This window comes from Oncorhynchus kisutch, linkage group LG2 (assembly GCF_002021735.2).
Source record: "Oncorhynchus kisutch isolate 150728-3 linkage group LG2, Okis_V2, whole genome shotgun sequence".
Taxonomy (NCBI): domain Eukaryota; kingdom Metazoa; phylum Chordata; class Actinopteri; order Salmoniformes; family Salmonidae; genus Oncorhynchus; species Oncorhynchus kisutch.
In genome coordinates this window covers 9,354,664-9,424,100 of record NC_034175.2, presented here as the reverse complement: position 1 = coordinate 9,424,100, position 69,437 = coordinate 9,354,664, and the positions used below count along the sequence as shown (strand labels likewise).

The 69,437-nt window shown below is 43.0% G+C and overlaps 2 protein-coding genes across 5 annotated transcripts; one reads left to right on the top strand and one right to left on the bottom strand.

The window, feature by feature from the left end:
- The first annotated feature begins 14,024 nt into the window (after positions 1-14,024).
- Positions 14,025-34,494, top strand: LOC109907232 (uncharacterized). 2 transcript variants are annotated; one of them, XM_020505093.2, is made up of 8 exons: positions 14,025-14,130; positions 27,234-27,294; positions 27,905-27,943; positions 28,175-28,207; positions 28,910-29,002; positions 29,283-29,351; positions 29,702-29,744; positions 31,666-34,494. In XM_020505093.2, exons 2-8 carry the CDS (start codon positions 27,243-27,245, stop codon positions 31,709-31,711), a joined length of 375 nt encoding a protein of 124 aa, XP_020360682.1. In that variant the 5' UTR covers positions 14,025-14,130; positions 27,234-27,242; the 3' UTR covers positions 31,712-34,494. The 2 variants fall into 2 exon arrangements, with proteins under 2 accessions (XP_020360682.1, XP_020360671.1); XM_020505082.2 differs by lacking the exon at positions 14,025-14,130 and adding an exon at positions 21,253-21,380.
- Positions 34,495-35,449: 955 nt separating this feature from the next.
- On the bottom strand, positions 35,450-58,609 carry LOC109907217 (intercellular adhesion molecule 4). Of its 3 annotated transcripts, XR_004202493.1 has the most exons (13): positions 58,230-58,396; positions 56,244-56,289; positions 52,832-52,918; positions 42,880-43,152; positions 42,468-42,794; positions 41,696-41,764; positions 38,181-38,231; positions 37,619-37,675; positions 37,139-37,168; positions 36,916-36,990; positions 36,734-36,779; positions 35,938-36,060; positions 35,668-35,789 (listed from the first exon to the last, which is right to left on the bottom strand). XR_004202493.1 is itself a non-coding variant. In XM_031786829.1 (12 exons), exons 1-12 carry the CDS (start codon positions 58,239-58,241, stop codon positions 36,036-36,038), a joined length of 1,098 nt encoding a protein of 365 aa, XP_031642689.1. In that variant the 5' UTR covers positions 58,242-58,609; the 3' UTR covers positions 35,450-36,035. The 3 variants fall into 3 exon arrangements, 2 of the variants coding, with proteins under 2 accessions (XP_031642689.1, XP_031642698.1); XM_031786829.1 differs by having other exon boundaries at positions 35,450-36,060; positions 58,230-58,609; XM_031786838.1 differs by lacking the exon at positions 58,230-58,396 and adding an exon at positions 57,999-58,075 and having other exon boundaries at positions 35,450-36,060.
- Positions 58,610-69,437: the final 10,828 nt, after the last annotated feature.

Here is a 69,437-nt window from a genome sequence, read left to right as displayed (position 1 = left end):
GATAGATTCTGCTCTCATTCACTCCCACAATACCATAGAAGTCTCATTCAAATTTCTATAGATGGTTGACATCTAGTGGAACCCCTAGGCAGTGCAACATTAATATCTCAAGGGGATTTCAATGGGGACTCTGGTGAATACATACAGAGCTCAGAATTCTCATTTCCTGTTTTGATTTCTTCTCAGGATTTTGGCTGCCGTATGAGTTCTGTTATACTCACAGACATCATTGAAACAGTTTTAGAAACTTTAGAGTGTTTTCTATCCAATACTAATAATACTATGCATATATTAGCAACTGAGACTGAGGAGCAGGCTGTTTACTTTGGGCAACTTATTCAGCCAAGCTACTCAATACTGCCCCTCAGCCATAAGAAGCTAGACAGTGTGCCACTCTGGGCCTTGGATAGCTGCCATGTACTCCCTTCTGAACACCACACTCCTCCCCCTCCCAATTGGAGATTTTATGGCAAGACGTGTCCACCTGCACGGAACGCACATCTCTTCTCACAGGACAACACCAGGTACTCTTCATGGTGGAAGTGGCTGCAGTCCTCGGGCTGGACACAGAGGGTGCCACTGAGCAGCAGGCCTGGTTCACAGAAACAGTTCTCCCAGTGGTCTGCAGGCAGCGCCACAGTTTTGTTGAGACAACATTTGCAGATGAGAGTAGGACCAGAGCCGTGTTAGGTGAACACCACACTCCTTGTGCCTTTTGGACAGGCTCTGTCTGTGAAGGGAGAATGACATTGTTTAGTTGTTATACAGTGAGTAGGCATGAGTGATATTGGCTCCACTGGGTAAATCAATGATGTGTTACTGCCATCTAGTGGTAAAGAGGCAGCAGAGGCACTGGCCCTAATAATAGTAACCGTTTTCTAAACAAGCACCTGCTATTAATTTTCAGCCTTATAAAACCCATCAACATCTTAGCTGGAGAATAAATTGCCCGTAAAAAAGAGCAAAACTACAAGGCAAGTATCTGAGTGTGAATACAAATAATACCACTGCTCTGGCATTTGGGGTGGCAGGGTAGCCTAGTGGTTACAGCATTGGACTAGTAACCAAAAGGTTGCAAGGTCAAATCCCTGAGCTGACAAGGCACAAATCTGTCGTTCTGCCCCTGAACAGGCAGTTAACCCACTGTTCCTAGGCTGTCATTGAAAATAAGAATTTGTTTTTAACTGACTTGCCTAGTTAAATAAAGGTAAAATTAAAAAAATTCCCTATGGTGTGTTGCCCAATCTTATGTGATCAATATCAACTAACCAAACACAATGAAATGTTAATACCGCACTTTCAGAAGAATCTATAAACCAGTTAAATGTAATTTGGTACACAGCAATGCGTAACGCCAAACAACACAGTGTTGCAATTCCAGAGAATGTTCATTTTTTTTGCTTGTGGAACAAGCTGAAAGAGGTGCATAATTATAGTATAAGTTGGGGTGTCTCTGGGCTTGAACCTCAGCCCTGTCCAACTTACAGGCTTCAGCGTATTCATCCAGCCACCTACATAGAGCAAGCTGTTGGTCTTTGTGATGACACACAGGTCACCAATACAGAGGTTAAAGAATTCAGCTGGGTCCACTTTGACGTGACAGTCTCGGAAAGTCACGTTGACCTACAAAATCTTCCCACACACCCCTGAGCTGGAGAAGAGGTTCAGCTGCTCTGGAGAACATTTCGGACAGTTTCCAAAGCCGGGGTCCACACCATGTGTAGTCTCCACTCTTCCACAACTTCAAGAACTCTGTGGAAACCTACCCTGTAAGCTCATCAGCAGGGTCAGAGTTCTAGTTGCCACACAGGCCGCAGGTGGGGTTGGAGTATTTTCCAGAGAGGATGATGCCGATATTTGCCTTTACTCTCAAGCTGATGGAGAAGCCCCAGTCTGTGTGGATGTAGATGATTAGACCAACAGCATAAACCACTGTGGAATGATTGAAGAGGAAGGGCATGTTCTTCTGGATTCCATTCACCTGTAGGGGGAGGAAACCCCGGACTCAAATGTTTCAGAATGAAACATGGCTGGAGGGCTGGAGTGTCAAATCGAATATACCCCTTTTTATATTTAAACATACAATGACTGATGCCAAGAGTGTGCAAAGCTGTCATCAAGGCAAAGGGTAGATACTTTGAAGAATCTAAAATAGATTGATTTGTTTAGCACTTTTTCTTTACCACATGATTCCATGTGTGCTATTTCATAGTTTTGATGTCTTCACTACTATTCTACAATGTAGAAAATAGCACAAATAAAGAAATCCTGGAATGAGTAGGTGTCCATACTTTGACTGGTACTGTGTGTGTGTGTGTGTGTGTGTGTGTGTGTGTGTGTGTGTGTGTGTGTGTGTGTGTGTGTGTGTGTGTGTGTGTATGTATACACACACACACACACACACAGTGCAGTATTCAAGCATTATTCAAGTATTCAGACACCTTGACTTTTTCCACATTGTTACGCTACAGCCTTATTCTAAAATTGATTCAATTATTATTATTACTTTTCTCCCCAATTTCGTGGTATCCAGTTGTTAGTAACTACTATCATGTCTCATCGCTACAACTCCCGTACGGGCTCAGGAGAGACGAAGATCGAAAGCCATGCGTCCTCTGAAACACAACCCAACCAAGCCGCACTATTTCTTAACACAGCGCACATCCAACCCGGAAGCCAGCCACACCAATGTGTCGGAGGAAACACCGTGCACCTGGCGACCTGGTTTGCGTGCACTGTGCCTGGCCTGCCACAGGAGTCGCTAATGCGCGATGAGACAAGGATATCCCTACTGGCCAAACCCTCCCTAACCCAGACGACAGAAAACTTTTGACCTCTGTTATATACCCTTTGTTGGCAATGACAAAGTATTGAGATAAACTTTTGTTATTGACCAAATACTTATTTTCCACCATAATTTGCAAATCAAATTTTGTCTGTCATAGTTGAAGTGTACCTATGATGGAAATTACAGGCCTCTCGTCTTTTTAAGTGGGAGAACTTGCACAATTGGTGGCTGACTAAATACTTTTTTTGCCCCACTGTACATACATACATTTTTTTTAAAGTCCCTCAAAGTTCTACAGATGCAGCCAGTCAAGATGCTCTAAATGGTGCATCACAGCTTGGTGTGGCAACAGCACTGCCTTCGATCGCATGGCGCTACAGAGGGTGGTGCAGACAGCCCAGTATGTCACTGGGGCCGACTTCCCTTCCATTCAGGACCTCTATATCAGGCGGTGTGAAAGGAAGGTACGAAAATCGTTAAAGACTCCAGCCAATCAAGCCATAGACTGTTCTCTCTGCTTCCTCACGGCAAGCGGTACCAATGCAAGCAGTAAGTCTGACACCAACAGGCTACTGAACAGCTTCTATCCCCAAGCCATTAGAAGGCTAAATAGCTAACATAATGGCAACACGGACCAAGTTGACCCTTGTATTTTATTTCTGCACTGTCTCTATGCACACTCAAAAACAAACATATAACATGCACATTTATACTGACTCTACACACAATCATGCATGCTGCTGCTACTCTGTTTATCATATCCTGATGCCTAGTCACTTTACCCCTATACATACATTATCAACCTCTATCACTCCAGTAACCCTGCACATTGTAAATATGGTATTGGATCTTATTTATTGTGTTTTTGTTCTACATTACACAGTTGTGTAAGGTATTTAAGTAAAAATACTTTACAGTACTACTTAAGTACTATTTTTGGGTATCTGTACTATACTTACATGTGTTGTTTAACTCCAAGTCAATCACACTTCTGTGAAATCAAAATGTCCACTTAGGAAGCAACACTGATTGACAATACATTTCACATGCTGTTGTGCAAGTGGAATAGACAGGTGGAAAATATAGGCAATTAGCAAGGCACACCGAATAAAGGAGTGGCTCTGCAGGTGGTGACTACAGACCACTTCTCAGTTCCTATGCTTCCTGGCTGATGTTTTGGTCACTTTTGAATGCTGGCGGTGCTTTCACTCTAGTGGTAGCATGAGACAGAGTCTACAACCCACACAAGTGGCTCAGGTAGTGCAGCTCATCCAGGATGGCACATCAATGCGAGCTGTGGCAAGAAGGTTTGCTGTGTCTGTCAGCGTAGTGTCCAGAGCATGGTTGCGCTACCAGGAGACAGGCCAGTACATCAGGAGACGTGGAGGAGGCCGTAGGAGGGCAACAACCCAGCAGCAGGACCGCTACCTCCGCCTTTGTGCAAGGAGGAGCAGGAGGAGCACTGCCAGAGCCCTGCAAAATGACCTCCAGCAGGCCACAAATGTGCATGTGTCTGCTCAAACGGTCAGAAACAGACTCCATGAGGGTGGTATGATGGCCCAACGTCCACAGGTGGGGGTTGTGCCTACAGCCCAACACCGTGCAGGACGTTTGACATTTGCCAGAGAACACCAAGATTGGCAAATTCGCCACTGGCGCCCTGTGCTCTTCACAGATGAAAGCAGGTTCACACTGAGCACATGTGACAGACGTGACAGTCTGGAGACGCTGTGGAGAACGTTCTGCAGCCTGCAACATCCTCCAGAATGACCGGTTTGGCGGTGGTTCAGTCATTGGGTGGGGTGGCATTTCTTTGGGGGGCCCCACAGCCCTCCCTGTGCTCGCCAGGTACTGAGATGGTACCGAGATGAGATCCTCAGACCCCTTGTGAGACCATATGCTGGTGCGGTTGGCCCTGGGTTCCTCCTAATGCAAGACAATGCTAGACCTCATGTGGCTGGAGTGTGTCAGCAGTTCCTGCAAGAGGAAGGCATTGATGCTATGGACTGGCCCGCCCGTTCTCCAGACCTTAATCCAATTGAGCACATCTGGGACATAATGTCTCGCTCCATCCACCAACGCCACGTTGCACCACAGACTGTCCAGGAGTTGGCCATCCGCCACCTCATCAGGAGCATGCCCAGGCGTTGTAGGGAGGTCATACAGGCACGTGGAGGCCACACACACTACTGAGCCTCATTTTGACTTGTTCCATTGATCATTTTTGTGTGATTTTGTTGTCAGCACATTCAACTATGTAAAGAAAAAAGTATTTAATAAGAATATTTCATTCATTCAGATCTAGGATGTGTTATTTTAGTGCTCCTTTGATTTTCTTTAGCAGTGTATTTATATATGACAACTTTTACTTCACTACATTTCTAAATAAAATAATGTACTTTATACATTTTCCCTGACACCCAAAAGTACTTTACATTTTGACTGCTTAGCAGGACAGGAAAAATTGTCAGATTCACGCAGTTATCAAGAGAACAGCCCTGGTCATCCCTACCTCTGATCTGGCGGACTCACTAAACACAAATGCTTTTTTCGTAAATGATTACGTAAGTGTTGGAGTGTGCCCCTAGCTAGCCATAAACATAAAATAAAATAGTACATTGTGCTGTCTGGTTTGCTTAATAAGGAATGTGAAATTATTTCTACTTTTGATACTTAGGCATATTTTAAACCAAATACTTTTCGACTTTTACTGGATGACTCACTTTTACTCTGATCATTTTCTAATAATCTACAGTATCTTTATTATTACTGAAGTATGACAATCGGGAACTGTTTCCACCACTGACCTTAAGGTTTTTTTATTGTGCTACATTGATTACTGCATTGTTGGGTTTGGAGCTTGCAAGAAAGGCATTTCGCTGTACTTGAACATGTGACATTAAAACTACATAAAAGACCAACGACACTGCAGAGCCATCAAATACATTTACATGTCTGAATGTAACATCAGTCTGAATGCTTACGGCAGATGGTGCTGCTCCTTCATGGCTTGATGGGAACCTGGGAGGCCTGCAGAGTCTGGCACAGGACTTCCTGGTTCTTGCCCTTACTGATGACATTAGACCCTAAGGTCCACCACATCGTGGCACCAACTGAGTGGGTTTTGCTGCGACCAGATCCCAGACGTCCTGGAGCTTTCCTTACTGTACTGTAGATCCGTGTCGGAGCAGGGACCTCCACAGTCCACATGGCAGGACTGACCCTCCTAGTCCAAGACCCTCCTCCAGCTCCAACCAAAGGCCGCCTCATCCATAACAGTAGCACTCTGGTATGCGAAGGTCATTGTCCTTGTTGCCATGGTTGTTGCCACACGTCAGAGCTTCTTCTGGGCAGGCTTACCAGGATGTAGTAGAACCAGTCGTATTTGACATGGAGGCCGAAGCTGGTGTCAACGACCGAGAACAGACTGCTCTGATGGATCTTCACCGAGCCAGAATGGAGAGTCACAGGCAGGAGCCTTCTCTGGCCATTCACCTTCAAAGAGAGAAAGGAGACAACGGGTCATTTCAGAGTAGAGGGTGGATATATTTCATGTAAACATTTACTTGTGTGGAATAATTAAGATAATCAAATGTGTCAATAGGCAATGATTAACTAAAATGGCATTGGAACATGTGATTGGCCGCTCTCAAATTGTGCAATCAACCCGAGTAATCATTCCACCTCAAAGTCATTCCACTGAAACATAAAAAATAAGTTATCTTATTAAAAATGTCTTCCCTGAAAAGCTTTATTCGGTAATCTACATTTTCCACCCAGTCTAGCGAAAATGCCATACAGACATGCACTTGAACTTGACACAAATCACTATTCAAAGACAGCCCATCAGTCATCCAGAGAATGACCCAGTGAACTCTTATTACAAAAGGGATGCTAAACAATCACTCGGTGGAAAACAATTACAGAACGGTTGACAAATAGACATGTCCAGATGAAAATCACTGCATGGTATATTGAATGTAAAGTGCATGTGTGTATTTGTAACGTACCCAACAACAGCCGCTCTGGATAACAGTGTGGTCCTTGTACACAGTGAGCTGTAGCGCTTTAATAGATGAAAAGTGGTTCTGAGCATGATCAGTTTGCACCATTACCGAGAAGGGTTCTGCAGTACTGGCGTGGGTGCATTTCTGGACCAGAGTAGTTTCCATGGTAGTTAAACACCAGGCCATCAAAGGTGTAGTAGTGGTGGCCTCCGAGCACCCAGCAATCAGCTTTCTGGGCCAGGTCAACAGATTAAGGGCTTGGACTGGAAAGACAGGCGACAAGAAATAGGCTCTTGAGAGAATTCACACAGATTTGACGACTACTGCAGTTGACCGTGTTCCTAATTGAATGTATCAAATTTCAAAGCATATCAGAATTGTCCATTATTCTTGTGATTATTACAGTCTGTTCTTTTAAATTAGATGATTATAAATGCGTTGACTTGAGTGGCATCAAATATTCGAACAGGCATTCAAATCTGCACAGAGGAAAAAACTGCCCTGTTGGAATCTTTCTAAAGTTGATGCATATTCAACCAGCAGTGTGATAGAGATTGACATGCATGCCGTTAGCTTCTGAACAATTGACAGGTTAATTAATTCTGACCAAGTTTTTGATTGACAATAACAATTCCACTAGCCCCTGTAGGCTAGCAATCAAGATTTGGTGTAAAGTGTGTGCAAAATGTTGAAATAAAAAAGGTAATTGCCAACTCCAGGAGAATGAAAGCATTGAGGAAGTATGAATCATAGGTATAGTATAAATCCTAGTAAATACGTCAGGCTGAATACATCCAAAGTATACGGAATAAAAATATAAACGCAACATGAAGCAATAAAGCTTTTACTGAGTTATAGTTCATGAGGAAATCAGTCAATTGAAATAAGTTCATTAGGCTCTAATCTATGAATTTCACGACTGGGAATACAGATATGCATCTGATGGTCAAAGATACCTTAAAAAAAGAAATGGTCCTCAGGATCTGACCATGGTATTTCTGTGCATATTCAAATTTCCATCGGTAAAATGCAATTGTGTTTGTTGTCCGTAGCTTATGCCTGCCCATACCATAACCCCGATATAGGCACTCTGTTCAGAACGTGGACATCAGCAAACCGCTCAATACATGTGGTCTGCGGTTGTGAGGCCAGTTGGATGTACTGCCAAATTCTCTAATATGACTTTGGAGGTGGCTTATGATAGAGAAATTAACATTAAATTATCTGGCGACAGCTCTGGTGGACATTCCTGCAGTCAAAATGCCAATTGCACACTCCCACATCTGGGGCATTGTGTTGTGTCGAAACTGCACATTTTAGAGTGGCCTTTTATTGTCCCCAACACAAGGGGCACCTATGTAATGATCCTGCTGTTTAATCAGCTTCTTGATAATCCATCCACCTGCCAGGTATGGCATATCTTGGCAAAGGGGATGTAAACACTAACAGGGATGTAAACAAGTGTCACAAAATGTGTGTGTATGGAACATTTCTGGGATCTTTTATTTTAGCTCAGGAAACATGGAACCAACACTTTACATGTTGCTTTTATATTTTTTCTTCAACACCACAACTCAAAAAAAGCTCATCAGAGAAGTGGTTTAGTGCAACTAAACAAATAATCCCTCAGAGTTTGGTAACTTTCGAGCTTCTGTGTGTGTCAGCGAATCCAGCCGATCCGGCGGGGCAGTGATTACCTTGCCCAACACAACCCAAGGAACCTTCAAGAAGGGTGCAGCTTGACCCTTAGGGCAGAGGCTGCCTCTCAGCACAGGGAGCCAGGGGCGGAACATGTACACCTCAGAGCACCCATCCAACCAGGAAACCTCCCCCTTCTGCAGAAGCACAATGAGTCAGTGTGTGTTTGTTACACAACCCTCCCTCCAACTGACACCCCACAAAGGTTTTGGGATTAGTCAAGTCCTGTACACAGGTGTAGTGACTCACATACAGTTAAGACATTAATCATAGGGCTGTTTGTGACAGCCTGGGCTAAAGGAAGCATGGCACATTTTGGTCTGTGGTGTAGTTGTGGCAACATGTCAGGGATTACAGCCGCATTAGAGCTGCATAAATTCAGGTTTGATGATAAATAATATGTCATAATAAATGTGATAATGTGTCATTACTGACTACGCCCTCAGAGTAATCATACCTCTAGTCTTGGAACATGAGAAAACAGTCAAATGTTCTGGTCAGACCGAACAGGACTACTATATACAAACAATTATTTCCTGATGCAAAACCTTTTGCAAAGATGGGCACCAATGACTACAACACAGAAAATGCATACTGAACAAAAATATAAATGCAACATGTAAAGTTTTGGTCCCACGTTTCATGAGCTGAAATTAAAGATCCCATAAATGTTCTATACGCACAAAAAAAGCTTGTTTCTCTCAAATTTAGTGCACAAATTTGTTTACATCACTGTTAGTGAGCATTTCTCCTTTGCCAAGTTAATCTGTTCACCTGACAGGTGTGGCATATCAAGAAGCTGATTAAACAGCATGATCATTGCACAGGTGCACCTTGTGCTGGGGACAATAAAATGCCCCTCTAAAACTTGCAGTTTTGTCACAACACAATGCTACAGATGTTTCGAGTTGAGGGAGCATGGATTTGGCATGCTGACTGCAGGTATGTCCACCAGAACTTTTGCCAGAGAATGCAATTCATTTCTCTATCATAAGCTGCCTCCAACTTCGTTTTAGAAAATTTGTCAGTACGTCCAATCGGCCTCTCAACCGCAGACCACATGTAACCATGCCAGCCCAGGACCCCCACATCCGTCTGAGACCAGCAACCCAGACAGCTGATGAAACTGGGGATAATTTCTGTCTGTAATAAAGGGCTTTTGTGAGGGAAGAACTCATTCTGATTGGCTGGGCCTGGCTCCTCAGTAGGTGGGCCTGGCTCCCCAGTGGGTAGGCATATGCCCTCCCAGGCCCACTCATGGCTTTTATTTACTTTTCTGCTCTTTTGCACACCAGTATCTCTACTTGCACATCATCATCTGCTCATTTATCACCCCAGTGTTAATATGCTAAATTGTGCATAACTTCGCTACTATGGCCTATTTATTGCCTACCTCCTCACGCCATTTGCACACACTCTATATAGACTTTCTTTTTCTCTATTGTGTTATTGACTGTACACTTGTTTATTCCATGTGTAACTGTGCTGTGTTGTTGTTTGTGTCGCACTGCTTTGCTTTATCTTGGCCCGGTCGGCATTGTAAGCCAGTTGAGAATAAGTTATCATTTACCTGGTTAAATAAAGGTGAAATAAAAATAAAATAAAAATGACTGAGCACATTACTCAGCCTCACACTGGCACCCTTCCACCAAGAGTCTTGGCACAGGCTTCAGGGCAGGCATTGGCACACACTTTGTAATTCACTGGGTATGAGATGGCTGTAAGGATGGGAAAGACATTAAGTCTTTGTAAACATAATATATGTATGTTTAATTCAGTTTTAAGCCAGAAAGGATCTTGTATCATCCACTGACAGCATTCGTCTCCCCTCCATGGCTGGACCTTGACTGCAGCTTCTTAAAATACAAATGTATAATCCTTCAGGCTGCCGCAGTACTTTGCCATATGCCTTCAAGACACACACAGGGGCCTTTACACAGTTGTCCAAGAAAGGTTGTGGGTCTCCCGTGGCGTGGCAGTCTCTGAACAGGCCAGCAGGAGCTGAGAGCACTCCACAGAAATGCTCCAACTTGAACTCAGCCTCCAAGGTCGAGTTACACTCTGGGCAGTTGGCACCAGACAGGAAAACTTCACTGATCATCTGAGTGTCATCTGTAGCGGCAGTATTGAAGTTTTAACACAAACCACATGCCTTGCCAGCGTAGGCAGGAGGAGATGACAGCTGAATGAGGTCAGGACCATTGTACCTGATCACTGCCCCATTGTCCAATTCCACCCGTGTTGTCAGACCAGAAAGCACAGCAATGATACTCTCCTGGTGGACAGGAAGGTTCCATGAAACCCTTTCCACCTTGAGACAAAAGGTGAGACCTGAAACATCACATCAACGTTTAAACAGATTTATTATAGCTCAAGACGAATATGACCATTAAGATAAAGGCCGCTACTGTAAAACACACCTCAACTATCACCCTCTGCTGCGGTTCCACAGTCGTTCAGTATCTTGTACCTCAGGTGTAGCCGACCTTGCTGAATATATGAAAATGTATCCATTCTTGGCAAATGTCTGGTTTAGGAAATAGGGGTTACTTGATATGCCCTTATGGAGATCAAAGCTATGCCCATCATAGGTCCTCAAGTGCCTGCCTCGCACCACTTTGCACTTCCCTGAAACTACCGCTGGATAGCAGTCAAGCGTGCCATTTTGGATCCTACACTTTGTTCCACTGGTAAAGGTGGTGTTAGTGCATGGTAGCTGGTCGTGACCGACAAGTGCAGCAACCTGGCAGCGGTCATGGGGGTAAAACACCTCCTTGATCTTGTGGTACAACCAGTCAGAGGCAGCCGCACTCAGTGTTGTGGACACACTTCCCACCACTATGGAAGAACCCAGGTTTACACGAGACGCCACACAATTATTGGGCACAGGTTGTATTCAATGTTGGCTGGACAGTACAGACCTGTACAGGACATAGGAAGGGACATTTACCAAAACATGTCCATGTATAGATCATGCAGAGTTTCACATCAACTAATGACATACTTAGATGAAATAGTCATCAATACAGAGCAAAAGGATTTATCAATTCAAACTACTTACCACAAAAATCTGAAGCCCTCCATTCATCTACGTTTGCCCCTTCCTCCTGGCAAGCAGCGGTGTAACTTGAGAGAATCTGACACAGGGCAGTCTGCGTGCCATTGTTGTAGCAGAGGTCGTAGACATAGTTGTCAAAGGCAGCGTTTGGGTTGACCATCCCATGGCAATTCTGGAATGCTCCATTAGTAGTCCGTGCCTAAATAGAGAGCCTGCTCCTGATGGGGCACTGGGGGTTGTTCACAGTCGTCACATCCACACATTCAACAACGCTACTCGTTTTCCAGCGCCTCACAGGTATTGATGTCCCCGTTGTCTATTAGATAGTCCTCTGGGTCCGTGTTGAAGTTGCCAGAGAGGGAGCCAGAGAAGACCCTGGGCATTTGGATAGTCAAGAGCTCCCGGTTGTATGTGACCAGGACACCAAAGTTGGTCTCAATACACTTGGAGAGCTCAGTCATGTAGATCTTCACTTTGCCTTGGCTCAACACTGAACACAACACTCAAAATAACCCCATTCACCTGAAACAAGATTGAGAAGTAGTCAAAAGGTCATGTCCAAGACGAGGTGGTATTACAAATCTTCTGACACTGATATTTTTAGACAGTAGTGCAGAAAGGAACTCTATTCAATATGTATTAAAAACAGGCCAACTCACCACAACTACTTCATCCCAGTAATGAGAGATCTCAATAGAGTAACCATGTACCAAAATATATAATGGACTAAGACGTGTTGGTGTCGGCCCCCTCTTGTTCTGCGTCACCACACTGAAACCAGGCAGGTCTCCCGAGCTAGGGAAGTGCCTCACCAGCTGGTACACACAGGTGCTTTGGAAGTCATACCTGTTCCCCTCAAAAGTGGTGCAATGCCGATCCCCTTGAGCTGTGCACACCCTTAGCCCTTCCATATGGTAGCCTAGCCAGAATCTTGTACTCCTTGTCCTCCTGACACTGGGCCTGGACACAGGTGACGTTCTTGGAGGAAGGATGGCAGGTGCACTGCTTCCGACACTGGCGGTCCATCCAGACCATCTCCTTTGGGGAGACGCTGATGTCTGCAGTCACACCTGCTGTATGGGACACAGTGGCTGCCACTGAGCAGGTAGCCAGCCTTGCACAGAGAGGTAGCCGGCCTTGAAAGACTCTGAGCCCCAGCCTCTGACATATGTCAGAGTAGGCCTGCATCGACCTAGACAGCAGAAGGAGCTACATCGGCAGCACACTGGTCAGCCTTGCAGCTGTGGATGTCCGGGTCAGGATCAACATGGCCGTGGCTCTGCAGCAGCCAGAGGCTGAGGCTCAGTGTCCACTTTCCAGCGAAGTGCGAAGTCCACAGCTACCACGGTTCCATCAGGGGTGGCAAAGTCATTAGTTGCATTGTGGTTGGTGTTTCCACAGAGAACACACAGTGAACCAGACAGCTTCGGTGCCACTTCCAATTCAAGGTTGTGATGCCAGTCATACCGCAGCATCAGGCCAAAGTCTGTTTCCAAGACAACGCGGGAGCTGCTAGTGTATAAAGGCGGAGAGCCGGCGGCCAGGGCTAGGGGCAGGTTCCTCTTCTGACTATTGATCTGCAAAAGCAACAAGACGGTATGGACACGTACTAGCCACAATCACGGCAAAGTGTTACTACCGACAAAGGTGCGGAACAGATGTTAGACTCTGAGGAGAAGACAGGCTTTCCGTCCTTCTTTACACACAGCCTGTGAGGTCCACAGTGCATCTCCTCACAGGGATCTGATAATACAAAAACAAAGTATTCAGTGGTTATGTTGCGTGTACCTACCTGAAGAAACCAAATTTTACATTTTATTTTCTTAATTAAAAAAGGTTGAAAAGTAAAATCACCTATGGAGCCATGAGCTCGTCTCTAGTTGTAGTATATACTTTGTTTTTCACACATGACTGGATAGTTCATGTTAGCGTTAGTCAGGGGAGGGAAAACAAAGTCAGACTCCAAGTTAGATCAGGTCAGTGCAGTTTTCAATGTCCTGTTTTGAGCATGTGTAACCTGTTGCAACACCTACAGCCTTCTGAGAGTGAATCCCTGTCCTAGACAGGGTGGTGTTACTCTGGAGCTGAACCCTCTCCAGCACCTATGTGGAGGATCAGACTATAGGAAATTCCCATGTTAAAACTAAAATGGGGATAATGAGATGTCTTCAATCTGAAAAAGCTATAAATTGTACAAACACTAGTCGAGGAGAGCAAATCAACATTTTATGAAACTAATTGTTGGAACGTTGCATTTTGCATAAAAGTGATTACTTTCACAGCTCACACTGATCACCTGTAAGTAAAACCTACTGTATATGTTTCACACCAAGCTAAGAGCACTGAGCAGTGTGCAAGTACTGGAAAACAGATAACACTATCAGGGCAGGTGTCCAATTGCACCTGGCTCAGCAGCCAATGAGAGAATTCAGAGCACAGATCCTAGTTCCTGACCTCTGTCTGATGTGCACATTCTCAGGAAGCTCCCATGTTGCCAGGGATCACAACGACAGTGGAACAAAACATAGCAGTGGTCTAGAATCAACTCAGCACAGCTAGAAGTGTCAACACGACTTGAGGTGAGTATAAACTTAGAATATAGCAAGAGCCTTGATTAAAAGATGTCAGATGTAAGGCTAAAATTACATTAAAACTATCCAATTTCAACACTGTCTGTATAATTTAGGAGTTGGGACTGTGATGAAACGGCTTTAGTATTTTTTGCATGAGAAGTTAAACAAAACTCTATAATACACAGGTCCGGAGCTAGACTAGTTGATGACTGACAGTCAACAAGGGGGTTACAGTATAATGCTTACAGAGGGATAGCCACTACAGAAAGGCTTTGTTTTAATATGGACATTTCCTAAAGCATAACCTGCAGACAAAGATGCTCTGTTAACAGTATGTTCAATTTAAACCCAAACCTCAGTTACTGTGCTGTCAACAATCCTACATAGTTTAGTTTTTATCAAGACTCATGTGAATAAGACAGAGAGGAAAGAGAGGTGACTGTCTAAACTGTAGCTTCAACACTTTACATTCTGCATGTCAAAAGCCATTATAAGCTGCTAGACAATGCACTAATCTGGCACTGCTTGTCAGATGGTTGAAAGATTCCATTGGAGGACACATGACCACCTAACAATGGGAGAGAGGGGCCTAATTAGGAGTCTACAAAGGTGCCCCCAGCATTACCATGACATTAAATGGCACGATGCTAAGGGATAGACTATCCACTAACCAGGGCAGGCTTGCACGATATCCAGGGAGGTCAATGTCTTCATTATCTCAAGAACAGACACAGGTAGCCCCACCCCACTAATAACACGAAACTATACAAATAGTTACTCAACTGTTGAATTTTGAGTGGCTTAAGGGAGAGGCAACATAGCAGTATGTTGCATGTGTGGATTACATGACATGTTTCACAAGATATGTCATGTAAATGGTCTACCCTGAGCGATGATTCACACCACACATACCTGCCCTTACTCGATTCTGTGCAGTCCCATTTTAAATCCATTTTATTTTACCTTTATTTAACCAGGTAGGCAAGTTGAGAACAAGTTCTCATTTACAATTGCGACCTGGCCAAGATAAAGCAAAGCAGTTCGACAGATAAAACGACACAGAGTTACACATGGAGTAAAAACAAACATACAGTCAATAATGCAGTATAAACAAGTCTATATACAATGTGAGCAAATGAGGTGAGAAGGGAGGTAAAGGCAAAAAAGGCCATGATGGCAAAGTAAATACAATATAGCAAGTAAAATACTGGAATGGTAGTTTTGCAATGGAAGAATGTGCAAAGTAGAAATAAAAAATAATGGGGTGCAAAGGAGCAAAATAAATAAATAAATTAAAATGAAATACAGTTGGGAAAGAGGTAGTTGTTTGGGCTAAATTATAGGTGGGCTATGTACAGGTGCAGTAATCTGTGAGCTGCTCTGACAGTTGGTGCTTAAAGCTAGTGAGGGAGATAAGTGTTTCCAGTTTCAGAGATTTTTGTAGTTCGTTCCAGTCATTGGCAGCAGAGAACTGGAAGGAGAGGCGGCCAAAGAAAGAATTGGTTTTGGGGGTGACTAGAGAGATATACCTGCTGGAGCGTGTGCTACAGGTGGGAGATGCTATGGTGACCAGCGAGCTGAGATAAGGGGGGACTTTACCTAGCAGGGTCTTGTAGACGACATGGAGCCAGTGGGTTTGGCGACGAGTATGAAGCGAGGGCCAGCCAACGAGAGCGTACAGGTCGCAATGGTGGGTAGTATATGGGGCTTTGGTGATAAAACGGATTGCACTGTGATAGACTGCATCCAATTTGTTGAGTAGGGTATTGGAGGTTATTTTGTAAATGACATCGCCAAAGTCGAGGATTGGTAGGATGGTCAGTTTTACAAGGGTATGTTTGGCAGCATGAGTGAAGGATGCTTTGTTGCGAAATAGGAAGCCAATTCTAGATTTAACTTTGGATTGGAGATGTTTGATATGGGTCTGGAAGGAGAGTTTACAGTCTAACCAGACACCTAAGTATTTGTAGTTGTCCACGTATTCTAAGTCAGAGCCGTCCAGAGTAGTGATGTTGGACAGGCGGGTAGGTGCAGGTAGCGATCGGTTGAAGAGCATGCATTTAGTTTTACTTGTATTTAAGAGCAATTGGAGGCCACGGAAGGAGAGTTGTATGGCATTGAAGCTTGCCTGGAGGGTTGTTAACACAGTGTCCAAAGAAGGGCCGGAAGTATACAGAATGGTGTCGTCTGCGTATAGGTGGATCAGGGACTCACCAGCAGCAAGAGCGACCTCATTGATGTATACAGAGAAGAGAGTCGGTCCAAGAATTGAACCCTGTGGCACCCCCATAGAGACTGCCAGAGGTCCGGACAGCAGACCCTCCGATTTGACACACTGAACTCTATCAGAGAAGTAGTTGGTGAACCAGGCGAGGCAATCATTTGAGAAACCAAGGCTGTCGAGTCTGCCGATGAGGATATGGTGATTGACAGAGTCGAAAGCCTTGGCCAGATCAATGAATACGGCTGCACAGTAATGTTTCTTATCGATGGCGGTTAAGATATCGTTTAGGACCTTGAGCGTGGCTGAGGTGCACCCATGACCAGCTCTGAAACCAGATTGCATAGCAGAGAAGGTATGGTGAGATTCGAAATGGTCGGTAATCTGTTTGTTGACTTGGCTTTCGAAGACCTTAGAAAGGCACGGTAGGATAGATATAGGTCTGTAGCAGTTTGGGTCAAGAGTGTCCCCCCCTTTGAAGAGGGGGATGACCGCAGCTGCTTTCCAATCTTTGGGAATCTCAGACGACACGAAAGAGAGGTTGAACAGGCTAGTAATAGGGGTGGCAACAATTTCGGCAGATAATTTTAGAAAGAAAGGGTCCAGATTGTCTAGCCCGGCTGATTTGTAGGGGTCCAGATTTTGCAGCTCTTTCAGAACATCAGCTGAATGGATTTGGGAGAAGGAGAAATGGGGAAGGCTTGGGCGAGTTGCTGTTGGGGGTGCAGTGCTGTTGTCCGGGGTAGGAGTAGCCAGGTGGAAAGCATGGCCAGCCGTAGAAAAATGCTTATTGAAATTCTCAATTATGGTGGATTTATCAGTGGTGACAGTGTTTCCTATCTTCAGTGCAGTGGGCAGCTGGGAGGAGGTGTTCTTATTCTCCATGGACTTTACAGTGTCCCAGAACTTTTTTGAGTTAGTGTTGCAGGAAGCAAATTTCTGCTTGAAAAAGCTAGCCTTGGCTTTTCTAACTGCCTGTGTATAATGATTTCTAGCTTCCCTGAACAGCTGCATATCACGGGGGCTGTTCGATGCTAATGCAGAACGCCATAGGATGTTTTTGTGTTGGTTAAGGGCAGTCAGGTCTGGGGAGAACCAAGGGCTATATCTGTTCCTGGTTCTAAATTTCTTGAATGGGGCATGTTTATTTAAGATGGTTAGGAAGGCATTTAAAAAAAATATCCAGGCATCCTCTACTGACGGGATGAGATCAATATCCTTCCAGGATACCCCGGCCAGGTCGATTAGAAAGGCCTGCTCGCAGAAGTGTTTCAGGGAGCGTTTTACAGTGATGAGTGGAGGTCGTTTGACCGCTGACCCATTACGGATGCAGGCAATGAGGCAGTGATCGCTGAGATCTTGGTTGAAGACAGCAGAGGTGTATTTAGAGGGGAAGTTGGTTAGGATGATATCTATGAGGGTGCCCGTGTTTAAGGTTTTGGGGAGGTACCTGGTAGGTTCATTGATAATTTGTGTGAGATTGAGGGCATCAAGTTTAGATTGTAGGATGGCTGGGGTGTTAAGCATGTTCCAGTTTAGGTCGCCTAGCAGCACGAACTCTGAAGATAGATGGGGGGCAATCAGTTCACATATGGTGTCCAGAGCACAGCTGGGGGCAGAGGGTGGTCTATAGCAGGCGGCAACGGTGAGAGACTTGTTTTTAGAGAGGTGGATTTTTAAAAGTAGAAGTTCAAATTGTTTGGGTACAGACCTGGATAGTAGGACAGAACTCTGCAGGCTATCTTTGCAGTAGATTGCAACACCGCCCCCTTTGGCAGTTCTATCTTGTCTGAAAATGTTGTAGTTTGGAATTAAAATGTCTGAGTTTTTGGTGGTCTTCCTAAGCCAGGATTCAGACACAGCTAGAACATCCGGGTTGGCAGAGTGTGCTAAAGCAGTGAATAGAACAAACTTAGGGAGGAGGCTTCTAATGTTAACATGCATGAAACCAAGGCTATTACGGTTACAGAAGTCGTCAAAAGAGAGCGCCTGGGGAATAGGAGTGGAGCTAGGCACTGCAGGGCCTGGATTCACCTCTACATCGCCAGAGGAACATAGGAGGAGTAGAATAAGGGTACGGCTAAAAGCTATGAGAATTGGTCGTCTAGAACGTCTGGAACATAGAGTAAAAGGAGGTTTCTGGGGGCGATAAAATAGCATCAAGGTATAATGTACAGACAAATGTATGGTAGGATGTGAATACAGTGGAGGTAAACCTAGGTATTGAGTGATGAAGAGAGAGATATTGTCTCTAGAAACATCGTTGAAACCAGGAGATGTCATTGCATGTGTGGGTGGTGGAACTAATAGGTTGGATAAGGTATAGTGAGCAGGACTAGAGGCTCTACAGTGAAATAAGCCAATAAACACTAACCAGAACAGAAATGGACAAGACATATTGACATTAAGGAGAGGCATGCTTAGTCGAGTGATCAAAAGGGTCCGGTGAGTGGAGAGGTTGGTTGGTGATTTAGACAGCTAGCCAGGGCATCGGTAGCAAGCTAGCATAGGATGGAGGTCTGTTGTTAGCCACCTCTTGCGTTCCGTCAGTAGATTAGTGGGGTTCCGTGTGGTAGAGGGGATTAATCCAAATCACACAACAACAACAAAAATAAAAACAATAGATATAGTTATAGAGGCCCAAGAAGAAAACATAATAATAATAATAATAAAAAAATAAATAATAATAATAATAAAAACAAATTGTCCGATTGTCTATTCAGATAGCAGCCGGTAAGACAGCTAACGGTTAGCAGGCCGCAGATGGGCGTTCAGGTAACGTCGCGACGGAGGAGCCAGCCGAATAACTCCTTCGGGTAGATAACGTCGGCAGTCCAGTTGTGAAGGCCCGGTGGGGCTCCGCGAAGGCAGTAAAACGGGTCCGGATAGGTGACTGCAGCCCAGGTGTGATTGATGGAACTCAGGAGTGATTGACGGAGCTTGCTAGCTCCGGAATAATTGATGTTTGCTCCGGAATCGACGAAGGCCGATAGTCACACGGATAGCAGCTAGCTAGCTGTGAGATCCGGGTATGAATGTCCAGAGAGCAGTCGAAATCCAGGGACATGGAGAGAAAAATTGGTCCGGTATGTTCCGTTCCGAGCCGCGCTGCGCCGTACAGAACTGGCGATAGATTTTCGAGCTAAAGGATAGCTGATGACCACAAACCGTGGTTAGCTGAATACTAACGATTTGCCAGTAAAGGAGCTAACTAGCTTCTGAACTAGCTTCTGGATTAGCTTCTGGCTAGTTTCAGGCTAGCTTCTTGGAGTTTCTGGCTAGCTTCTTGGAGGATTACAGATCTGAGGTAAATAATACTTTTTTATAAATATACATTGGTGAGGCGGGTTGCAGGAGAGTGTTTTGAAGATGAGTTGATGGAAAATAAAAATAAAATGTATGTGAAAAAGTTGTAAATATATATATATACAGGACACGACAAGACGAGGACAAAAGACGTCTGAACTGCTATGCCACCTTGGTGTGATACCATTCAGGTGATACCTTTTAAATAAGGTATATAGATATAGGGACTTTTTATTAAATAATCAAATAATTGTTAGTCTTGTAGCATAGGGGCCCCATCTAACAATGCATTTCAAATAGCTATGGTATAACTTATTAAGAGAAGGCTTACAACTCAGTATTGGCCTAATTGGCCTGCATATCAATCCAAGGCTTGGGCCAAGACCTACAACCTTAGTCGTGCATAATCAAGCAAACAGGGTGATCTTTCACTTGAGTCACAATGATGGGAATGACATGGGATGGCACATCTTGTAACAGGCAAAGTCAGCATGAGGGAACCAGGGCCAGCCTTACCCTTTTCAGGGCCTCCACCTCATGGGTAAAACATTTGAGTGGCCGCTCTCTTGGCGTGCCCAGTCGGTAATTCAGCCATTATAATTACAAGTTTTAGATAGCTGGGTAAACTAACTTACCAATCTACATATAAAAAAATGTATTAAAAATAATTGCTGACATGAGCTAATTCAAGGACTGATTAAAAAGTGGTAAACTACTGATGCTCAATCAAATTTGAAATTGCACCTTGTGTATTCAACAGTAAGTTGTAACTTAGCCGGGGCCCTAGGCGACCGCCTATGTCACTTATGTGAAGGGCCAGCCCACGAGGGAACACAGAAATACCCTGAAGGGCTCCATCAATCTATTTCAAGAATTTTCCAATGACCTTGCACACAGAAGTCACACACAATATATGGCAATTTACAACAGGCAAAGGCTTGCTAAACCGTAATAAGAATGTAGACCTTATACCTGGAACAGCAATTAAACGTAATTGTTGGGAACAAAAACAGTTGTTGGATAAAATGAAATTTAAATTGTCGTATTTTTTGTTGAAGAAATACGTTGCTAACCCCATGCCTGTCTAAACGCAGCCATGGACTGAATTGCAGTTGGTGACTGATCTACAAATCACCTTGCATTATAAATAACGATTCATTATTATTTATAGATCAGTCAGACAGTGACACTTTGCCCACAATGTATCACGGATTTGATTCTCTCGAACACCAGCGGTGTTGACAGCTGGTCCTAATTTGCTCAGTTTGACAGATGAGGGAACAACATGACCACGTGTCACACTGTAATACCTCTCTCTGTCGAAGAAGGGCTGTAAAATTTACTTCAATTTTACAACCAAATGATAGAGCTTTCATTTCAGAACATTGCAATGGAAAATTCAAACTTTCAGACAACTGCCCGCTGCATATGTGTCTGTTTATTGTATAGGCCTAGGAGTACTGTAACACAAGGGAATTTTTCATATCTTCCCTGCAAAACATCCGCACAAACATGTCAACAGTGTATTTAGGGTATTTCTTTCTACTTAGCGATGTGATACACCGCCAATGAATTCCCTTTTGCTTCGAACAAGTTCCTCTGAACTTGGCCCTTGCTGCATCACAGTGCATCCTGTCACCGGCGCGTGAACATCTTGCAGGTTCATTTTAGTCTTATAATAGCTTATTGTGAAACACAGCCAGTCGCACGGTGCAGAAAGTCATTGTAGGTGAGTACCTTTTGAGTGGGTGGCAGACAGACCCAAATCTATAATATTAAGACAACCCTATCATTTATAGACTATGATATTATAGAAGAGAATATGGAAGTTTACTAAATCAAAATGCTTTATTTAAAACCTTTTGGTGTTATTGAAATATATAGTTTAAATGGTCTTGCAATGCCTCGACACAAGTTGAGTAAATGTCAGCTCATGTTCTATTGTTGGTTGTCTGGGGCTGATATATTAATACAAACATGATCAATTAGTCTACAGTAGCCTCAGTCTTGCCTACATAGGCGACCAGGAAACCTTTGCACAGATTCTGTAATGTGTTGGCTATCTGAACAAGGTGAACATCTTTTTGCATCTTTTATGATAATTTTCATATGAGAGCAAAAACATTGGCGAAAGTTGAAGAAAAGGGTATTATGGATTTCTAACCAGGCTAAATTGGCTTATTGATATGTGTTTTGTTGTCTTGCCAATATTGCTCTCAGTTGGAACAGAAACCACTCACCCTGTCTGTGCACTGCAGGGTATTGTCTTTTATTCTGCATTGCTGCCAAAGAGGAACGACTTTGCCTTTATAACTATCCTCTCAGCCAACTTCTGACTGAGATTGGAAATATTTTTTCCAACCACCAGGCAGGCTACTGAACCTAAACGTTATGTTTGTAAGCTGTCTTAACTGTGTAATGATAATGAATCACAGAGAGTTTTCTCATTCAAATAGTGGCTGGATTGAAACTCTGAAGCAATTCTTCAGTTTTGGGGTATTTATTCTCAACCACATAGTTGAGGTGATACTAGTGTTTTTGTTTGTTTATTAGCAGTCATTAACATTGGACCTATAGGCTGCTACCTGCCTCCCTGCCCTTTATATGATGCACTCTAAATAGTTACAGTAAGCTACATTTGCAATTCAAATGTAAAGACCCATAAGGAAGCAGGTTTATGGTCTGCACTTTTGCATTTAACCAGTTGTGTTGAAAAGGGCTGTTGCTTCAGACAGATAAGGAGCGATCACACAGTCAGGCTTCATGACTTAGCGTGAAACACAGACAAGGCAGTCATTCTCTCACTTCCTGTCTTGTACACGCTTGTGTATGTTGTGCCTGTGTGTCTAAAATGTATTTTTCTGTTTGCATGTGTGTGTCAGCCTTACCTGAATTTTTTTCTCAGATCAAACAATTCCGTTTTTAGAGACCTTTAGTTCTACTATACTAACTCAAGTTTCCTCCCAAAGAGTGGTGTGAGGCCACATTGACATCAAATGGTTTAAAATTGGTGGGAGAAGTCTGTACACAGAGCAGCCAAGGCAGGGGATTTTGAACATTTGTTGAATCGACTGTATTTCTGAGAGGCATGTGAGACCCAGCTATGAAGGTCTAGATTATAAAGAGGCTCGGATGAGCATGGAATACTGAAATGCTTCAGTGGACTTGAAACCTCAGGTTTCAAGCTCACTGAAGGATTTCAAGCTCATTGTCTATGTCAGTGTTAGACTAGATTATTTTCCAGGCAGGATGCAAAGGCCCATACATCAATGTACAGGGCTTCTAAAAGTTTCAATTGAAATCACTTGAAGACTTCTTCTCTTAGGGATCAGAGCTAGGTTGAGGAGCACGCCACACCTTTACAGGTGTAGGGAAAACACTGGTCTGGTCTAGGTGTAGGGATTAGTCTGGTCATGGTGATAGTGCTGTTGCATTAACAAAACAAAGAACAGCAGTGGCATCTCTCCATCAGATGGCTGTTAGAGATGTTTTGTCTAATTGAACAGCATTACATTTTCCCTAAAAGAGACACAGTATAATCCTGTATAACACTGTTATGCAAGTCAGAGTGCCATAGGCCAACCACATCACACGTACAATGCACTGTACTTCAGTAATGGTGGTAGTGGCAGTCAGCACAGTGGTCATCATCATGTTAGAATCACTTCCTTAGTCTTGTGACGGTCTCTGTTGTCTTTCGATCCTTTTGTTGGTCAGAAAGACAGACATACAGATGCTCAGACAGACACTCATGCAGACAGATAGCAGAATCTGGGGCCATATTAAAAATGTTCCATTTGGTTCTGTGATGATGATGGCATGTCTGCAAAAGGATTGTCAAATCCTCTCTGTGTACTTTGCCCCTTTGGGTTTCATGCTGAGACGGCCCATTTCTTAATTTGGTTCACACACACAGCCAGACCAATGCCGCACTCTTATGTTGCCTGATGCTGAATTGCTTCATGGCAACCTGTGTGCATGCTCTCAATAGCAGGTAATGTGCTCTGACTGTATTGTTTGTGTGTATGTGCGTATTTACCTGCTCCATAATTGCTGTTTGTGGCCTGTTGCCATAGCCTAAGGGAAATTTGTTGTTTATGGGTTATAGAAAGAGGCTATTTGCATTTAACTCACCGAGATAAACAGCTTCTGTGGAGGGGGCAGTTGAGTAAACATTTCAATATGAATATTTTCTCACTGAACAATAGAAAGCAGAGCCACCACATTTTCAAATTGAATGGCAATGAATAACAAATCATCAGGTAGCGTTTTCTCTCAGGTACTCTTTCTCTCCCTCTCCCCTTCCCCCTCTCTTGCTCACTTGGTTCGTTCTGTCTGTTATTCTTTTGCTCTCTTTTTATATTTATGTCTGTTCTTAAGGTGCTGTATGATAAAAGCTTAATCTAGATTTCTCTCTCTCTCTCTCTCTCTCTCTCTCTCTCTCTGTATCGCTCTCCCCTCATTTCTCAGCTATCTTGCCACATCAGTGTTTTTTTTCACTCACGTCAGTCATGACAGCGGTGTGTGTTCGTGAGAGACAGAAATAGTGGCATTTTTTCATCTAGCTGCTTGTATGGGAAAAATTGTATATTTGTGTGCATTTTTTTGTGTTTGTGTGTGTGTGTTGGTTTATGTGGTAGTGGTGGTGGGGTGTTATCATTCAGAATTAAACCCTGTAAATAAGATCAAGATGTTCTCTGGGACGAGCTTAGCCAGTGAGGTATGCTGCTCTGCTCAACGTGCATGTGTGCTGGGAAAAAAACACAAGGGAAACAAATGGCAGAAAAACAAGGCCAGTTTACATGACAGACTGACCAGATGAATCCAGAGGAAAGCTATGATCCCTTATTGATGTACCTTGTTAAATCGATATCAATCCATATAAATGAAGGGGAGGAGACAGGTTACATAAGGATTTTTAAGCTTTGATACAATTGAGACAGATTGTGTATGTGTGCCATTCAGAGGGTGAATTGGCAAGACAAAAGATTGAAGTGCTTTTGAATGGGTATGGTGGTAGGTGCCAGGCGCACCGGTTTGAGTGTCAAGAACTGCAGTGCTGCTGGGTTTTTCATGCTCAACAGTTTCCTGTGTGTATCAAGAATGGGCCACCACCCAAAGGGAAACATTGGAGTCCACATGGGCCAACATCCCTGTGGAATGCTTTTGACACCTTGTAGAATCCATGCCCTGATGAATTGAGACTGTTCTGAGGGAAAAAGGGGGTGCAAGTCAATATCAGGAAGGTGTTCCTAATGTTCTGTACACTACGTGTAGGTTGCAGAAGCAGCTTCCGCTTAGTGTTGCGTTCTTGATTTAGGATGCATAGATTTATGATAGTCTATGATCTTTGTAGCTCTGTGGCTTATGGACAGGCCTCTTCTCTCTCCTTTATTGGGAGGCCACTGCTTATGATAAGATGCAAATTGGGGCCCAGTAAAATCCTGCATGGATACCAATGCAAATTCAGTTGCCATTCAAATATACAAGAATATATTACCCAATTTAGAGAAATGAAATCATCTCGCAGGAGGCGTTTTGATTCTGAGGCAATGGACTGTGTTGATAAATGTTTCCAAATTGGATCAGCTTATTATTTCACCCAAAGCATCTCTGACTAAAGTAGATTGGATACAGAGGGGGATTTTATTTGGGGCTGCTGCTTAGGTTGTTAAGAGATTTACTGCAGCTCTCTGTGAGGCCTGAGCAGAGCACAGTACACTGCAGCACACTGGTCTCCCTCTGAAATCCGTCTCTCTCCTGTCATCTGATTAACACCTTAAACTAACATATGTCTCCCTCTATGACCTGCTTATTCAAGCCTGGTAATTTAGAAGCCCAGTCCACGCATCTCTCCCAGTCTCCCTCTGCGGCCCTCCAGGATGGTGATTTGTTTACCATGACAGTGTGAAGACATCTGGAGCCAAGGCAACACGTTCTAATGAGATTATAGCCCATAGACTCCCGATCCTCATGCCTTTCTCAAGCATCAAATCCCCTGCTGAACCAGTGACCTGAGATGGAGCAGAGTCAGTTACTCTCCACTCCCTCCCCCGCCACCACTATAGTCCACCTCTCCCTATTTCTTTTTACTGTCTTCCCATCACCATTATGGTTCAGGAGTCTATGGGCCATAATCTCATTTATACCTGTTGCTTTGACTCTTGATGTCTTCGCACTGCCATGGTAAACAAATGTACGGCAACACTGTCCCAACTGGAAGTGCAACTGGACTTCCGTAACATATTATTGGGGGCAGAGGGCAGTGAGGATAGGGGGTAGGAGGTTAGTGGAAACTCCCCAGGCAGCCTCTCAGCCTGTCCAATGGCCCAACAATGCAGTCTACCTCCGTTCACTTCCCAGAGCCCTCACATAGTTGTGTAGTCATTAGCTAGAGGAAGTAGGGTCCCTGTACACAATGGGCATCGCTGACAATGAGAGGGAGGGCAGTAGCAGCAGCATTTGCTCCAGTTCCCTAATGGGGAATTCTCCCTCCACTCTACCCTTGGTTCCCTGGTAGAGCAGAGGCTTCTGGGCCCGTGCCAGGGAGCCGTGTTATGTTTGAGCACCAAGGCGTCATCCGCCCAGTTGGACATCGACAAGGGAAGAGGTCATTCCCAAGCCTGGGCCCGTTTAAAAAATACAGCCAATTGTACTGCGGCTGGCCAGCTGGTTGCCGAGGCTTTGTTTAGCTAGGAACAGCTGTGTTCCACATCTGTGTGTTGGAGAGATCAGCGAATAGAGGGAGAGAACAGACTCTGTTCTGGGCCCGCTGCCACCAGGAAGTAGTGTGAGGTTTCTCAAGAAGGCAGCAGGAAAAAAACTCCCACTCGCAGCCAGACAAAACGAATGTGACTGTTGGGCCATCTTCCAAAGTGGAGCTGACAGAGACTTAAATATTTGTTTAGTTACAAATAACTTTTCAGTGTCTAAACAGAGGGTGACAGAGTGTAATGGCTGACACTACATAGATGAATTACCTTTACCAATCCTAATGATTTATAATGGGTGGTTAGAACAAAGCACTGTGGCCTTACACACCATTCGAACCGTTACACACACAGTACACACAATAGACAATACAAAATGTAAAAGTACACTGAGTCACGCAAGGTCCCACACAGTCCCACACCGTTACCCAGGTGGGAGGGGAAAGTATTGAAAAGGCAATTCATGCCAGCTGGCTGAGACTGAGTGTTCAGAGAGGGACAGGGTTTCTGCTGAGCACTGGGAAACACAGTTTATATCCATCCCTGAGACAAGATATCCATCGTCCTCTAACATCAGGGCAGTGCTTGTGCCACCTGGATGAAGTTGTGTCATCATGGTAGTCCGTGTCGTTATTGCAGAACATAGTGTTCCCAATACCTGTCATTTTTCATTGACTACCTGTGGTTCTGAGGTAAACCTAAATGTTTGAGTCAACAACAGACAGCCTCAACAACAGACTATAGATGACTCTTTCACGCCATCTCACTTTCGCTTTTTCAAATGGGAAGATCTTAATTTTTTACACACATCAATAGCAGAATATTAATGACCGGTATTTATAACTTGGTTTCCTCTCTTCTCTCCCCTCCAGCATTGGAAGATGTTGCGATTGCTGTTTCTGTGTCTGATTGTGACTCTGCGAGGAGCTGCTGGTACGTATCGCATGCTCTCACCTTCCCACAACACTCTGGCAGAAGACACTGAGACACTGATAAAGATCTAATCACACAGATCAGCTTTAATTTGTTTTTATGCCCTGTATGTGTTCCACACGAGAAATATACAATGTCTCTCTCTGAGTCCTATAGCTTCCAGAGATAGCAGAATATTAAGTGTAAAACTCCTCAGAAGAACCTAGGCTGATACTTAAGTATATTTTGAAGAAAGAATACATACATATTACATCAACCCCAGTTCAACATAAAGAAGATATGAACACAGTGTATGCTACAGTAGTGTTTTACCATCTATCTAAAGGTATAGTTAGTTATTCCCACAAAACTCTGAAACTGGTCATATTAAGATGGATACCTTTACCATGAGCTAAATGCCCTAGCCACAAAGGTATAGAGTTCATGAGTGAGTATACCATTGACTGGATGGCACCTCAATCATTCTGTATTTACCCACAGCAGTAGTTCATAGGAGAGTAGCTATGCTCCAGTACTGTGCAGAGATGTAACGAATGACCTTAGTGATGCACAGTAAGATGTTGCTGTGAGTTAATCTGGTCCCATCCTCCCCATCTCTATTCCCATACAGCTTCCTCAGAGGAGAGTGAAGGCTCAGCAGACGTAGCAGGTATGGAATACATCTTCATCTGGAAAACAAAGAGGACAAAATCACAAGTAGCATGAAATCAGGAGTATATGAAAAGCATTTTTATAATGTTACAAAAGTGATGTTCCATGAGTGAACCCTCAAATGAAGCACAGCGATATAACTTCTGCTAATCTATAAATGTAATACAAGCTACTTTATATTTATGATGACTGGGCTTTTCCCTCTTCCTCTGTTCTCAATGTCCCACAGATGGAGACGATGAAGATCTATTCAAGCAAAACGGTGAGTTTAACCCTTTAACTCGCCCCCTGTTAGAAATGTGAAGGGCAAGCAGCCCAGTCAGCAGAGTGAGAGCACACCACTGTTACACCACCGTTCCCCTCATCATTACCCCAGAATGGAATCAATTATCTGTTGGGAGAACCCACCCCCCCTCCCCCTCGTGTATCCATCAAGCAGAAGTTAGACTAGACAGACAAGTAGAGATCCCCCCCCCACCTCCCCTCCGCCCTGTCAGGGCGCTAATCCACATTGGCGTTCTCATTTTCTCTCGGCGTCGCTCGCTGCCACTCTTCATCTTCCCCATGATGTTGCTTTGATATAATTACAGTGGTGTTTAGGACAGGGAAGGCTGTCCCACAGGCAGGCAGGCCACATCTTCTGGAGAAACACCTTCTCTCAGCCTGGCCAGGAGTGGAGCTGCACTACTGAAGCCCTCCTTCCTCCCCCTCATCAGAACCCAGGAGTGAATGTTGAATGAGTAATGATTGGCTGGGAGTGAAATCGATCCAATCAGAATGATGATCTGTTAAATCTGCCAGTTCTGTTCCTCCTCTGCCACGTTGATCAGACAGTGATAGAATTAGTCCATGAAGTCAGTGAGCAGATTAATGAATGTTTGTTTGTATGTGTCTGTACCGGTGAAATCCTTCTGAATGGATATGGAGGTCGGAGAATAATTCGATGTGTTGTTGCCTGTTTTAGTGATCCCAAATCTCGGACAATATTCCACGCTTGAACCTGAAACTGATGATACTGTGGACATTAACAAGGCAACGGGAGAAAAAGTAGCGGAAGGTAGGAAAAACTTTGTTTCCAAATTGTTCTACTTTTACATTATGTAGAATTTAAGTAACCTTATTTCTGCATGTCAGTAGGCCCATAGATACCTTCCTACTTGATGAACTGTAATTGAAATGTGCTATAAATCCATTTATAAGTAAATATTTAGGCAAATTCATACTTCTTGGTTATCCATGTCATGCAAAAATAATTTTGTTAATTAAGTTTGTACGTTCATTTTGTCTCAGTGTGTTGCAACCATCAACTACTTTTGTCGTGTGTTATCTGCTCTCAGATGGATTTACTACCATTGTCATCATCGTAGCCGTGAGTGTGGTGGCACTATCAATCGCAGTGATAGTAGGTAAGGATTTAAAGTCAAGATAAGACAGACAATATCAGACCAGATATACAGGCTACGTGACTGGCAGACCTCTTTTCACACCTCACAACACAACACATTATAGGGCCTGTATCTAGCACATTATTACTGATGGTTTGATCAGGGATCAGATGTAGCAACCTTTAGAAAATTGGTTTGTTGAAGTCAGTGAGTTTACAAGCCTTTGGCTGTTAGGCCCTTGAATCAGGTACTTGACATGATTTACACCAGTTCCAGGGTGTCATGTAAGCTCTAATACTTAAGCAAATGTGAACTATTCTCCAGCGGCAAGGAGGAAACGGTGACCTTTTCCCTTTTGTGTTTGGTTTCAGCCATAGTGCTGGTCCGGCGCCGCATGCACAACCGACCACAAGGGTAAGGCCACACTTCTCCATTCACTCTGTTTGACTGAAAGTCTTACAATAAGTTGTGCATATTAGATCTCAGTGTAACCTCGCACCCTCAATTCCTCCACTGACACCATCGTCCTGATAAAACCATCGGGGCTGCAATTTTTTGTCCATGGGGGATTCCATCGAGCAGTTATGGAAATGTAGCTAAATTATAGTTTTTAAAGCATGTTGAACTGTACATTTGTCTCTTCATGTTATTCCCCTCGGGGTGTTTACTTTCCCTAAGAGGAACAGGCCTTGCGATAATAGACATAATAGAAATCAGTGTCTCTCAGAGATGTTCCACTTAGTCCCCCGCTACCTGACTGCCTGCCCGGCTGGAAGGGAGCGACAGAACCAGTCGAGTGAGTAACAGTCAGTCCATCCACCGCACCGCTGGCTTGGCAACACGCTCTGCTACGGCATCATGCCAGCTTCATGTAAAACCAGACAAACTCTTGCTGAGGTTGCGAAACTCAATCAGGAGGGGCAGATCCACCCAGCCGCTGAGCCGTCGAGCCCGTCTGGACTTGTGCTGCAATTACCTGCACAGCCTGAAGCCATCCAGCCCACTCCACTGCTCTACCTCGCCCCACCCTGTCAACTGTCAACAATAACCCAGAGAGAGCGGTCGGCCCTTCATGACCCCTACAGAGCAAAACCCATCCTGCTCTCAGAGCAGGAATAACATGTCCATAGAAATCTAGAGTATAAAGCACATTGCACAGTGAGCAGTAAATCCCAGCTCTGTCTCTATGGTATGACGACATTATCTGACAACAACAATCAGAGCACAGAGAACAGCCTGAACCAGTTGAACAGACAGTGAGAGATAGTCATTCTGTTAGTCATTCTCCTGGGGCCTCTGAGGGAGAAAGGGGGGGGGGGGGGGTTCTAGCTGAGAGCTCTACCAGTCTCTTTCTCTTTTTTTCTTTCTTTCTCTGGGTCTGTCTTTGGGGTTGTGTAACTGTGCTGAGTGCTATGGGCTGTGGGCTGTGGGCTGGTGTTCTGCAAAGTAATCAGTTTCCTTTGTCCCATGCTAGCTGCTATGTGACCTAGCCAACGATAGAGGTTAGAGAGTTTACCTAGCACGTAGCCACCTCGGCGCTATAGATCTGATGATGCAGGCTTAGAAAGAGAAAGGGGTTAAATTCCTCTGCAGGATTAATGCTGGGCTCCTATGGCTGCAGTCAGCTCTGGCTGTGTTGTGTGTTGAGTGATAGGTGTGCTGAAAAGAGGCTTATTCTCACAGCAACCCCCGGCTTGTTGGATCAACAGGGAGGCTTGCCAGGGCCATAAGTCCCACCTGGGGAGAGGATGTGTGGAGGTAATGCAGTCGACATGTAGCACGCCAAACCCCTGCAGCGCGCTATAAACCGACATGCATTTCCTGGATTCCGACAAACAGGGATTGTAGCTACCTGCTTTCCATGTGCAAACTCGAACAGGCTGTCTTATGGGAAGGATCTCAAAAATTGTAATCTGCAATTCTCAAAAATGTGTAATGTTTATATACTGTAGTCTGGACATCCAATGTTTCTGTAAAATGATATATCCCCGTAAACTTCTAACAAGGAAATAAATATCACCGACGTATAATGTTTTTAATATTTTATAGTAGTGAATTAATAATTTTTCAGATGTGTAAAGTCCCACAGGATTTTTGGGGTTGGTATAATACATTTCCCCCTCTTCTCTTCTCTTCTCTTCTCTTCTCTTCTCTTCTCTTCTCTTCTCTTCTCTTCTCTTCTCTTCTCTTCTCTTCTCTTCTCTTCTCTTCTCTTCTCTTCTCTTCTCTTCTCTTCTCTTCTCTTCTCTTCTCTTCTCTTCTCTTCTCTTCTCTTCTCTTCTCTTCTCTTCTCTTCTCTTCTCTTCTCTTCTCTTCTCTCCTGTCCTTTCTTTAGGATCTACTCAGTTCCCACAGAACAGGGAATGAAAGGAACGGTCTAACCACAGGATGAGCTCCAGTCCCATTGGACACCTGCAGGGGAGGACCAATGAACTGAGCTCTACAAAATACTGCCCTTTGAACCAGGAAGGGTACACTTTCCACCCCAGCCTGCTCTTACTGAACCACCCCCTACTGCTCTCCTCTCTGGGACCATCTGTTACTGTGTCATGGGTCCCCTCCAAAGGAAACTTAGTTTCCTTTATTTGGTCTCTTGTTTGTTTCTGTCCCACATATCCCAAAGTCTGTGTGTATATTTAAAAGGGCATTCTGTCCAATGGCATATTTTACAAGAAAAACAAATGTCCCGCTAGAAGTCATTTGCAATTGCAATTGTTTCTCCGCTCCTTCGCTAAACTAAACTGTATTCAGAGTTGATTTGGTGCATTCAGAACAGGCTTTTTTGAATGAGAAAAGCGAGTTTAATCCACCTTAAACCAGCCCAGTCCTCACTACATTTCCACGTTCAGCTCTGTGACATATCCTGTCCTTGGCCTATTAGTGACAACAGCCAGTACAGTTGAAAGATAAAGCTTGTTCTCCCGTCTTCTCAACCTATGAAGGGAAAAAAGGAAAAGAAATGGGTGGAAAAAGCCAGAGGTCTGAGAGGGAATGAATCAACCTTTGTGAATGATGATGTTTTCTTTTCAACACCCCCCTTTTTCTTTTTGAAATGCTTCCTTTCAAAACGCCAACCACATCACTGATTGTAAATAGCTCTTGGATGGCTGAGGTATGTCTGATTTTAATGGTTTATGGTGCTGGGACGGGGGTACGGTGGGGAGAAATTGAGAGGATAAAATAAAGTGCAGGGGTAGGGAGGTTGGGGGGTGAGTGGGGAAATACCCACAATGCCCATGTTTCATTCATACTGAGTTTAAGGCCACTACACCATCGCTCCCTGGCTCTCTTTTCATTTAAATGGAAATCAATCGTGCCCCGTGATCAAAAGCTTTAGGGCCGAGGTGCTGGCTGGCTTATTTCTTACTCTGCATTACAGAGAAAGGATGTTTTTTGGCAGGGGTCAGAGGAGAGGGGGAGGTGGACATGATGTGCTTTGGCATGACAGGGCTATTCATTTGTTGCGTTATCATGAGGGAACAAGGGTTGTTGTGAGTGTGTGCGAATTACACCCAAGATCAAGTAGTGTTGAAATCACTGGGTCTGTCAAAACAGCGTGCCCACTGTCTTTCACCACTCAACCTTACCGCTGTGATGTCATCAGCTGAGGATGGGCTTGGCTGGGTTCCAGGCTGTACAGAAACACCTGTGTGTTTTTAGTCCCTCCATCTCATTTTGTGTTCTCTGGTTCACTCAATCAGAATTGTCCCAATCTGTTTAAGTTGACGAAATTCAATTAGTAAACAGATTCTAAACGCATAAAGTGTGGTATGCTTGTGTCTGCACTCTGCAGGTGTTTGTGTATGTGGAGTTTGATTGAAGCATCACAACTAGCCCAGTAAGCCTGAGATGTAGTCTAGCTCCGACAGCATTTCAAAAGGAGTATAATTGAACATACGGTAAAAGAACAAAACAACTTTCACTTTCTGTTTGTTTACTGACCACAGTCACATTCAAGAAAGCCTTTTTCCCGTACTCAGAAATACCCTTAGAAATTCCCTTCACCTACAAAGTAGACGTTGTGGTTACGAGTCAGCGACTAGTCTCATTATAGATGAGGTTTGCATAGAACAGTTTTTCTTGTTTGTGAAAAAAGTACATCTAAGAACCATTCAAGCAAGCATGTTGAATAAGCCATGAACTAAACAAAGTGCAAAAATTCTAAAAGAATTGGTTTGACCTGTGTAATGCCCTGTTCATTCAGCTACACTCGCACCTCTCCATGGCATTATGATCCTTCAAAGCCACTTCGTTTATTGCATTGCTATTGTGAATGCATCAAAACTGATTGTCCTCTATTTATTTTTTCCAGGGCTTACGCTGAAAAGGGTATGAAATGTTCAAATATTGAAGAAAAAAAAAATGTATTTTCAAAAGAGCTCCATGGGCTTTTTCAGCTGTGCAAAAGTTTCTCAAGGCCCATTTTTCATCTAATCTTTAAAAAAAGAAAATTGTCAAGAGAAAGCGTTACTGAGTTCACCCAATCCCTGACACTGTCAGACATGGCTCTCCAAGAGCCCTTACCTATTACACAAAAGTCCTTACACCACCCCCTCTCCAAAAAAACTGAATCTGGTTAGGGTTTATATTTGTCAATTTTACACGAATGTTTCAGGATTGTGCATTCTGTCTTTTGATGAAAATAGGAAAATGTATCAACCAGCAGATTCTGTTTGATGAACTTGGATGATGCGTCCTCTGCATAGCAATACGTAATGCAAATGTGTACAACAACAAAAATATTTTAGCTTTGTGTATTATTATATTGTGTTTTTATGAGATGTCCTATTGTAAAGTCAATATTCCAATTATAATTTAGTCTTAATTTTTAAGCACACGTCTTCATCAGTACTCATAATCAATGCTGATAAACCCTGTACATTCTGTCTGCTCAGGATCATTAACTGTTTGTAGTGTACAGCAGCGAAGTGTTTCTACAATACTCTATGTCTCATCCATTCCTATGTCTATGAATCTGAGTGTGTTTTAGAATAACTAGACCTGCACTAAAAGTGTAATCTTGCTGTTCTACTTGTACTGTAGGTTTCCACAGCCCACAAATTCTCCAATCATTCAATTTGGACTAGCATTACTCATGTTCTGTATATGGCTCTTCTATATTATGGATTATGACAATTTTTTACATTAAATGTGTTCTGCTATGCTTTGTCTCGGCGTGAATGCTTCACAATATGCCATATGGACACAGAGCTGGTACACTATGTGGCATAATCCAGAGTTTTGCTCATTTAAATTGTAAATTGTACAATGAAAAGCCACTAAGAAGTTTAAAATAACTTTCTACTAAAACATTTTGTCAGTCTGTTTTCTGAGTAAAGAACATGCTGGAACTACCGACCATCTGTTTTCTTTGTGAGTTATACAATACAGGAAAGGGAAGCGAACAGGTTTTATTTTTACATCCTGATAGTTTTAGGGGTATTTTGAAGATTAACAGATAGTGGGATGTTTTTTAGGACCATTTTATTCACTGGCTTGTACGCGGCTCGGCCGTTTCTGAGGTAGTGACTTTAAAAACGTTTTCATAGAAACAGCTTGGCTAGAGTTGAGCAGGCTGTTCGATAGAGGTGGAAACAAACCTAATATCAAACATGGCTCATCTTGTCATTATTCAACCAGACTAGCAATTCATTTTCATTTCAAAGTTGAATTCAGTAATGGAAGTAACATTTAAACAAAGAGTAGCAGGAAAATAATGTCCCTATTCTTCACTTGTCAGTGTGACTCATTTTTCCATAGTTTATTCTGGAGTTTTTTTTCTTCTTTTTTCTCTCCACCTCTCTGTTCTGTTATAAGGACAATCATGATGTGGCCAGTGACACTTTGCTTCTTGAAAGTCCAATATCTTGACTGCTGACATGCAAAACATTTTGGAACTGTATTAACAGTGCAATAATGAAAAATATATATATATTGTTTTTGAGTCAATTTTCCCTTTAAAGGTAGAACAGGGAAGCTTCTCAGACACCTATGTCAGTCTTGTCCTTGTGGCATGTAGTATCGGCTATTCCCTACCCGGAACCAGAGGGACGGTTCGGTTAGATGAGGCTGTCAGAGGCATGATGGACCTCCATAATATCTGTGGAAATTAGACCATGAACAGGACATGTATGTGATTTATTAGAGAAAATATCATTCAAGTTGGTGACAAATCTACAGATAAAATCTACACAATGATCTGTGAAAAGCTAGGCATGAAATTGCTGTCTCTGGGATATGAGAAAAAAAAGGATCAGTACCTCTTCCAATGCTCTTGGGGGCGCCTCTGAGCTACGTAACACCTACAGTATGTATTCCGTAACATTTTGTAAGCATTTCAAAATATACATAGAAACATGAGTGCCAAAGTATAATAAAACTTGCATTTAAAACTACAGGTAAGTCTTTAGAAGAGTGAGGGAGGGGTCATTTCATAATGTTGAGTGAGTCACTTGCAGTCTGTGGGAAAGGCACATGAAACACATATCACGTTCTCATCTCTGAAATGACAGACGCAGAGTTTTGTCCAACAACGTTTTCACACACACATAATGTGCACTGTCCCTGTAAAAATCAAATAAACTCAAACTCAAACATACACACGCACATGGTCGATAATGTGTTGGATCAGTGTTGTTTCACCATGTCCCTCTGATGAACTCTTCTGGTGTCTTGACGCCACTCAGTAACACGTTTGTCCCCTCACTACTCTCTGGACACTTGGTACGACCTGGGGGAAAAAACACACATGAAGACAATTAATGAAATGTCCATTTACAGTATCCAGGGTCAATTCATCTAAGGTCAGATAATCAAATTTGAAAAAACATTGATTATTCTAACATCAATTCATCAAACAATGAAAAAAAATGTTTTTACAGAACTGTACATGGCTGACAAACCAATCGATTACAGCCAAACAATGCTTTAAGCCATTTGTCAACAATAGGATCTAAGTCAGCAGTCCATTCAGTGATTATGACTGATGTCAAGACTGACTTTAGATACTTCCTCTATGCAGTGATTTATCCATGTTCACAGTACTGTATCTACATAAACTCATCTAGGCACACAGATACTCACTCATGGTATAGATAGAATACAGTAGCATTCAATACCAATACAGAATGATATCCCTAAACATTGCAACCCAGCTGGTCCACTTGGCTTTTTACATAGTCCCTTTATAGTCAGTCACGTCACTGGAACACCTCCATTACAAATACTGGTGCATGATTGGGCCTGTGTTCCATAATGAGGTCACAGCCACAAAAGCGTTGCCACAGTTGTGTCAGTTGCAGTATGTGAAGCTGAAGGTGACGTGTGTGTGTGTGGTTGGGTGTATACTGTATGTGTGCGTGAGTGCGTGTCACATTGATATGTGGCTAAAGAGGACTACTCACTTCCCTGTGCCCACATGACACCTAGGCATCGGGCATACTTTACCACCTGTGTGATAGAGAATGAGAGAGAGAGGAAGACAATAAGAGCGATAGAAAGAGCTGTTTTTATGATAACAGTACAGTATTAACAGTGTGAATACGACAAAGCAAAGAGACACGGAGGGTAAATGTTTTCTACTCACAGCTAATGACCATAATACCCAGGATGAAGAGCGCTGCAGCCATAGACAGACCAACAACACGGAGGAAGTAGTAGTCTGAGCACAGACACAGTGACACATAGATGAGTCTATTACCATGTGATTGTAACCCATGTTTGAAAGCATTGTGGTATTGATAAGTGGATTTTAGCTGCTTGGTTAATCATTGTATTTGTTAACTTTGGAAAAAATCTGATTCTCTTACCATAATTGAATGGTTCATCCCACTTTGCGTCTGTGATCAAAAAAAATACAATATCACTTAGTTTTTTTTAAAGACAGTACTTGCATTGTGTGTTTTTAGAGCATAATAGGTGTAGCCTATATTCCTGCAACAAAGAAAGAGGTGGGAACAACAACACAATGAGATGACAACAGAGCGGTCTGGTCCAGTTGATGTGTTGTTGAAGCCACATCTCAACCCTTACGTAAGCCTGCACAGCGCAGAGGGACACACTCGGAGACTTCTTATCTCTTACATCAGCCACAATGAAGCATTAATCTGAGGACAAGTTAGAGACAGCGAGCTGAGGTGCTGTGTTTCTGTTTCACAACTCCTCCAAGGGTTTTGTTTGGGAGATGGGGAATTGTGATACTGTCAAATTTGCTGTGAGATAGCAATAACAAAACTCAGAAAACCCCACCAGATTTAAGGCAATGGTAAGCTAGGAAATGCCTTTGTTACCCCAGGCAACAGGAGAAACGACGGCGGTATTCTCAGAGGTGGTTGGAGATGGTGTCACTATGGACAGAGAGAGAGAGCGAGAGATAAAAAAATTAACATTTTCTCTGTCAGCATTTTGAGTCCTTATCTCTGTCATATGGGCCTGTACATAATTACATCTCATTAAATTCCAGGTGCATTCCTTTTATGTTCCACTCCCTTTTTTATAGAATTTCTGCATATTTAAATGGCACGACTCTCATAGGAAATCGGGTCAGTCTAATTACACTTTTTAAAGCGTATCAGTGGTGTCCCTGTCAGGTGCTGTAAAATCCACTGTCTGTCTATCTTAACGAGAAAGGGGAATGTAACATTTGCTAATTACAGAGCTAATTCGATTTTAAATTGCATGCACCCTTGACGTGAAAGACAGAACTGGTTATGGGATTTTCTTGATAGCAAAGCATCCATTCACTATAGCTCTGTTGCGGTGTGTTTCAGGGACTACCAATAGGAGTGTTTATTTTTCAGGGAACAGGTCATTCTTAAATGTCAAGGAGGGAATAAGAGGTTTGTTATTTACCTGTGGTGGTTAAGGACTTAGCCGTGGGTGTTGTTGACTTGTTTGTGTGAGCTGAGGAGAAAAGCAGAGAGGATGACTTGGTCTGTGGCAAGGCCACACAATTTGAACTAGAAATGTAATTTTATATGAAATACAATTGTGTGACTTGCTTCAGCTCTTTAAAATGATTTGTGTGGTAGTTGAAGAAGTTTGGAAGGTTTTCATTAAGTGAAGCAGTGAAATACAAAGTCAAAGTTAAATATATTAAAATATCAGGTCTGATTACTTTGATCGACTGCTATATCAATCCTATTACTGATGTGTGGGGTGTCATGTAAAAATGCCCACAGCGTGACATAGCTCACATTCAATTATTATTGTGAGCACATTTTAACACTTGTGATTGGCTGTGATTGTGACATCACAGCATGAAAAAGCTCACAGCTTGAGAATTCTCACTGGTCAATTGGATATCTGTGTTTTGTAGGTAGATAACGTCAGTGCCTGATTGAAATTGACACTAAAGTAATGACCACTTTTTAAACATATTATTGTTTGTTTGTCTTCTGTCTGGCCTGACTAGTTAGCTCGCATCAGGTAACTTTAGCAAATGGGTGGAATGGCGAGAGTTAGCTGTTTATGTGTTGGCATAGCGAGTGCTGCATTGCCTTTTTTCTGGAGCAATTTTGATTGGTAGAAGTTCTGATTTCAGATTTATACAGCAGAGAAATAGGCTAATATTTCATAGCCTCTACGGTTTTGTCTAAGTTGTTGGGAAAGTAGCTGACTTGTGTCAAAAGCTACATTGTTTACAGTGCATAGAATGTTGGAAGTTCTGGGAATTTTCAACAATGGGAGCTTTAGAATGTTGAAAATATCTCATTACAGTGGATAAAGTTGTTTTAGGAGGACAAAAAGTCAAATAGTTTAAAAAGTAAAAGTTTTATCAAAAGGTTTTATGAAAGAAACTTAATCCAGATGGAATGGCATTGTCACGCCCTGACCGGGGTTCTCTATGGTGTTTTAGGTCAGGGCGTGACTAGGGGGTTTTCTAGGTTTTATTTTCTATGTTGGTGTGGCCAGAGCCTTCCTCTGAGCTGGTGATCAGTCCAGGCACGGTGTCAAGTCCCGCTCCATGGCCGGAGCTTTCCTCTGCTCCGGCACGGCGTTCAGCCTGGCTTCATGGCCGGATCTGTCTGAGCAGGTGCTACGTCCCGCACCGGAGCCGCCACCGATGCTAGTTGCCCACCCTAACCCTCCCCATCTAGGTTCAGGTGTTTTAGGTCGGGGCGTGACTAGGGGGTTTTCTAGGTTTTATCTTCTATGTTGGTGTGAGTATGGTTCCCAATTGGAGGCAGCTGATGATCGTTGCCTCTAATTGGGGATCATACTTAGTGTGGTCCTTTTCCCACCTGTGTTGTGGGATATTGTTTTGTCTTGTGCACTACACGTTAGTTTATGTATTTGTTGTTTGAAGTTTCACCTCAATAAATATGTGGAACTCTACTCACGCTGCGCTTTGGTCCACTCATTTAAAGACGTGACAGGCATTTCTATTTTAAACTATGTAAGAGCAGTGGTTTTCCAGATAACTACAACAAGTCAGAAATAAGTGATACATCCTTTAAATTGTGCTATTTAAATGTTTTCCTTAAGTAACTACATTCAGACTACTACACTTTTAGTCATAAGGAATTAGAAAAGTTGTAGCCTATTATTTAGCATCTAGTGGAAGAAGTTTAGAAGTTTGTTAGTGTTGATAAATTGAGGCTGGTATAGTAGAAGCAGTGACTGTTTTATAAATAGCTATAGTAGCCTTTAGTGTAGTAAGTGGCCCAGAAGTAGTAGTAGCAGTACATTCTAGTAATAATTCTGAATGTTTTAGGTAGGTAGGCCATGGGTTAGCTATAGTAAGTGGGGTCACTATTGTAGTTTAGTTAATGAGTGTGGGAGGTTGTTATAGTGGGTTGGGGTGAGCTGTATGGCATAATCAGTCTTATGTGCTCCCCCAGTGCTATAATCTGATTGGTAGATAGTATGTGGAAAGGTATAGTAATAGTCCCTCAGCCCATTAAAAGGTCAATTTAGTCCACCAACCCCAAAAGGAAACAAAAAGACTTTCAGTAAACAGTCAAATTGAGGTTTTGATGACCAATATGTCACACCCTCTACATTTGTGTCCTACTTGCTGGGAAAATGGTCAACATTTCAGTTGTTCGTAAAAGTTGAGAAGAAAAGTAGTTGATTTGATTACTAAAACAGCTGTATCGTTTGATTGGTAGAAGATATTTCTGTTCTGATATCAGCTTTAAATAGGATAGAAGTAGACTAAGATGTCATACCCTCTAAGTTTTTGTCTAGCTTGTTGAGAAAGTGGTCAAAGTAGCCGATTTGTGTCAAAACCACATTGTTCACAGTGAATAGAACGTTAGAAGTCCCAGTTTCAGAATGGGAGTTTTTAAAGAGTCACTGCCTTTAAAAATCCCCTTGAAAATGGCCTGTGTGGTGTCAATATGAGTCAGAAACAGTTAAAGGGTGTAAATGGGATAATTTTGGTCATGAAGTCCGTCTCGTCTACAACGGAGTTTGGAACATCTGTGCGTCACAATGGGTAAATGAAAGTTGTGTTTTGAGTTGATTTCCTTTTGCCCACCAACAGGCTGAGCAGCTGCGGTGAATGCTCTCTATTCAATGTATTAGACAGTGAGACGCATCTGCCCAGCAGCTCATGTCGCACATTTTTTTACTTGAGAAATACTGCACCAAACACCTTAATTAGATGTAAAACTGCGCAACTAAAACATCCTCTGCAAAGACTTAAAAGTTATTTCATATTTCTTGAGTTATCTTAGATTTATTCTGTGGATTTTGAAGAAGGGAAACAGGCTTCTGCATCTATAGTGTCTCATGGGGGACAAAAATCATTAACCAAATGCAGAATCAGTCAGGAAACACACCGCTAAAACTGAAATAATGAGAAAAACACGTGGCAATCGACGTGTTCAGTGGCTCTTTAACAATGGGAGCTTTAGAATGTAGAAGAAAGTGGGTGAGGTTTATTAGAAGCTTAATAGGATAAAAAAGTATAAATGGTTTCAATCACACTGGTCCTGACCGGCCTGCATGTTTTAAAGGTTGAATTTCTATCTTAAACGGTGTAAGAGGAGTAGTGTTCCAAATAATAAGTACGATTTCTTCTGTCGCAAGTTCCATTAATGAAATAGTCCGAAATAAATTATACATTATTTAAAGGGTGACTTCTTTCGCAAGTCACAGTAATTCCTCAAATTGATTCCAGCTACTGAACCAAAGCCAGTTAGGAGGGGGACAAAGTAATTACAAACATTGGTGCTCTAGCTGCCATGGTTTACGGACATTGATTACCATTCATCCTGCTGGTGAAAAAGATTTAAAAGCAGGTCCTATTAAGAGTGAAGTTCTTGAGATTAACGTTGAGTTGTGGCAGGTGGAAAGATACAGAGAAATATGAAGTAGCCCCATGTGACATCATCTAGAAATGAGAAAGAGGACTGTACCAGTTCTGTCTGGAGTCACTTCCACCGGTCGATTGGGGTGTGTGGTGGTAGGGCTCTGAGCAAGGGACCCTGTTGACAGAAAACAAATGACATTTCAAGCATTACACAAACAAAGCAGTTGGGTGAAACCTAAACAACACATTACAAGACAGTCGGAAGCACAAAACATGGCTTCCAAATAACTACAACAAGTTAGAAATAAGTGGTACATCCTCTAAATTGAGGCATTTAAATGTTAAATGCGTAGTAGTGAAACATAGTCAAAAGTGCATATTTCATCATAAATAACTACAGTCAGACTACTACACTTTTAGTCATAAGGAATTAGAAGTTGTAGGCTGTTATTTTGCATCTAGTGGAAGAAGTTTAGAAGTTTGTTAGTGTTGATAAATTGAGACTGGTACAGTAGAGGAAGTGACTGTTTTATAAATAGCTATAGTAACCTTTAGTGGGAGACTAGGTAGTAGTGAGTAATCCAGAAGTAGTAGTAGCAGTACATTGTAGTAGTAATTCTGAATGTTTTAGGTATGTAGGCCATGGGTTAGCTATAGTAAGTGGGGTCACTATTGTAGTTCGGTTAGTGAGTGTGGGAGTTGTTATAGTGGGTTAGTTTAGTGGGTTGGGGTGAGCTGTGTGGCATGATCAGTTTTATGTGCTCCCCTAGTGGTATAATCTGATTGGTAGAAGATAGTATGTGGAATAGAATAGTCCCTCAGCCTGTTAACAAGTCCCTTTATTCCACCAACCCCCAAAAGGAAACAAAAAGACTTACAGTGAACAGTAACATTAAGAGGTTTTGATGACAAGGCAGAAGGTTTTGGTCCCTCTGGTCCCAGGTCCAGCTCTGCCTCACATCTGTACTCTACTTCACCCTCATATCTCTTGTGGGTGATGGTGATAGTGGAGGACATATTCACTAGTTCCTTTGTGGAGTCATTAAACGTTTGAGTCTCTATAGTTTCATTCCCTTTGTACCACCTCACAACCAGGTTCTGTAGAGGAGCGATGTTCAGGATGTCACACTGCAGCTGGTACTCCTTCCCCTCCATCATTGGACCAGAGTGGCTCAGAGGAGAGATAGACACGCTGTCTGGAGTCACTAGAGACAAAATAGTTACACATAGTGAAATATAATTGCTTTTACTGACAAAACTACCAAATATAAGTAAAAGAAAACAACTTACTGTAGAGAATGACAGGGAGAATCTCAGTACACTGACTTCCATTTTGTGACTTGATGTAGCATTTAGGTTCTATTGTCCAGTCCATGAGTCTTCTCACAGTCCAGGTGACATAGTTTACATTTCCATGCAAACCTGTATCTCCGTACGTGGCCTCCCACCTCATCCCCTCGGGGTCTGTGGATGATGTGCAGTTGACTGAGACTGATTCTCCATATCTCACCACTACTCTGGGAGGGTTGAGCTCAACAGGACAGGAGGCATGTGTAGGTGCACCTACAGTTCAGAGCATGACAGAGACCATAATCATATCATTTACTTTCTCAAGCAAACTTAGCTTAAACAAAAAATATATCCCAAGTATAGGCCTAGAATGCAGAACAAATAAAAAATAGGTTGCATTAATAATGGCCTTTTTCAGAAGGCAGTTTCTAATCAGTAACCTTAAGCTGCAAAGTGCAACCTTTTGGGCGACCTGAGCAAATTAACATGGATATGTGAGTTATACAGTGGAAAGAAAAAGTATGTGAACCCTTTGGAATTACTGGGATTTCTGCATAAATTGGTCATAACATTTGATCTGATCTTCATCTAAATCACAACAATAGACGAACACAGTGCCCTTAAACTAATAACACACAGATTATTGCATTTTTCTTGTCTATATTGAATATATCATTTAAACATTCACAATGTAGGTTGGAAAAAGTATGCGAACCACTCGGCTAATGACTTCTCCAAAAGCTAATTGGAGTCAGGAGACAGCTAAAATGGAGTCCAATCAATGAGACGAGATTGGAGATGTTTGTTAGAGTTGCCCTGCCCTATAAAAAAATCACAACATTTTTGTTTGCTATTCAGTAGAAGCATTGCCTGATGTGAACCATGCCTCGAACAAAAGAGATCTCAGAAGACCTAAGATTAAGAATTGTTGACTTGCATAAAGCTGGAAAGGGTTACAAAAGTATCTCTAAAAGCCTTGATGTTCATCAGTCCACGGTAAGACAAATTGTCTATAAATGGAGACAGTTCAACTGTTGCTACTCTCCTTAGAAGTGTTCGTCCTGCAAAGATGACTGCAAGAGCACAGCGCAGAATGCTCAATGAGGCTAAGAAGAATCCTAGAGTGTCAGCTAAAGACTTACAGAAATCTCTGGAACATGCTAACATCTCTGTTGACAAGACTACGATACGTAAAACACTAAACAATAATGGTGTTCATGGGAGGACACCTCAGAAGAAAACACTGCTGTCCAAAAAAAACATTGCTGCACGTCTGAAGTTCGCAAAAGAGCACCTGGATGTTCAACAGCGCTACTGGCTAAATATTCTGTGGACAGATTCATCTTAAATGGAGTTGTTTGGAAGGAACACACAGCACTCTGCCTGGAGAATAAAAGGCACAGCACACCAACATAAAAACCTCATCCCAACTGTAAAGTATGGTGGAGGGAGCATCATGGCTTAGGGCTGCTTGCTGCTTCAGGGCATGGACAGCTTGCCATCATGGACGGAAAAATGAATTACCAAGTTTCTCAAGACATTTTGCAGGAGAATGTAAGGCTATCTGTCTGCCAATTGAAGCTCAAAATAAGTTGGGTGATGCAACAGGACAACAACCAAAAACACAGAAGTAAATCGCAACAGAATGGCTTCAACAGAAGAAAATACGCCTTCTGGAATGGCCCAGTCAGTCCTGACCTCAACCCAATTGAGATGCTGTGGCATGACCTCAAGAGAGCGGTTCACACCAGACACCCCAAGAATATTGCTTAACTGAAACAGTTTTGTAACGAGGAATGGTCCAAAATTCCTCCTGGCCGTTGTGCAGGTCTGATCCACAACTACAGAACACATTTGGTTGAGGTTATTGCTGCCAAAGGAGGGACAACCAGTTATTAAATCCAAGGGTTCACATACTTTTCCCACCCTCCACTGTGAATGTTTACACAGTGTGTTCAACAAAGACATAAAAACATACCATTTTTTGTGTGTTATTAGTTTAAGGAGACTGTTTGTCTATTGTTGTGACTTAGATGAAGATCAGATCAAATGTTATGACCAATCTCTGCATAAATCCAGGTAATTCCAAAGGGTTCACATACTTTTTCTTTCCACTGTTGATATGTCATTCTTCATTGAAAGCAGGTCTAAGAAGTGATAGATCAGTTCCGTGTGAACTATTTCTATGGTTCCGGTTATCAAGTTCAGTTTTTGCTTTCAGTTTTGTACACCAGCTTCAAACAGCTGCCATACAACATTTGTGGCTGTGGAAAATATATTTCAGTTTAGATGGTAAAATAATTCTCGACACTATACAGTGCATTCAGGACATATTCATTCCTTTGACTTTTTCCACATTTTGTTACGTTACAGCCTTATTCTAAAGTGGATTTAACTGTTTTTCCCCCTCGTCAATCCACACACAATACCCCATAATGACAAAGTAAAAACAGTTTTTCTAAATGTTTGCAAATTTATGAAAATATACAACTGAAATATCACATTTACATAAGTATTCAGACCCTTTTCTCAGTACTTTGTAGACGCACTTTGGCCGCGATTACAGCATAGAGTCTTCTTGGGTATGACACTACAAGCTTGGCACACATGTATTTGGGGAGTTTCTCCCATCCTTCTCTACAGATCCTCTCAAGCTCTGTCAGGTTGGATGGGGAGCGTTGCTGCACAGCTATTTTAATCGGGTTCAAGACCAGGTTATGGCTGGGCCACTGAAAGGCATTCACAGACTTGTCCCGAAGCCACTCCTGTGTTATCTTGGCTTTGTGGTTAGGGTCGTTGTCCTGTTGGAAGGACCTTTGCCACAGTCTGAGGTCCTGAGCATTCTGGAGCAAGTTTTCATCAAGGATCTCTCTGTACTTTGCTCCATTCATCTTTGTTTCCATCCTTACTAGTCTACCAGTCCCAGCTAATGAAAAATGGATGATCAATGGAAACAGGATGCACCTGAGCTCAATTTCGAGTCTCATAGCAAAGGGTCTGAATACTTATGTAATAAGGTATTTCTGTTTTTTATCTTTCATAAATATGCTAACATTTCTATGAACCTGTTTTTGCTTTGTCATTATGTGGTATTGTGTGTAGATTGCTGAGTATTTTTTGTTTTAAAATAAGGCTGTAATGTAACAAAATTTGGAAAAAGTCCAGATGTGTGAATAATTTCCAAAGAAACTGTACGCGTCGACTATTAGAATATAAACACATACAGTAGCCTACTATTTTTTTTTTTTTTTTTTACAATTAACTGAATTACTTACCAGAGGAGAAGGACGGGAAAACCAAGACTAAGAGATATTTGTGTAAACTGTTCAGAATTGTCTTCTGTGGGTGTTCTGTGGGTGTCACTGAGTAGGCTGATACCCCATTTCATGAGTGCACAATCCCTAGGCTAGACTGTACAGTGCAATATGAATGTTCAATACACACAATTAGCTGACTGGATAGGTGACTTGTCAAATAAAAAAATTATTGTATTTTGTCAAATTTACAACAACATTCCAACCTTTGTTTTGCCTTATTTAGTCCAAATATGGCATGAATCCAGTATTTGTATCTGTTTGCATCAGTTTCAATGTAACTTTTATTTTGAAGGTGAACTAGCGATTCTACTATTGTGGTCAATTGTTGTTGTGGCTCAGTTCACATAGGTGCTTCAGTACGTGGGGTCCCTATTGTAGTTTGGTTAGTGTCAGTGGGGTTTCTTATAATGGGTTAGTTTACTGAGTTTGGGTGAGCTGTGTGGCATAATCAGTCTTATTTGCTCCCGCAGTGCTATGATTTGATTGGTAAAATATATTTGTTCTGATTTCAGATTTGAAAAACAGAGAACTAGAAGATTTCATACGCTCTACGTTTTTGTTCAAGTTTTTGGAAAAGCGGGCAAAAATGCAGTTCTTCTGAAAAGTTGGGAGAAAGTTGGCAATGTTGTTACTAAAACAGCTATATCGTTTGACTGGTAGAATATATTCTATTCTGATTCAACATTTGAATAGCAGAGAAGTAGACTAAGATTTCATACGCTCTACGTTTTTGTTTAACTTGGGAAAGTGGTCAAAATGGCAGTTCTTTCAAAAGGTTGACAGGAAAAGTACTTGATGCTCTTACCAAAACATCTAAATTGTTTGATTGGTAGAATATATTTCTGTTCTGATATCAGATTTGAATTAAAGAAAAGTAGACTAATATGTCATACCATCTTTGTTTGTGTCTTATTTGCTGGGAAAGTGGTCAAAATAGCAGTACTTTCAAAAGGTTGAGAGGAAAAGTGCTTGATGCTCTTACGAAATGCTTGTGCTTCTAGTTCCGACCATGCAGTAACATCTAACAGGTAATCTAACAATTTCACAACAAGGAATGATTAAGAATATGTACATATAGATATATGAATGAGCGTTTGCCGAACGGCATAGGCTAGATTCAGTAGATGGTATAGAGTACAGTATATACACATGAGATGAGTAATGTAGGGTATGTACACATTATATAAAGTGGCATTGTATAAAGTGACTAGTTATACATTTATTACATCCAATTTTATATTATTTAAGTGGCTAGAGATTTGAGTCAGTATGTTGGCAGCAGCCACTCAATGTTAGTGATGGCTGTTTAACAGTCTGATGTCCTTGAGATAGAAGCTGTTTTTCAGTCTCTCGGTCCCAGCTTTGATGCACCTGTACTGGCCTTGCCTTCTGGATGATAGCAGGGTGAACAGGCAGTGGCTCGGGTGGTTGTTGTCCTTGATAATCTTTTTGGCCTTCCTGTGACATCGGGTGGTGTAGGTGTCCTGGAAGGCAGGTAATTTGCCCCCGGTGATGCTTTGTGCAGACCTCACTACCCTCTGGAGAGCCTAACGGTTGTGGGCGGAGCAGTTTCTGTACCAGGCGGTGATACAGCCCGACAGGATGCTCTCGATTGTGCATCTGTAAAAGTTTGAGTGTTGAAGGGGCGCTGTTGCGACTTCTTCACCACGCTGTCTGTGTGGGTGGACCATTTCAGTTTGTCCGTGATGTGTACGCCGAGGAACTTAAAACTTTCCACCTTCTCCACTACTGTCCCGTCGATGTGGATAGGGGATGCTCCCTCTGCTGTTTCCTGAAGTCCACAAACATCTCCTTTGTTTTGTTGATGTTGAGTGTGAGGTTATTTTCATGACACCACACTCCAAGTGCCCTCACCTCCTCCCTGTAGGCCATCTCATTGTTGTTGGTAATCAAGCCTACCACTGTAGTGTCGTCTGCAAATTTGATAATTGAGTTGGAGGCGTGCATGGCCACGCAATCATTGTTGAACAGGGAGTACAGGAGAGGGCTGAGAACGCACCCTTTTGGGGCCCCGGTGTTGAGGATCAGCGGGGTGGAGATGTTGTTTCCTACTCTCACCACCTGGGGGCGTCCCATCAGAAAGTCCAGGACCCAGTTGCATAGGGCGGGGTCGAGACCCAGGGCATCAAGCTTAATGATGAGCTTGGAGGGTACTATGGTGTTAAATGCTGAGCTGTAGTCGATGAACAGCATTCTTACATAGGTATTCCTCTTGTCCAGATGGGTTAGGGCAGTGTGCAGTGTGATTGCGTCGTATGTGGACCTATTGGGGTGATCAGGTAGGGTGGAGGTGATATGATCCTTAACTAGTCGTTTAGCTCAGTTACCTTAGCTTTCTTGGGAACAGGAACAATGGGGGCCTTCTTGAAGCATGTGGGAACAGCAGACTGGGATAGGGATTGATTGAATATGTCCATAAACACACCAGCCAGCTGGTCTGCGCATGCTCTGAAAACACAGCTAGGGATGCCGTCTGGGCCTGCAGCCTTGCGAGGGTTAACACATTTAAATGTTTTACTCACGTTGGCTGCAGTGAAGGAGAGCCCGCAGATTTTGGTAGCGGGCCATGTCGGTGGCACTGTATTGTCCTCAAAGCGAGCAAAGAATTTGTTTAGTTTGTCAGGGAGCAAGACATCGGGGTCTGCGATGGGGCTGGTTTTCATTTTGTAGTCCGTGATTGACTGTAGTCCCTGCCACATACCTCTCGTGTCTGAGCCGTTAAATTGCGACTCTACTTTGTCTCTATGCTGACGCTTAGCTTGTTTGATTGCCTTGCGGAGGGAAAAGCTACACTGTTGATATTTGGTCATGTTTCCGGTCGCCTTGCCCTGATTAAAAGCAGTGGTTCGCGCTTTCAGTTTTGCGCGAATCCTGCCATCAATCCACGGTTTCTGGTTGGGGAAGGTTTTAATATTCGCCGTGGGTACAACATCCCCGATGCGATTGCTAATAAACTCGCTCACCGAATCAACATATACATCAATGTTGTTGTTCAAAGCTATCCGGAACATGTCCCAGTCCACGTGATCGAAGCAATCTTGAAGCGTGGAATCAAATTGGTCAGACCAGCGTTGGACAGACCTGAGTATGGGCGTTGTTATGATCACACCACAACTCGTTAATCATAAGGCATACGCCCCCGTCCTTCTTCTTACCAGAGAGATGTTTGTTTCTGTTGGCGCGATGCGTGAAGAAACCAGGTGGCTGTACCGACTCTGATAACGTAGTGAGCCATGTTTCTGTGAAACAGAGAATGTTACAATCTCTGATGTCTCTCTGGAAGGCAACTCTTGTTCGGATTTCGTCTACCTTGTTGTCAAGAGACTGGACATTGGCAAGTAGTATACTTGGGAGTGGTAGTTGATGTGCCTGTCTACGGAGCCTGGCCAGAAGACCTCGCCGTCTGCCCCTTCTGCGGCGCAGTTGTTTTGGGTTGCCTGCTGGGATCCGATCCATTGTCCTGGGTGGTGGACCAAACAGAGGATCCGCTTCGGGAAAGTCGTATTCCTGGTCATAATGTTGGTAAGTTGACGCTGCTCTAATATCCAATAGTTCCTCCCGGCTGTATGTAATAATACTTAAGATTTCCCGGGGTAACAGTGTAAGAAATAATACATAAAAAAATAAAAAATACTGCATAGTTTCCTAAGAACACGAAGCGAGGCGGCCATCTCTGTTGGTGCCAGAAGTCAATACAGTGGGGAGAACAAGTATTTGATACACTGCTGATTTTGCAGGTTTTCCTACTTACAAAGCATGTAGAGGTCTGTAATTTTTATCATATGTACACTTCAACTGTGAGAGACGGAATCTAAAACAAAAATCCAGAAAATCACATTGTATGATTTTTAAGTAATTAATTTACATTTTATTGCATGTCATAAGTATTTGATACATCAGAAAAGCATAACTTAATATATGGTACAGAAACCTTTGTTTGCAATTACAGAGATCATACATTTCCTGTAGTTCTTCACCAGGTTTGCACACACTGCAGCAGGGATTTTGTCCCACTCCTCCATACAGACCTTCTCCAGATCCTTCAGGTTTCAGGGCTGTCGCTGGGCAATAAGGACTTTCAGCTCCCTCCAAAGATTTTCTATTGGGTTCAGGTCTGGAGACTGGCTAGTCCACTCCAGGACCTTGAGATGCTTCTTACGGAGCATTAGTTGCCCTGGCTGTGTGTTTCGGGTCATTGTCATGCTGGAAGACCCAGCCACGACCCATCTTCAATTCTCTTACTGAGGGAAGGAGGTTGTTGGCTAAGATCTCGCGATACATGGCCCCATCCATCCTCCCCTCAATACGGTGCAGTCGTCCTGTCTCCTTTGCAGAAAAGCATCCCCAAAGAATGATGTTTCCACCTCCATGCTTCACGGTTGGGATGCTATTCTTGGGGTTGTACTCATCCTTCTTCTTCCTCCAAACATGGCGAGTGGAGTTTAGACCAAAATGCTCTATTTTTGTCTCATCAGATCACATGACCTTCTCCCATTCCTCCTCTGGATCATCCAGATGGTCATTGGCAAATGTCAGACGGGCCTGGACATGCGCTGTCTTGAGCAGGGGGACCTTGCGTGCACTGCAGTATTTTAATCCATGACGGCGTAGTGTGTTACTAATGGTTTTCTTTGAGACTATGGTCCCAGCTCCCTTCAGGTCATTGACCAGGTAGTTCTGGGCTGATCCCTCACCTTCCTCATGATCATTGATGCCCCACGAGGTGAGATCTTGCATGTAGCCCCAGACCGAAGGTGATTGACCGTCATCTTAAACTTCTTCCATTTTTGGAAGTTGTTGCCTTCTCACCAAGCTGCTTGCCTATTGTCCTGTAGCCCATCCCAGCCTTGTGCAGGTCTACAATTTTATCCCTGATGTCCTTACACAGCTCTCTGGTCTTGGCCATTGTGGAGAGGTTGGAGTTTGTTTGATTGAGTGTGTGGAGAGGTGCTTTTATACAGGTAACGAGTTCAAACCGGTGCAGTTAATTCGGGTAATGAGTGGAGAACAGGAGGGCTTCTTAAAGAAAAACTAACAGGTCTGTGAAAGCCTGAATTCTTACTGGTTGGTAGGTGATCTAATACTTATGTCATGCAATAAAATGCAAATTAATTACTTAAAAATCATACAATGTGATTTTCTGGATTTTTGTTTTAGATTCCGTTTATCACAGTTGAAGTGTACCTATGATAAAAAAATCCAGACCTCCAGACCTACATGCTTTGTAAGTAGGAAAAACTGCCAATTTTGTAGGTTATCAAATACTTGTTCTCCCCACTGTATGTCATACCATCTATGTTTGTGTCATATTTGCTGGGAAAGTGGTCGAAATATCAGTTGATTGTAACAGTTGATAGGAAAAGTAAGTTGATTTGATAACTAAAACAGCTATATAGTTTGATTGGTAGAAGATATTTTAAGATTTCATACCCTCTACATTGTTGTCCAGATTGTTGGGAAGAAAGTAGCTGATTTGTTTACAATGAATAGAATGTTGAAAGTCAGCTTCAGAAGGGGAGATTTTAAAGTCACTGCCTTTAAAAATCCCCTTTGAAAATGGCCTTTGTTGTATCGATATGAGTCAGAAAGAGTTATTATAGTGTGAAATTGACTACAAAGTGTAAATAGGATCATTTTGGTCATAAAGTTAGTCTCGTCTATGACAGAGTTTGAAACCTCCGTGCATCACAACGGGTAAATGAAAGGTGGGTTTTGAGTTTGAGTTTTCCCACTAACATAGGCTGAGCAGCTGCGGTGATTGCTCTCTATTCAATGTATTAGACAGTGAGACACATCTGCCCAGCAGCTCTGACTTTGTTTACATGTGGCACATTTTTTTACTTGGGAAATACTCCACCAAACACCTTAGTTAGATGTAAAACTGCGCATCTAAAACATCCTCGGCAAAAAAAGTTGTTATCTTAAATTCAATCAATAGGCTTCCGCGTCAGTCGTGTCTCATGGGGGAAAAAAATCATTAACCAAACGCGGAATCAGTGAGGAACACACTGCCAAGACTGAAATCTCGTTTTTCAAATGAGCAACAGAAAAACACGTGCCAATCGACATGTTCAGTGGCTCTTTAACATTGGGAGCTTTAGAATGTTGAAGAAATCCCATTGAAGTGGGTGAGGTTCATTAGAAGCTTAATAGGTTAAAAAGTATAAATGGTTTCAATCACACTGGTCCTGACCGGCCTGCATGTTTTAAAGGTTGAATTTCTATCTTAAACGGTGTAAGAGGAGTAGTGTTCCAAATAATAAGTACGATTTCTTCTGTCGCAAGTTCCATTAATGAAATAGTCCGAAATAAGTTATACATTATTTAAAGTGTGACTTCTTTCGCAAGTCACAGTAATTCCTCAAATTGATTCCAGCTACTGAACCAAAGCCAGTTAGGAGGGGGCCAAAGTAATTACAAACATTGGTGCTCTAGCTGCCATGGTTTACGGACATTGATTACCATTCATCCTGCTGGTGAAAAAGATTTAAAAGAAGGTCCTATTAAGAGTGAAGTTCTTGAGATTAACGTTGAGTTGTGGCAGGTGGAAAGATACAGAGAAATATGAAGTAGCCCCATGTGACATCATCTAGAAAAGACAAAGGGGACTGTACCCGTTCTGGCTGGAGAGGGAGCTGCAGTAACATTCGCCACCAGAGTCATTTTGGGGTGTGTGGTGGTAGGGCTCTGAGCAAGGGACCCTGTTGACAGAAAACAAATGACTTTTCAAGCATTACACAAACAAAGCAGTTGGGTGAAACCTAAACAACACATTACAAGACAGTCGGAAGCACAAAACATGGCTACTGCTGAAATTATTCTCCACAACAATTGAGTAACGTATTCCTAGCAGCTGCCAGGGCTGAGAATGTGTCCACACACAGCCAGTGGGAGGGACAAAGGGAGGGAGTTACTCAGCTAACAACAAACGTTCCCACAACTTTAGAGAACATTCCCTTAAGAGTGTCATAAGGCCATTAAGTAATGTTTTCATAGGACTGTTCTAGTAATGTGGAAGGAATGTTTCCAAGAGACCATTCCCTTAATATCAAATAGAACTTACCCAGAACGGGGTTACCATGTTCTCAGATTTTAAAATATCAACGTTCTAGACACATTTCATGGTAACGTTGCAAGAACATTCATGTGTCCAATTTTCTATGTTATGAGAATTTTCCATCAATGTCCCACCAAACATACACAGAACATGGTTGCATGTTCTCAGAACATAATATATTAATCTTCTAGACACGTTTCAATTGAACGTTGCTGGAACATTTCTGTGTATCTGTTGTCAGGATGTCGCCTGATGGTCCCTAAGAAGTGTTGCCGAGCCAATCAAGGCCCTGAATGGTGAACCAATGATAGCTCTTTGTCTGCTGTGAACGTTAGGGATACTCGCATACACAGTGCTTTTAACATAGTGTTTTTAACGTACACATTTTGCACACTTTAAAATAGATGATTACATTGTGAATGTGCATTTACACAATAATTATTCAACATGTCTTCACCTGGGATTTGAATTTTGAATGTCTTAGTACACTGTACTGTGATCTCAGTGATTTGATTGACTTATTTCAGTATTTTAAGAGCTTTCTGTATAGTTTTCTAATGTTTTTTGGGGCATGTTAAGCTCCTAATTACTATGTTACGTTACTAATGATACTCCTGAATTACTATGATCAATGAAATAGTTTTTTTCTTGAGTGTACTTTTAACATAGCTGAGATTTACTCCAAAGTGCACTCTACCTATTGCTTACACCTATCGAGTTGTTTCATCTACATAAGTGCCAAAGGAGGAGGGGTTAGTGTTTCTTCTGGACAGGGCCTAACTATACTGGACTAATAAGCACATTCCCTAGGGCAGGGACGGGTAACGTTTATGCCCGCGGATCAATTTAAAAGTAAATGATAGGAACTCAGTTGGGGTCTCAACTTACTATTGAGAGTTAAAATAGTAGAATACAAGGTGCAAATTTTGGTGCAAATTTTGTTGTGCATCAGCAGTTTTTCTCTCGTTATGTCAGTCACTGACAGTCACTCAATTAGCCTAAGTCAGCATATATATATTTTTATTGGTAAGTCTACCGGCCAGCTATCTAAACGTGTAGTAATCATTGTTGAATTACTGACCGGGGGGGCCTCATTGATTTTGTTAGTCCACTCTCACACAAATTCACTACATGACCATAAGTATGTGGACACCTGCTTGTCGAATATCTTATTCCAAAATCATGGGAATTAATATGGAGTTGGTGATCTTAGGCTTGTGTGCGGCTGCTTTAAGGAACATTAAGGGTAACATTACGTTCTCTCTCCCTATAATTGTTAGCTGGGTCGATAGAGTGCTGTGAATGTATTCAAAGTCTGTGATAATACTAGTCTTGTGAGTGGGCAGTGCAGCATGGTTATGAAGGGGCTGCTCTGACCAACACAGAGGTAGATTGTCCTGGCCCTGAGAAACGTGAGAAGCAGGCCTTTGTACACACTCCACTCCCCATCAATACCTTCCAATTAACCACTCCATGATGAATCGCTACAAGCCCACTATGGGCCCACTGGGTTCCCACAAGCAAATGTGATTAGAACTGAATCAATTTCCTAACAGGGAAATCAGTTCTGTTGCTGAATCCCTATGAGGTCATTTTAGATATTTACAGTGTGGTTCAGAGGAGGAGAGATGTCACTGAAAAAACAGATACATTCGTTGGAATGACTCAGGACTGTTTGGACCCTAGGGGTCTGTGGAGGTACAGCAGGTGAGCCGCAAAAATATAGGTAAAAAATGTATATATTTTAATGAATGTCTCTAGCAACAACAGACTAAACAAATGTTGTGCTACATGCCTACAGTAGAAAAGAGGGGAATATCTTATTTTTAAATGATGTCTGTTTTTCTCAACTCCTAATATTGAGCTAATTACACTCATTGGAGTATCTGACATAGACTTTGAAAAAGCTCCCGAGACGACCAGTCGCGGCAAATGATGTTAGCTGCTTCAAGCCTTTTTGACTTGGTCATACATTTTTTCCAACACATTGCTAACCTTTAACCAGCTTAGCTATTAACCAACATGTATGTGGAGTAGGACTGGCACATCTATTGTATAATTATCAAATAAAGTCCCAATCAAATCAAATCTAATTGTATTAGTCACATGCGCCGAATACAACAGGTGTAGACCTTACAATGAAAGGCTTACATACAATCCCCTAACCAACAATGCAGTTTAAATAATCTTAATAAGAATAAGAAATAAAAGTAACAAGTAATTAAAGAGCATCAGTAAAATAACAATAGCGAGACTATATACAGGGGGTATTGGTACAGAGTCATTTTGCGCGGGCACTGGTTAGTCCAGGTAATCACAAGTATCTTAATACATTCATTTGAGGAGAATTAATACATAGAGAGGGTGAAGTTAGTAATCATTATACGAGCAGAATGACACAGTTGGGAGGAGAAGCTTCATTTCCAAAAGTTGAAGGTGGTCAAAATCATTTGTTTTTGAGACAGGGGTGTCACCAAAGCTGTGTTCATTAGGTATGTCGTAGCTCATTTTGAAAGATGCATTATGACGCAACAAAAGCTCCCCAAAAAATTCAGCAAAAATGACAACTGTGGCCATTTGCATTACATAGTTACCCAAATTTCTATAATCATCGCAGACCTAGTTTGGAGTTACCTTTCTAACTAATACTCTATGTTCGAGTTTACACTTTTTCCAGTTATAATGTGTGGAGGTCAAAATAATGAAAACCTATCTACCAAATCGATTCATTTTGAAATGTTGGTTACTTGTCCTTGTCATTAACATGTTCTGCTAACACATGTGGGGTCACCGGTTTGCCTGGACGGAGGTCCCTGGGCAAGGAAAGGTTGAAGACCCTGTTTTAGTTTGAGATGAGAAAGGGAGAGAGTGTGTATACAGTATGTTCATATGAGAACAGTATGTTTGACCATGGGTGCATGTGTGTATATGTGTGAGAAATAAATAAATCGTTATTTTTCATGGCTTACCTGGTAGTGTGAGAAGCAGACATACTGCCATCCAGCTCAGCTGAATCTGAAAGATGTGAGAGAGATGTGAGTGAGAGATTGATTGTGGTACAGAGTCTCAGCAGGGTCTGTAATTAATACAGCATTAAGCTGACTACTACTTCAGCTGGAAATCTGCAAGATAAGCAAAGGCCTTTAAGCAGCACAGGTGACACTGCAATGAATACAGATCACTTAGAGGCAGCCACACAGGCACATCTGCTATACCCACAATAGATTACAACAGACACATGACAACCACACATCTATCAACCTTCATTAACGCCCTGCTTGTTTGTGTTCTCCCACTGCACGTAAACACACTCACTCTCTGCCCATTATAGGGCTGAGTAACAGGTTTCAGAACCAGCTCCTATCGTTACAGTAGCTGTAATGGTTTTCTAATGGTACTCTACACAACGAGACAGACACTAAGAGCTACTGTGTGGAACAAGGGATGCGTTCATGTAGGCCTGTGACTAATATTAGTATAAAGAGGAAGTAGCCGTGTTACTGGTTTTATGTCAAGTACTGAGGCTACATGTCTTTTGAAACACAGGAAATTGTACACATAGCGGTTGTTTCTACCACTTCCCTCCCCCACACCTAAGTGCAGTCAATAAATTTTTTTCACGCAATGAAGATGGCTGACAATCTCAAACGAAATGTATAATACGATATACAAACTAGATGAGAGCACTCTCATTTTCTAATCCATGGAATTATACTTATGCCCTGTTTACATTTTTCCAACTGAATGCCATGATCTCTGTATACTTACACATATCATCACCTAGCACACATCACATGGCCCTGATTTAGCTGAATTGGAAGGTTGAGGTCATGTGTTGAGATGAGATAGAGTCCATGGCTATAACGGGAATCCTCCCACATGCTCCTTAGTACATTGTGTTGCTACCACTGCTCCCTCAGCCATCACACTGTAAATCATATCTCGGGACTCCTTAGTGTCGCCAATTAAAAATCTAGTTGCGGAATGAGGATCTGTCATAACAACAACACTTACAGCAATCAGGTGCAACTCAGAGCTTTCTCTGAGACACACAACTACTGTACAGGGTCATAATAGCTTTTTCTAATCACTCTTCGTCTGCACCATATGGTAATCGTACACAAAATAACACAGGCAAACAAGTAAACACATTCATTCTGAGGAGAATTGCAATCACCCTGACAACCTTTTAGTTCTGACAAAAAGCAGTAGTGTATACAGAAAATAACATCATCCGTAAACCAACGAGGAACCCAATGATTATTTGTTCTAGAGGGATGGAGAGCAGAGAGCGAGGAAGGAGGGAGGGAGTGACAGCCAGAGGAGTGTTTTGGTGTTGTATCAGTACCTAGCTGAGATGCCTGCCCTGACTTATTCTGATGGCAGCATGTCCTGAGGGCAGGGGAAGCGGTGACAGGTAAGTGTCAGTGGGCATCATGAGGCTTGACAGCTCAGATTAGCGGGTCACGCCAGTCCTAATTTTACTCTGAAGCCTCTGAAGCATATGTCAAGGCAAGGGCCTGTTCTTCTGGGGCTGTCCCAGCCTCCCTTCCAGACTCTCTCTCACTCCACTAACCCCATGTCTGGCCGCCTCTCACTCACTCACTCACTCACTCACTCACTCACTCACTCACTCACTCACTCACTCACTCACTCTCTCACTCTCACTCACTCACTCACTCACTCACTCACTCACTCACTCACTCACTCACTCACTCACTCACCATTGTCTGTGTTATCTTTCTGTGTGTCTAGGCTGTTTGACCGTCCGTCTGTCAATCTCGAACATCCGCCACACGTTCTCTCTCTCTCTCTCTCTCTCTCTCTCTCTCTCTCTCTCTCTCTCTCTCTGTCTCTCACTTCACATATCATACTCTCTGCCTCTCTCATGAGTACCAATGTCCCTCCATTCCTCCTCTCCTCTTTGAGTCCCAAATGAAAGTCATTCAGCTCACCTTGGTGTCCATCCTGAGTTGTCGCTTAGTTCCAGAGCTCGTTCCAGTGCAGCATCCACAGTCCCTTTCCTCTGTGTGTCAGTCAGGAACCATTAAGAACCGTTAGTCGACCACACCCTTCTGCTCATGACTTCCTCGTTCCATCCCTTGCTCACGGCACTTTTTTTTCTCTCACCCACTCTTTCTGTTTGCTGGCTCTCACACGTGGGCCTCCCCACTTTCTTTTTGTTCTCTGTCTTCCAGACTAGTCTCTCTCACTGTCAGTCTGCCTCAATCGTTCCTGTGTTAGTGGTTCTTGTCTGTCTGTCTGTCTGTCTGTCTTATACACTGACGGCTGGTGTTTGCGGCCTTTTGTTTGTCTGTCTGTCCCTCTTTTTCTCACTGTGTTTGTGTTTGCTTGTCTTTGTCTGCCTGCCTCTCTCCCTGTCTGTGTGTCTGCATGTCTCTTTTTGAATGTCTCTCTCCATGTCTGTGTGTCTGCATGTCTCTCTTTTTGAATGCCTCTCTCCCTGTCTGTGTGTCTGCATGTCTCTTTTTGAATGTCTCTCTCCATGTCTGTGTGTCTGCATGTCTCTTTTTGAATGTCTCTCTCCATGTCTGTGTGTCTGCATGTCTCTTTTTGAATGTCTCTCTCCCTGTCTGTGTGTCTGCATGTCTCTTTTTGAATGTCTCTCTCCATGTCTGTGTGTCTGCATGTCTCTTTTTGAATGTCTCTCTCCATGTCTGTGTGTCTGCATGTCTCTTTTTGAATGTCTCTCTCCATGTCTGTGTGTCTGCATGTCTCTTTTTGAATGTCTCTCTCCCTGTCTGTGTGTCTGCATGTCTCTTTTTGAATGTCTCTCTCCATGTCTGTGTGTCTGCATGTCTCTCTTTTTGAATGTCTCTCTCCCTGTCTGTGTGTCTGCATGTCTCTTTTTGAATGTCTCTCTCCATGTCTGTGTGTCTGCATGTCTCTTTTTGAATGTCTCTCTCCATGTCTGTGTGTCTGCATGTCTCTTTTTGAATGTCTCTCTCCCTGTCTGTGTGTCTGCATGTCTCTCTTTTTACATCCTCTTGTACCCAAAAAGTTTAAATAAAAAAAGATATAATTCTCACAGTACTCATACATTTAAGCATCATCAAAAATTTGTGGGAAGGGAGCTGTCCTTCACATATTCAATTAGTGCAGAACTTCCAGTAAGAAAGTGCATTGAAAAGCACGGTACTGTACTGAGAAACACAACCAGGAAATTAGCCCCACTGGGCACAGACGTTGTCAACTAACGTGAATTAAAAGTGAAATCAACAAATAAATATCACAACGTCATTGGATATAGGTTAAAAGTTAGTTGAAAAAAATACTAAATACCCTTTTGTTTATGATCATTTTTTTCAAATGCAATTAGTTTTCCATGTTTATTCAACATCATCACATTTATTTTTTGTGGGTTGAAATTATGCAGAAACAGCATTGGTTCCATCAATTATAGCCCAGTGGGGCGATGCTCTTGGAGTGTTGTCAGCACAGCCTCTCCAGCCACTACAATATTACACAACAGTGAGACACCAGTCCAGGCCGGTCACAATGGACAATGGGGCCAATTCAGGCCCTCAAACAGAGGACACAGTCTTCGCTGCAGGAGTTGGGGTGGCTTTTGGACTGTCCCCATCCAGTCACGTTCTTTACTTCTCAACATGCTGCACATCATCCTTCTCCTCCTCCTCACAAGACATGCCAATGGCCACACTGCACCAGGCCACTGGATATAATACATTTTCTTTACCTGCTGACATCTTAAAGAGAAGAAAAGGTTGTCTTCCAATAGGTGAATACGATCCAAATCAAATCAAATCAATGGCATTGGTCACATACACATGGTTAGTATATGAGGTTGAAGAGGCGCTGTTGCGCCTTCTTCACTATACTGTCTATGTGGGTGGAGCATTTCAGATTGTCCGTGATGTGAACGCCGAGGAACTTTCCACCTTCTCCACTGCTGTCCCGTTGATGTGGATAGGGGGGTGCCCACTCTGCTGTTTCCTGAAGTCCACTGACCATGGCTGAGAATCACAGGCACGTAGGCTACTGTATTCTACAGATGTCTGCAGCAAGCTTACAGTAATGCAGTGCTGTCAACATATTGTAAAATGGTGAACATTGGACATTGAAATAATACTTTACATTCAATAAAAGACTGTCAGTTAAGCATTGTTTTTTTTATTACCTCTATGGCTATTGAATAGCAAAAGACAATGCGTGTTACACATCTTTAAAATCCCTGTGCTGTTGTAGCCTACCCAACATGCAAATGCATTTAGTCACTATGTACTCTAAATGCAATGCTAGAATAACTGTTTTTTTGTATTCTGGTGTTCTTTAAACCAAGTGGTCCAGACATGCCATTAAAGCCATTAGCCAACATCAATAGTTAAAGAGGTTCACCATACTCCTTTAGCTTTAGCATGTATTCAAATCAGCCTTCATCAAATATTAACCATTAATTCTGTTTCTATTTCAACGCTGCCTTTCATAAGACAACTCTTCTATTTTTTTTTGAGTTTCACCCAAATCTAAAACTCACTTTGCATTCTCTTTGCTCACAAAACCCGCTCCAGGAAACTGTGCTAAAGATGTCTGTATGTTTTTGTAGAGCAGGACTGGGGTCATTTCTATTTCAGCTCTACTTAGTTCAAGAAGTGAAAATGTGGTGCAGCATGTAGGGAAAGGTTTTACTGATTGTATGGTTTGTGTTACTGCATTGGTTCAGCAACCTTATTAGCCACCTGGGATTGACACATGTGTATTCACTTTTATTCCGGTGTATTTTGATCTATTGTGTAGAAAAGGGTATAGAAAAGAGGTGTATAAAAAGGAAAAAACATCTCATATTAAGCTAATTAATTTCTCAATTTGTTTTCCATTCCTACTCGTACCGTTGGGACCTTCTTCTGCACATAATACATCAAACAGCCCATGACATGAGAGAAGAGAAATGGACGTTGACGTGCCTGTATTAGGCTGTCAAACCTTCAATTTAGCGGATGATAGTTCCTCTCCACTCCTCCATGATATATCGGCAGCAGGAGAGAATAGATTTCTATTTGAATAGCTGCTTGTCACTTTGACTGGAACTTAAGACAATTTTTCAGTAATGAGACAAATGTGTCTTGACAGTCCATGATGGAAAATAACACACCTAATTGAGACGGCACCAGCCGTCTGGTGAATCATTGGAATGAATCTCTTTCATATCTGGGTAGCTGGGTAGAGAGAACCGCAGATGCCTGGCAATGTGGGGGAAACTCATGTAGAATAGACTGTAGAAGAACAGACTTCATCATTATCAGTCACGTACAGTGGGGAGAAAAAGTATTTGAAACACTGACGGTTTTGCAGGTTTTCCTACTTACAAAGCATGTAGAGGTCTGTAATTTGTATGATAGGTACACTTCAACTGTGAGAGACGGATCACATTGTATGATTTTTAAGTAATTAATTTGAATTTTATTGCATGACATAAGTATTTGATACATCAGAAAAGCATAACTTAATATTTGGTACAGAAACCTTTGTTTGCAATTACAGAGATCATACGTTTTCTGTAGTTCTTGACCAGGTTTGCACACACTGCAGCAGGGATTTTGGCCCACTCCTCCATACAGACCTTCTCCAGATCCTTCAGGTTTCGGGGCTGTCGCTGGGCAATATGGACTTTCAGCTCCCTCCAAAGATTTTCTATTGGGTTCAGGTTTGGAGACTGGCTAGGCCACTCCAGGACCTTGAGATGCTTCTTACAGAGCCACTCCTTAGTTGCCCTGGCTGTGTGTTTCGGGTCGTTGTCATGCTGGAAGACCCACCACGACCCATCTTCAATGATCTTACTGAGGGAAGGAGGTTGTTGGCCAAGATCTCGCAATACATGGCCCCATCCATCCTCCCCTCAATACGGTGCAGTCGTCCTGTCCCCTTTGCAGAAAAGCATCCCCAAAGCATGATATTTCCACCTCCATGCTTCACGGTTGGGATGGTATTCTTGGGGTTGTACTCATACTTCTTCTTCCTCCAAACATGGCGAGTGGAGTTTAGACCAAAAAGCTCTATTTTTGTCTCATCAGATCACATGACCTTCTCCCAGTCCTCCTCTGGATCATCCAGATGGTCAATGGCAAACTTCAGATGGGCCTGGACATGCGCTGGCTTGAGCAGGGGGACCTTGCGTGCGCTGCAGGATTTTAATCCATGACGGCATAGTGTGTTACTAATGGTTTTCTTTGAGACTGTGGTCCCAGCTCTCTTCAGGTCATTGACCAGGTCCTGCCATGTAGTTCTGGGCTGATCCCTCACCTTGATCATTGATGCCCCACGAGGTGAGATCTTGCATGGAGTCCCAGACCGAGGGTGATTGACCGTCATCTTGAAATGTTTCTATTTTCTAATAATTGCGCCAACAGTTGTTGCCTTCTCACCAAGCTGCTTGCCTATTGTCCTGTAGCCCATCCCTTACACAGCGCTCTGGTCTTGGCCAGTGTGGAGAGGTTGGAGTCTGTTTGATTGAGTGTATGGACAGGTGTCTTTTATACAGGTAACGAGTTCAAAGAGGTGCAGTTAATACAGGTAATGAGTGGAGAACAGGAGGGCTTCTTAAAGAAAAACTAACAGGTCTGTGAGAGCCGGAATTCTTACTGGTTGGTAGGTGATCAAATACTTATGTCATGCAATAAAATGCAAATGAATTACTTAAAAATCATACAATGTGATTTCCTGGATTTTTGTGTTAGATTCCGTCTCTCACAGTTGAAGTGTACCTATGATAAAAAATTACAGACCTCTACATGCTTTGTAAGTAGGAAAACCTGCAAAATTGTCAGTGTATCAAATACTTGTTCTCCCCACTGTACGTGCATGATCTCAAATAGACCCTAACTGTAAATATTATGTTTTCAGACCAATTTAGTGAGGATGTTCACAGTACAGAGTAGTAATAATAAATAATATCTGAGATCTCATGGGAGACTTCCTCCAGAAATAGAATAGGTCTTAAAGCAGGCAGAATGATCCTCATTAAAATAGAACCAGTGGTTATTCTATTTTCCCCCTTGGAATAAAGATTACGTTTTCAACTCTGTCTGTCTGTCTGTCTGTCTGTCTGTCTGTCTGTCTGTCTGTCTGTCTGTCTGTCTGTCTGTCTGTCTGTCTGTCTGTCTGTCTGTCTGTCTGCCTGCCTGTGTGTTTGTGTGTGTGTGTGTGTGTGTGTGTGTGTGTGTGTGTGTGTGTGTGTGTGTGTGTGTGTGTGTGTGTGTGTGTGTGTGTGTGTGTGTGTGTGTGTGTGTGTGTGCACTCATGGGACCGTATGAAAAATCAATCTGAAGGGAGAGTTAGGAAGTAAGGTGTTGATTGGTTGTGTCTGTGTGTATTATATTTTATGTTTTTGAGTGTGTAAGTATGTGAGTGGGTGTTCAATGTGAGTTTTATGCAATTATCAGAGGGCTATGAGGAAGTAGTGTTGTTCTTTGACGTCCTGGGACACGCACGCACGCACGCACGCACGCACGCACGCACATACACCCCCCTCCCCACATGCACACACACACACGCACACACACAGATATTATGGGAAGTAAGAGGAAGAACAACCCTGTGTGTGCATGTGTAGATTCCTAATCTGAACCCTCACCTGAACAACACCACCAAGTCTTTGTAACCAGGTACATTGTTAAAATGTTCATATCAGTTCGATCTGTACAGACCAGGGAGCAATATCCTGCAATGAACTTAAACTACCTTGAACTAACTACAGATCTGCACAATAAAACCAAGTTAGAGGGCTATCTTAGGGTAGACTTTTTACATAGATCTTAAATTACATCTATCTCTCATACTCTCTCTCTCCACTCCCTTAACCTCTCTCTCTGCCTTCCTCCCTTCCTCTCTCTCTCGCTCTCTTTCTCGTCGCACAGTAGGACTAATGGCCTGCATGTTCTCTCTCTAGAATGATGAGTTGAAACTGAAATGTGAAAGACAACAGGATTAGCAGGAGGGAGGCAGCATGTAGATACAGTGTGATGGTTTTACCCTCACAACACATTACCACGCTCAATTACTGTCTTCATCCCCGACCTTCAGAGGCTCACCCCAGGGCTGGAGGGGCGCACCGGGAGGACTCACAGTCTCTTTGTTTCAGAGGAGGGGGGAGAGGGAGGGAAAGGGGGAGGTTGAGGGGAAGGGAGATGGAGGAGGCTTGGGCAGTGACCATGTGTTGTAATAATCCCAGGCTTCGTCTGCTGCTGTGAAGGACGTGTGTCACAGACAGGCAGATTGTTCAAAAGGGCAAGGTGCCCACGGCAAGCAGGCGTATGGAGATGGTTTCCGCTTGGGCGACACTGCGAGTCCTGCTTCACATATGGCCCAAAAGTGCCAGCGGATGTCTGACTGTCTACCTTGACTGTCTGTGTCACTGTCTACCTGTCTGTCTTCCTGCCTGTCTGAGTGCAGGCTCTGTAGGACGTAGTACTGACTGGGCTAAAGGGAAGTGGGAGGGAGGAGAGTGGGAGAGAGGAGGAGAGGGAATTGGGGCATTGGGGTAGGAAGATGGTCTGGGGAGGAGGGAGGGAAACCTGTGGCCCCACGTGACTGAGAACTTGATTGAAGTTTCCTGTCATCTTCTCTGACTTTGTCTCTTCCTCTTCATCTCTCATGTTGCTGGAGTGACATTTCCAGTAAAGGCTCTTGTTGGAGAAATATTTTGGATTTGACATGTATCTGTATAAAACACTGGAGGCATGTTGGGGTTGTGTATCAGTTAGGCCTAGGCCTAGATGATCCATTTTATTTGTACAGTAGAGTATAATCAACTGTTACTAGAAAATCTGCACGAAAAACTCTGCATGTTTTGTTGCTTCATCTTTTACATTTTATATCTTTGAGGTCTTTGGATCGATGGTAGGCCTAATTCAAATCAAATCAAATCAAATGTTATTTGTCACATACACATGGTTAGCAGATGTTAATGCGAGTGTAGCGAAATGCTTGTGCTTCTAGTTCCGACAATGCAGTAATAACCAACAAGTAATCTAGCTAACAATTCCAAAACTACTACCTTATAGACACAAGTGTAAGGGGATAAGAATATGTACATAAAGATATATGAGTGAGTGATGGTACAGAGCGGCATAGGCAAGATACAGTAGATGGTATTGAGTGCAGTATATACAGTACATATGAGATGAGTGTGTAAACAAAGTGGCATAGTTAAAGTGGCTAGTGATACATGTATTACATAAAGATGCAGTAGATGATATAGAGTACAGTATATACATATACATATGAGATGAATAATGTAGGGTATGTAAACATTATATTTGGTAGCATTGTTTAAAGTGGCTAGTGATATATTTTACATCATTTCCCATCAAGTCCCATTATTAAAGTGGCTGGAGTTGAGTCAGTGTGTTGGCAGCAGCCACTCAATGTTAGTGGTGGCTGTTTAACAGTCTGATGGCCTTGAGGTAGAAGCTGTTTTTCAGTCTCTCGGGCCCAGCTTTGATGCACCTGTACTGACCTTGCCTTCTGGATGATAGCGGGGTGAACTGGCAGTGGCTCGGGTGGTTGTTGTCCTTGATGATCTTTATGGCCTTCCTGTGACATCGGGTGGTGTATGTGTCCTGGAGGGCAGGTAGTTTGCCCCCGGTGATGCGCAGATCTCACTACCCTCTGGAGAGCCTTATGGTTGTGGGCGGAGCAGTTGCCGTACCAGGCGGTGATACAGCCCGACAGGATGCTCTCGATTGTGCATCTGTAGAAGTTTGTGAGTGCTTTTGGTGACAAGCCGAATTTCTTCAGCCTCCTGAGGTTGAAGAGGCGCTGCTGCGCATTCTTCACGATGCTGTCTGTGTGGGTGGACCAATTCAGTTTGTCTGTGATGTGTACGCCGAGGAACTTAAAACTTACTACCCTCTCCACTACTGTCCCATCAATGTGGATAGGGGGGTGTTCCCTCTGCTGTTTCCTGAAGTCCACAATCATCTCCTTAGTTTTGTTGACGTTGAGTGTGAGGCTATTTTCCTGACACCACACTCCGAGGGCCCTCACCTCCTCCCTGTAGGCCGTCTCGTCGTTGTTGGTAATCAAGCCTACCACTGTTGTGTCGTCCGCAAACTTGATGATTGAGTTGGAGGCGTGCGTGGCCACGCAGTCGTGGGTGAACAGGGAGGACAGGAGAGGGCTCAGAACGCACCCTTGTGGGGCCCCAGTGTTGAGGATCAGCGGGGTGGAAATGTTGTTGCCTACCCTCACCACCTGCGGGCGGCCCGTCAGGAAGTCCAGTACCCAGTTGCACAGGGCGGGGTCGAGACCCAGGGTCTCGAGCTTGATGACGAGCTTGGAGGGCACTATGGTGTTAAATGCCGAGCTGTAGTCGATGAACAGCATTCTCACATAGGTATTCCTCTTGTCCAGATGGGTTAGGGCAGTGTGCAGTGTGGTTGAGATTGCATCGTCTGTGGACCTATTTGGGCGGTAAGCAAATTGGAGTGGGTCTAGGGTGTCAGGTAGGGTGGAGGTGATATGGTCCTTGACTAGTCTCTCAAAGCACTTCATGATGACGGAAGTGAGTGCTACGGGGCGGTAGTCGTTTAGCTCAGTTACCTTAGCTTTCTTGGGAACAGGAACAATGATGGCCCTCTTGAAGCATGTGGGAACAACAGACTGGGATAGGGATTGATTGAATATGTCCGTAAACACACCAGCCAGCTGGTTTGCGCATGCTCTGAGGGCGCGGCTGGGGATGCCGTCTGGGCCTGCAGCCTTGCGAGGGTTGACACGTTTAAATGTTTTCCTCACGTCGGCTGCAGTGAAGGAGAGTCCGCATGTTTGAGTTGCGGGCCGTGTCAGTGGCACTGTATTGTCCTCAAAGCGGGTAAAAAATGTTATTTAGTCTGCCTGGGAGCAAGACATCCTGGTCCGTGACTGGGCTGGTTTTCTTTTTGTAATCCATGATTGACTGTAGACCCTATCACATACCTCTTGTGTCTGAGCCGTTGAATTGAGATTCTACTTTGTCTCTATACTGACACTTAGTTTGATTGCCTTGCGGAGGGAATAGTTACACTGTTTGTATTCGGTCATGTTTCCGGTCACCTTGCCCTGATTAAAAGCAGTGGTTCGGGCTTTCAGTTTCACGCGAATGCTGCCATCAATCCACGGTTTCTGGTTTGGGAATGTTTTAATCGTTGCTATGGGAACGACATCTTCAACGCACGTTCTAATGAACTCGCTCACCGAATCAGCGTATTCGTCAATGTTGTTGTCTGACGCAATACGAAACATATCCCAGTCCACGTGATGGAAGCAGTCTTGGAGTGTGGAATCAGATTGGTCGGACCAGCATTGAACAGACCTCAGCGCGGGAGCTTCTTGTTTTAGTTTCTATCTGTAGGCAGGGATCAACAAAATGGAGTCGTGGTCAGCTTTTCCGAATTGATTGACTGTCCCACAATATCACCTACTGTATATACTGTACCTTTTGGTAGTAGGCTTCCTATTCATATAGTACTCAATACCAACACAGCACTAAGAGTTTGTATTTGAGTCTGAGGTATTGTCCACATTCTGGAATCAAGGCCTAAGCTTCCTAAACTAACTGTCCTCTGAGCTCAAAATGTAAATCATCGTCGCTTCTCTCTGGGCATCGCTCATCCACCGGATTCTTCCTTCTGATTGGCTGCTGCAGGGCAATCATGTCCCTCCCACTTCCCTGTTGGAGAAGAAAGCTGTGTCAAGAAGGTGAGAGACATGACAGTACTATATAGCACTGTAGGCCAAATCCTAACTTGAAATAATTTTGATGCGAAACTTCCCATCCAATCTCTATGTTATTTGGAAAAAACCCAAGGTGATAAAACATATCTAGTCCAATTTGTGAAACTATAAGGGTCATCACCCCACAGGGGATCAATAACTAGTACTTTATCCCAGTGGGGTTGTGCTGACCTGAGGGTAACTGGGTGGGGGTGGTCTCCACTCTCGCCTCTGCTCTGGTAACCAGGGGTCAAACTGGGAAGGAGGCAGTGGGAGAGACAACCCCAGCACGTCCTGATACATGCCCCAGTCTCTCACCTCCTCATACTCATGGCCTATGGCCTCCAGTGGGTAGTGGCAGCCATCTTGAAAAAGAGAGAGCCAAAGAGGTAAGTTCAACAGAGAAATGTCTCTGTCTTTGCTCTTGTGATGTATTATTCATAGGTAGTATTTTCATTTCTCTCACCTTGCCCTTGTGCTCCCTCGGGGTGGGGGTAGAGAGAGGGGCAGTAGTCACTGGTGGGGTAGTAGTAGTGGGAGCTCTCCTGGGAGGACAAAGACCACAGGTGAAAAACAGAGACAGATGCTGTACTGTACGTGATGACTGTGTAGAGAGATACCTGACAAACAGTATATTTTGTAGCCTAGACTAGATGTATTGTTTTATAACTCAAGGTTAGCTAACATCTCTGAGGAGAATTTGCTTGCATTAGAGCCTATTCTAATAGTCTCTTTCTGACGGTGTTGTTATATTCTACTTAACATTTTTCTGCAGGGTTCAAAGCCTTGTTGGCCTTTCACAATGTGCAATTTCCCCAGGATCGAAGTGTATTTTGAATGCTAATTGTGGGCTATCGATCTCCCTTTCCTACTCTGAGAACAGCCAAAGGTGTTTATTCGTTTATCTCTCCTCTGTTTCCCTCGTTATGCCTGACTCCTCCACTTCCTCTCTTCTGACCGATCTCCCTCTTCCTTAATCCTTCCTTTTCTGTTCACCTCTCCACCTCTGTCTGCTAGCATCCTCCTACCTCTCACCCTCCTGTTCTCTCACTTTATTCTTCTCCTATTCCTCTCTAAGCCCCTCCCTCTATCTCTTTATTTTGTCAACTTCCTCTTCTCTCCCCTTCATCCACCACTCTACCTTACTGTGTTTTTCATTCTCTCTATTATCTCCCCCTCTGTCATCCCCCTTTCTCCATTGTTCCTCTCCTTACTCCCTCGTTCCTCTCCTTACTCCCTCTTCTCAGTTGTGCAACTTACTAAGTATCCCCCTTTTCCCCCTCTCTTTCCTCCCCCAGCCTCTTGAAAACAAAGTATCACATCCCAACTCCCTGACCACCCACCCACATCCTCCTATCCTAATCTTTTATTTATTTATTTTCCCATTTTTAAATGAAGGCATATCAACGTCATCCAATCAACACCCTCCATCT

What these genes read in the sequence shown, in the direction of transcription:
- LOC109907232 (XM_020505093.2), top strand. Translation starts at nt 27,243, where the DNA reads ATGTTGCGATTGCTGTTTCTGTGTCTGATTGTGACTCTGCGAGGAGCT. An exon ending in AGATCTATTCAAGCAAAACG is followed by an intron (nt 28,208 to 28,909) that starts GTGAGTTTAACC and finishes TGCCTGTTTTAG; the next exon opens with TGATCCCAAATCTCGGACAA. An exon ending in GGGAGAAAAAGTAGCGGAAG is followed by an intron (nt 29,003 to 29,282) that starts GTAGGAAAAACT and finishes ATCTGCTCTCAG; the next exon opens with ATGGATTTACTACCATTGTC.
- LOC109907217 (XM_031786829.1), bottom strand. An exon ending in TCTGCTTCTCACACTACCAG is followed by an intron (nt 52,919 to 56,243) that starts GTAAGCCATGAA and finishes TTCTGTCAACAG; the next exon opens with GGTCCCTTGCTCAGAGCCCT. An exon ending in TAAGTCCTTAACCACCACAG is followed by an intron (nt 37,676 to 38,180) that starts GTAAATAACAAA and finishes CTCTGTCCATAG; the next exon opens with TGACACCATCTCCAACCACC.